At 42.2% G+C, this 71,506-nt stretch overlaps 1 long non-coding RNA gene across 2 annotated transcripts; it reads left to right on the forward strand.

Moving 5' to 3' along the window:
* The first annotated feature begins 426 nt into the window (after nucleotides 1–426).
* On the forward strand, nucleotides 427–39,350 carry LOC148147922 (uncharacterized). Of its 2 annotated transcripts, XR_015759361.1 has the most exons (4): nucleotides 427–568; nucleotides 16,230–16,307; nucleotides 16,714–17,019; nucleotides 38,002–39,350. It is a non-coding gene; the product is annotated as an uncharacterized LOC148147922 (long non-coding RNA). The 2 variants fall into 2 exon arrangements; XR_015759360.1 differs by lacking the exon at nucleotides 38,002–39,350 and having other exon boundaries at nucleotides 16,714–17,233.
* Nucleotides 39,351–71,506: the final 32,156 nt, after the last annotated feature.

Raw genomic sequence — 71,506 nt, forward strand, 5'->3', positions numbered from 1 at the left:
GCGCGTATACACACACACACACACACACACAAATGTACACAGACGCTTCACCAGAGGCCTCCCTCTTCTCTTCTCACTCCCACCTTTTCATGGGTCAATGAGTTGGGGGGTCACAGCAATTGTTAAGTGCCAGGACCAGATGGCAATGGGAACAAGACTGTGGCACAGCTGGAGGTTTATGACCGAAGTAGTGAAAAAATGCCCACCATGTGATATAGGAGACACATTTTTAGCTTGGAAAAAAGGCTGCTTGCTCACCCTGTGCAGTTCTGATAGAGACTCTAACTGGAAAATTGGCTCTGAACTAGTGGCTAACAATAAAGTAATTTATTAATCCCTTGGCGCTTTGAAAAGTTCCTGGAATTAAACTGCCGCTATCATGAAATGCGTTGTCTGAATCATGTATTTAAACAATCTCTTGTGTAACTGGAATGAAAGGAAGTATAGTGCAATTCTTTGTGCAATGTGATGGAATTTAACTAAAGCGAGCTATAACAGTAACTAAAGAAAACTATTCATCCAGTTGGCCCGTGACATTGGAATTAGAAGAATTATAAACTGTAAAGAGGTCAGTGTGGAATTCTAAAAGAAAATTGCCAAGTTGGTGGAATGGGTGAAGAGGGGGCAGATGAGTCCAATGTACAGAAGTGTAAGGTGATGCACTTTGGTCAGAAGAACATGGACAGGCAACATAAAATAGGGAGTACAATTCTAAAAGGGGTGCAGGAAGCAGAGACACCTGGGTGTATATGCGCCAGGACAGGTGGACAGAGCAGTAAATAAAGCATACAATGTTTACTAATGAGGGCATCGAGTACAGGAGCATGGAGGTAGTGCTGAACTTGTACAAAACACTTGTTATACCTCAGCTGAAATGTTGTGTACAGTTGTTGTAGGAAAGACATTAATTCATCAGAGAGAATGCAAAAGCAATTTACAATGGGGTATTTCCAAGAATGAGAAACGTCATTTATGATGACAGATTTGTGAAGCTGAGACTGTTTCTCTTGGACAGAAGTAGACTGAGATGAGATCTGATGGAGATTTTTGAAATCAGGAGCAAACTGGTCAGAGTAGATAGCGAGAAACCATTCCCATTCATTAAAAAAAAGAACAAGAGACTATAGTTTTCAAGTGATGTGCAAGTAATGATAGAATGGTGTGAGAAAAATCTTTTTCACACAGTAAATAGTTAGGGTGTGGAATGCAGTGCCTGTGGAATGTAGTGGGGCTAGGTTCAGTTGAGGCATTCAGGATGGCATTGGATGCTTATTTGAATAGAAATAATGTGCAGGGAAAAGGCAGAAGACTAGCTTTAGGTGAGAGAACTGGTGCAGGCATGATGGGCTGAATGGCCTCTTTCTGCACCGTAATAATTGTGTGATTCTGTGAGTGCAAGTTAAATGTTTTGGCAAAATGTGTCAGCAATACTTAACCTTTGTAGCACTAAATGGCTATCTCAATATCTACTCAATCAGTCTGATCTATCTCAATAGCTACTCAATCGCTCTAACCTGTCTCAGTATTTTCTCAGTCACTCTGATCTGTCCCTGTCACCAATACATTTCACATTGGCTAAATGATGATCACTATAAATCTGAGTGACAGGGAATTGTCTGTCCTGGGAATTCCATAACAGAGGAAGTGATATCTCCAAAAATAACGAAACAATCAAAAGATTTGTTCAAAGAAAGATTATTTTAGGGTTTTCTTAAAAGTCTCAAAGTAGGTTTGCTTTGTAATAATATTCATCAACCTCTACCAGGAACTGATTCCGTGTAATGGTGTTTGGACTTTTGAGAACGTTTTGTGTTAAAGGGTGTTTCAGTAAGAAAGACTTTTTTTTCCCATTTTCTCACGGAGAATAAGAGCTAACATCAACTTGATTTCCTTCAAAATTGTGCTTTCTACAAATGCTACATCAAGATGCACAGTCTCAGGTGGTGTCTTGTTTAAGAATCATGGTCAGGAGCTGAGCTCCCTACATCACAAGCTCCTGACAATGAGGCCATTTTGGGGCATAACTTCATAATCGCAAGGAATTCCCTACACAGGGACTGGCCCATTGGCCTTGATTGCAGTTCCTGTTGTCATTCTTTAACTAACCACAACAATTTCTTCAAAGAAAGTAGTAACGGTCAAGAGAGTCAGGAGTGAAAATTCTATTAAGATGGTCAGACTTGTAAGGTGAAGTTGGCTGATGCGTGAGGAGGGAAGGTTCCTACAAGATCACCACCTGCCGTTGGAGTAATTATCAACAGGTGTGAAACAACAAGCCTGTCATCTCCTTGCCATGAAGACACTCCTACTTCTTCCATGCTGCCATGAACAGTTTTTAAGAGATTTATAAAATCCCACATTTGGGTGAAAAGTAGCTGTGTTTAATTAGAACGTTCTAATCCTTATAACCTTGATAAGAATTGTGTTCATTGAATAGATCTCTCACATGTATGTTCTGTTATTATCTCTAGACTTAATTATTCCAATGTTTGGTCTGTTATATTCTACCTCTGTAAATTAGATACCATTTTATAACTCTGCAGTCTATGACTTAACTTCTCGTCCACATCCCGCACCTCAGCCTTCAAACCCCACCCCTCCAACTGTAACAAGGACAGAACGCCCCTGGTGCTCACCTTCCACCCTACCAACCTTCGCCTAAACCACATCATCCGACGACATTTCCGCCACCTCCAAACGGACCCCACCACCAGGAATATATTTCCCTCCCCACCCCTTTCCGCCTTCCGCAAAGACCATTCCCTCCGTGACTACCTAGTCAGGTCCACGCTCCCCAACAACCCACCCTCCCATCCTGGCACCTTCCCCTGCTACCGCACAAATTGCAAAACCTGCACCCACACCTCCTTCCTCACCTCCATCCAAGGCCCCAAAGGAGCCTTCCACATCCATCAAAGTTTTACCTGCACATCCACCAATATCATTTATTGTATCCATTGCTCCCGGTGCAATCTCCTCTACATTGGGGAGACTGGACATCTCCTAGCAGAGCACTTTAGAGAACGTTTCCAGCATCTGCAGTCCTTGCTTTTACCTCGCACCAAACCACATTGAGCCTTGATCCCTTTTCTCGCTGACTTTGGTTTCCAGTTAATAAAACACTCTATTTTAAAATTCTCATCCCAATTTCAAATTCTACCATGACTTCCCTTTTTGTGTAAGCTCCTCCAGCCGAAGAACCCTCCCAGATCTCCGTGTTTCTCTAATTCTGACCTCCTGAGCATCCCTGATTTTAAGTGCTCCATCATATTGACCAAAACGCAGACTGCCTGTGCTTAAATTTCTTGGATTCCCTCCGTCACATCTCACTATCTTACCCTTTCCTCTATCTTTGACTAAACGTTTGGCCATTGTGTATCCCAGTGTCACATTTTGTTTGGTACCGCTCTAGTGAAGCACCATAGGGCATTCTATTACCTGAATGGTGCTTGTTAATTGTGTTTCATGAGTAATTACTTGGGTAACTTTGAATAACTCTTCAATTTGCTGTCTTGTCTGGTGATTTAGAATACTGCATTCAATTTTGATCTCCTTGCTATTGGAAGGATGTTGTTTAACTTGAAAGGGTTCAGAAAAGATTTACAAGGATGTTGCCAGGGTTGGAGGATTTGAGCTACAGGGAGAGGCTGAACAGGCTGGGGCTGTTTTCCCTGGAGCGTCGGAGGCTGAGGGGTGAACTTATAGAGGTTTATAAAATCATGGGGGCATGGATAGGGTGAATAGTCAAGGTCTTTTCCCCAGGATAGAGGAGTCCAAAACCAGACAGCTTCGGTTAAAGGTCAGAGGGGAAAGATATTAAAGGGATCTAAAGGGCAACTTTTCATGCAGAGATTATGGAATGAGCTGCCAGATGAAGTGGTGGAGGCTGGTATAATTACAACATTTAAAAGACATCTGGATGAATACAAGAATAGGAAGGGTTTGGAGGGATATGGGCCAAGCACAGGCAAATGGGTGTAGATGAATTTAGGATATCTGGTCAGCATCAACCGAAGGGTCTGTTTCCGTGCTGAACATCTTTATGACTCTGCGACTCTAATTGTCAGGGTTTGCCGTATTGTGCACTGACAGTTGTAGCGCCAGGTATCATTAGTATGACTGCAACTTGCTCAATATCAAAGCCAGAGGGGCAGTTGCCACTCACTCCTTATTCCCAAAGTTAATCCTGGCTTGGTCACCATGGCAACTCAGACTGATTCCAATGGATTAATGTTTCCCCCAAATGGTTGATTCCGGAAGGATGCTACCCTAGCTACTGTAGGTTGCCAGCATTATGCCGTTAATTCAATCCTAATTGAATGGGCAAGGCTATTAACATATCTGGGACAGATCACTGGAGACAGTTCTGAGTTCTGAGGAAGGGTCACCGGACCTGAGACGTTAACTCAGATTTCTCTCTCAGATGCTGCCAGACGTGCTGAGCCTTTTCAGCAATCTGTGTGTTTGTCCCTAGAGACAGTTAAACACAAGTAGACAACCAGGTAATTGTCTACTGATGCAATTCAGGAGGCCTTTCATAAGAACGTAAGAAATAGGAGCAAGAACAGACCAGGCAGGCTGCTCCATCAATTAGTAAGATCAGAGTCAACCTTCTACCCCAATCCCACTTTCCCACACCCTCCTGCATCCCTTGATTCCCTAAAAGACCAACACTCTCTCTATTTTGGCCTTAAATATTCTCAACAATGGAGCATTTACAACCCTCTGGGGGAGACAATTCCAAGTCTTCACACAACCCTTTGAAGTGAAGAAACTTTTCTTTATCTTGGCGGCACAGTGGTTAGCACTGTTGTCTCACAGCGTTGGCCGTCTGTGTGGAGTTTGTACATTCCCCCCTATGTCTGTGCGAGTTTCCTCCCACAGTGGAGATGACCTGGGGGGGTGCAGTGAGAGATGAGATAAGGTGGGGGGAGGGGAAATGAGAAAGCTAGAGAAATCTGCATTCATCCCTTGTGGTTGGAGGGTTCCTAGGCGGAAGATGAAATGACGTCATTTCCGTCACCTCCAAACAGACTCCATCACCAAGGATATATTTCCCTCCGCTCCCCTATCAGCGTTCCCGAAAGACTACTCCCTCCGCGACTCCCTCGTCAGGTCCACACCCCCCACCAACCCAACGTCCACTCCCTGCACCATCCCCTGCAACCGCAAGAAATGCAAAACTTGTGCCCACACCTCCCTCCGAGGCCCCAAGGGATCCTTCCATATCCATCACAAATTCATCTGTACCTCCACACACATCATTTACTGCATCCGCTGCACCCGATGTGGCCTCCCCTACATTGGGGAGACAGGTCACCTACTTGTGGAACATTTCAGAGAACACCTCTGGGACACCAGCACCAACCAACCCAATCGCCCCGTGGCTGAACACTTTAACACCCCCTCCCACTCCGCCAAGGACATGCAGGTCCTTGGCCTCCTCCATCGCCAGACCATGGCAACACGACGGCTGGAGGAAGAGCGCCTCATCTTCCGCCTAGGAACCCTCCAACCACAAAGGATGAATGCAGATTTCTCCAGCTTCCTCATTTCCCCTCCCCCCACCTTATCTCAGTGCCAAACCTCAGACTCAGCACCGCCTTGTTGACCTGCAATCTTCTTCCCGACCTCTCCGGCCCGACCCCCTCTCCGGCCTATCACTCTCACCTTAACCTCCTTCCACTTATCGCATTCCCAACGCCCCTCCCCCAAGTCCCTCCTCCCTACCTTTTATCTTAGCCTGCTTGGCACATCTTCCTCATTCCTGAAGAAGGGCTTATGCCCGATACGTCGATTCTCCTGCTCCTTGGATGCTGCCTGACCTGCTGCGCTTTTCCAGCAACACATTTTTCAGCTCTTTCCTCCCACAGTCCAAAGATGTGCAGGTGAGGGTGAATTGGCCATGCTAAATTGCCCATAGTGCCCAGGGATCTGTAGGTTAGGTGGATGAGCCATGGCAAATGCGGGGTTACAGAGATAGGGTAGGGTGGTGAGTCTGGGTGGAATGCTCTTCGGAGAGTCAGTGTGGACTTGTTGGGCCGAATGGCCTATTTGCACACTGTAGGGGTTCTACGATCTCAGTGCTCAATGATTAGTCCCTTATCTGTGGCGTGTTGTTCTAGACTCCCCAGGAGGGAAGCCAGGAAGAATCAATCAGTGTCTATTCTCTCAAGACTCTTCACAGTTCAATGAGGTAATCTGCTATTCTTTTAAACTCTAGAGAATATCATACAATTTTCTCAGCCCTTCGTCATAGACAACCCTCCCATCTCAAGGACCAATCTAGTGAACCTTCAGGTCAGTATTGGAACATACAGCTGGCTTCTCAATTCTATCCAGACAAACCAAGATGTGTTAATCCTGGGAAATCAGTCACAATCCTGCAATGGTGGAAATCTCGGAACCTTGTGGAATGATGGTAGAAGCTTCTAGACCAGCGCCAAGTTTGTTTCATATTTCAGGCTTTTCAGGGAAAACTAATGCTGCAAAGATCTGGAAAGGAATACAGGCTGAGGGGATACCTAAACTAGCAAGTGGATGGAGGAAAGACCTGGTGCATACATTTAAAGTAAAACATCTTGTGGACATTAGTGTCTTTATATAGCAGGATTCACAACCACCTCATAAGATTATTACCGAACATAATTTGTTGCCAAGCCACACATAGTGGCTATAAGGCAGGAGACTAAAAAGATGTGTCGTAAAGGAAGAAAGAGGAGGACAGAGGCAGAAATGTTGAGAGAGAGAGAACCCCAGCCCTTTGGGAATAAAAACTAAAGCAAAACTCTGAGTTCTAAAGAAGGACCCAAAGCACTGACTCTGCTTTGTCCCCACTGATATCATCAGAGCTGCTGAGTTTCTCCAGCAATGTCTGTGTTTGTTTAAGATTTCCAGCGTCCACAGTGATTTGTTTCATGTCCAGACTTTAGGGCTCAGATGGCAGACAGCATGACCAGCGCAGAAAAACCAGAATGATTAAAAAAAAGTTACAGGACAGGAAAGAGGCCATTCAGCCTCTGTGGTGGCTCAGTAATCCAGCTGTCTACTCTAACTCCATCTAGCAGCACCGGGTGCTCTAGCTTTGCAGGATGTATTGCTTTAAGTGTACATCCAGGTTCCTTTCAAATGTGAGTTCTATGTTAACTACCCACTGGGCAGCGAATTGAAGACCCTCCTTACTCTCTTGGCGGAAAGGGGTTTTCTTCTGTCCCCTCTCACCCTTCTACCTCCGATCCTTACCCCCTGGAAATTGATCTTTCCATGAGAGGAACCAGGTCTTTCCTGAACTTTCCTGTCCATCTAAACCCTCAGTATTTCCTGCATGCTGATTAAGTCATGTAGCTCAGTGGCAGACATTACTGCATCACAGTGCTAAGTTCGATTCCACCCTCAATCTGTGTGGAGTTTGCATATTTTCTGTGTGGGTTTCCTCCAGGTGTTCCAGTTTTCTCCCACACTCTTAAGGTGTGCAGTTTAGGTGGATTGGCTGTGCTAAACTGCCCATAGTGTTCCAGGATGTGCAGGTTTGGTGAGTTGCAGCAATGGGAAATGCAGAGTTACAAGGATAGGGTAGGGGATGGATTGGTGGGATACTCTTCAGAGAGTCCATGTGGACTTGATGGGTTGCATGGATTCTATGAGGTCACCACTCAGTGTACATTGTTCTAATGAACACAAACCCAGCCTATCTAATCTTTGCTTATCGCTGCAATCTTTAAGCCTGATGCATTTTTGTAAGTTTCCTCTGTATTCTCTCCACAAGGATTATGTCCTTCCTATAGATGTGCTAAATAGAAGTGTAGACATTAGTTGAGCTGTGGCCTAATCCATAACGTATATAGGAGAAATTGAGTACTGCGAATGCTGGAGATCAGAGTTAAAAAGAGCACAGCAGGTCAGGCAGTATCCAAGGAGCAGGATAGTCGACATTTCAAGCATAAGCTCTTCATCAGGAAGGTCTTCATCTCTTCATCATCTTCATCATCTTCAGTCCCGATGAAGAGCTTATGCTTGAAACGTCAATTCTCCTGCTCCTCAGATGCTGCCTGGCTGGCTGTGCTTTTCCAACGCCACGTTTTTTAACCCGCATGTCTTATATAATCTTTTTTATATGATGTTGTATTCAATACCTCACTCAATAATGGTCAGCATCCATAAGCCTTCTTTACCACTTCATCTACCTCTGCTGCACCTTTCAGTCCCCTGCAATCATGCAAGTCTCTCACACTCGTCTCAATATGCCTTCCTGTTTATTACGTACAACAGCACAGAACAGAAACAGGCCATTTGGCTCACCATGTCCATGCCAACCAGAATGCCAATCTAAACTAATCCCATCTGTCTGCACATGGTCCATGTTCCTCGCCTGTTCATGTGTCAGTCTAAATGTCTCTTAAACATTGCTATTGTGTCTGCTTCTACTATCTTCCCTGGCACCACGTTCAAGGCATCACTTACCCTTTGTATAAAAAACTTGCCTCATACATATCTTTTAAACATTTCCCCTCTCACATGAAACCTATGACCTTAGCATTTGAATTTCTACCCTGTGGAAAAGACTCCAATTATCCAACCTATCCATGCCTCTCATAACTTGATGTACTTCTATCAGGTTGCTCTCAGCATCCAGTGCTCTCGCGAAAACAATTCAAGTTTGTACAACCCCTCCTTATAGCTAATTCACTCCAGTCCAGGCAACTTTCTGGTAAACCTCTTTTGTACTCTGTCCAATGCCTTCATGTCCTTCCTACAGAGTGGCAATCAAAACTGCAGACAATAGTCCAAATGTGGTCTAACTAAAGTTTTACACAGTTGCAACTTGACTTACCAACTTTTATACTCAGTGCTCTGACTGTTAAAAGCAGGCATACCATCTGCCTTCTTTATCCACTTGCATTGCCACTTTCAGGAAGCTATGGACTTGCACCCCAATATGTGAAGAGTTCTGCCATTTACTGTATACTTCCTTCTTGAGTTTGATCTCACAAAATGCATCAGCTCAGACTATCCGGATTAAACTCCATCTGCTACTTCTCCATCCAACTTTCCAACTGGTCTATATCCTGCTGTAGCCTTTGACAACCTTCATCTACAACTCCATCAATTTTCATGTCATCTGTGAGCTTCCTAATCAGACCACCTACATTTTCATCCAACTCATTTATATAAATTACAAACAGAGTTCCCGGCATTGATCCTTGTGGAACACCACTGGTCACAGATCTCCAGTAAGAAAAGCAACCCTCCACAACTATCCTCTGTCTTCTATGGCCTAACCAATTTTGTATCTAATTTACAAATTGTTTCCAATTTTATAGCTTTAAATTAAGGGGTGATAGATATAGGACAGATGTCAGAGGTAGTTTCGTTACTCAGAGAGTAATAGGAGTGTGGAATGCACTGCCAGCAACAGTAGTAGACTCATCAACTTGCAGGGGATTTAAATGGTCATTGGATAAACATTTGGATGAAATGGAATAGTGTAGGATAGATGGGCTTCAGCTTAGTTCCACAGGTAGGCGCAACATTGAGGGCCGAAGGGCCTGTACTGCACTGTAATATTCTTTGTTCTATGTTCTATATACCAACTCGCTGTGGATCCCATGCACATTAATCTTCTGAGCCATCTACTATGAGGGACCTTGTCAAATGCTTTAATAAAGTCCATGCAGACATCATCCACTATTTTACCCTTGTCAATCATCCCACCACTCCTTCAAAAACTCAATCAAATATGTGCAAAATGTCCTCCCTCGCATAAAGCCATGCTGACTATCCCTAAGGAGTTCTCCCTTCACCTAATGTGGATACATTCTGCCCCTAAGAGTTTTCTCCAATAATGTCACTGCCACTGATGTAAGGCTCACTGGGCTATACTTTCCTGGATTACCCCTGTTGTCCTTCTTAAACATAGGAACAACATTGGCTATTCTCCAGTCTTCTGGGACCTCAGCTATGGCTAAAGAGGATAGAAAGATCTTTGTCGAACTCCCAGAAATTTCCTCCCTTTCATCCTTCAGTATCCTGGGATAAATCCTTCCTGGGGGTCTTATCTACCTTAACGTTTTTCAAGATACTGAACAGCTCCTCTTTCTTAATATCAATATGCCCAAGAATATCAATATACCCTTCCCTAATCCTACATCCTCTATGTTTAATATTGATGCTAAATACTCATTACGGGCCTCCCCCGTGTCCTCTGGTTCCATGCATTAATGTCCTCCTTTGTGCTTACATGGACCTACCCTTCTCCTAGTTAGCCCCTGGCTCCTAATGTATGTATTATATGACTTGGGATGCTCCTTTCTTCTACTTGCCAAGGTCATTTGATGGACCCTTTTAACTCTTGTAATTCCTTGTTTCCTGCTTCCTTTATATTGCTTGTCTGATTTCAGTTTTCTAAACCTTTCATATGCTTCCTTTTTATTTTAGAGTTCTGATCAACTGGTCTTTAAAAGACTCCTCCATGTCAGTTGTGGATTTACCCTCAAACAGCCACTCCCAATCCAATTCCCCAATACAAGGTTTGGTGCAATTCCTTCCCTTGTTGGACTATCTACATTTTGTTTCAATAAATCCTCCTGGATACACTTAACACATTCTGCTGTCACCCTCACCTCACCTCTTTTTGTCCAAGTTTGAACCAAGGCTGTAATGGTGAGGTCAGGAGCTGAGTGGCCCTGGCGGAACCCAAGCTGGGCGTCACTGAGCAGGTGGTAGCTGAGCAGATGCTGCTTGATAGCCCAGATCTTCCATCACTTTACTGATGATCAAGGGTAGATTAATGGGGTGGTAATTGGCCGGGTTGGATCTGTCCTGCTTTTTATGTACAGGACATTTCGAGGCAATTTTCCAGAGTGTTGCAAAAATCATGCATCATCTTTCCATGATCTGCCTACATATCTGTTCCCCAGTCTCCCACTACCTGTTGGGAGGGGCCTACAATATAACCATATCATAGTGATTGCACTTTTTTAAATCCTAAGTTCTACCCATAAGGTCTTGTTGGATGAGTTCTCCAAGATGTCCTCTCTTTGTGCAGCTGTGACATTCTGCTTCATCAATAATAGAGACTAGTCCTTTTACATTCCTCTCCATCTATTATTTTGTATTCCTTGTTTACTTTTGCCCTCCCCAAATGCATTGTCTCTTACTTCTCTGAATTTAATTTTATTTTGCACTTCTCTGCTCAATCAACCAAACCAGTGCAATCTTCCTGCCTCTTCACTAGTGACATGGCCAATTACTGCGTTGTTTGCAAATTTCCTAATCAGACCTCCCACATTGAAGCCGGAGTCATTAATAAATACTACAGACTTCAAAAGTCCAGTGTAATACCACTGGAAACTGCTGTCTATTCATAAAAACAGCCATTAATCATTACTCTTTCTTTCCTGTCACTGAACCAAGTTTAGATCCAATGCAATGTTCTTCCTTGTGTCTCATGGGCTTCAGTTTTTCTGATCATCCTGTCATGTGGAACCCTATCAAAGGCCTCACTCAAATCCATGTAGTCAACACCCATTGCACTACTCTCAGACTTTTCCACTCCCGCAAAACTTTGAATTAGCTTGGCAAGATAAGATCTTCACTTAATAAAACCACATTAATTATCCAGGGGAAATCTGTGCCGTTCCAAGTAGCTGTCAGCCTTATCTCTCAAAACTCTTTTTAGTAATTTATCCATCACTGAGGTCAGATTGACCGGCTTATAATTATTTGGCCTGTCCCTTGCACCCATTTTAAATATTTACAGTATTTACAGATATGTCAATCCTCTGGTAGCTTGACCATATCTGGATCCTTAGAGCATTCACTATTTCCTCTCTGGTTTCATTTAACAGCCTCGAATTCAATTCATCTAACGTTGGTGATTCATTCATTTTCAGATAAGTCAGTCCAGTATTTCACAGAATCCCTACAGTGTGGAAGCAGGCCATCTTTGTAGGATAAGTCTATATTGTGCTTGTAGGATCTTAGTAATGTATGCTCCCCTCTGACCTGTCACTGACTGTCCTTCAAGTCCCAATACTTTTGCCAGATCATCGCTCAATGTTTTAGAGTTTGCATTTCCCCAATTTAGAACTGCTCTTTGTCCCTTTCCATATGATGTTAAATCAAATTGTATTGTAATCACTATCTCCAAAATGGTCATCTGCTTCTTGTTCATTCACTTATCAGCACACCTTCTGAAAGTCCTTCTGTCAGTGGACTCGTGGCTTAAAGGTTCTCTTGAATGCATTTCAAGAACTTTGTGACATCTATGTCTTTCACACTGTTTGTATCCAGATGGTATTGGGGTATGTGAAATCTCAACTGTTATTGCCCTATGTTCTTGCACTCATGGTGGTTCAGTGGTTAGCACTGCTGCCTCACAGCACCAGGGACCCCAGTTCGATCCCCAGTCTCAGGTAGCCGTCTGTGTGGAGTTTGCACACTCTCCTTCTGTGTCTGCATGTGTTTGCTCCAGGTGTTCCAGTTTGCCACCCACGGTTCAAAGATGTGTAGGCTCTGGTGGATTGGCCATGGGAAATTGCCCATGATGTCCTGGGATGTGCAGGCTAGGTGGGTCAGCCATGGGAAATACAGGGTTATACGGTAGGAAGTTGGGTGTGGTGGGATTTTCTTCGGAGCATTAATGTGGAATGAATGGTTGGCTTCCACGATGTAGAGATTCTATGATTCATAAATCTGCCCAGGTATTTGCCCCTGTCATTCCCCCCACCCATCCCATTCAGGGGTCTCTAATACAAACCTAACAGTGTGGCTGCCTCTCTTTTTGTTTCTGAGTTCAACTAAGTTTTGCTTAATTTGCCTAATTGCCTATATCATCCCTCCTTCCAGCTGGGGTCTCTTGAGGTACAGTGGTAGTGACCCTACCTCTGATACAGGAGGCATGGATTCAAGTCTAGAGGTGTGTAATAACATCCCGAAACAGGTTGATTGAAAAATGCTTCCCTCCTCACAACTATTGATGATTCCTTAACCAATGATACTATCACCCCATCTTTTATAAACCCCTCTTCCATCTTGCCTGGAAACCTGATATCCAGGGATACTGAGTTGCCATCCTTGCTCCTCTAAGTCAAGTTTCGATTTTAACAATGATACCCTGCAGTCATGTATTTGTGCAGTCAGCTCATTGGCTTTATTTCTTGCTTTTTCTTCGATAGCTTTTAATTCTGCTAATTTTCTTTGATGCGTATTTTGTAACATCTGAAGTTTCTGACTTCCATTCGCTGCTCTGAATTTACCCATCCCCTACCAATCTAGTTTAAACCATCCCCAGCAACTCTAGCAAACCTCTCTGCAAGAATATTTATCCCAGTCTTGTTCAGGTATAGGCCACCTGGTTTGTGTTCATTCCCATCTTCCCTTGACTTAGTTCCAATGCCCCAGAAATCTAATGCCCACCATCCTAATCCAGCTTTCTAGCCAAATGTTGAATTGCTCAGTTCTTTACCATAGCATGTGGGACTGGGGATAACCCAGGAACTATTGCTTTAGAGATCGTGTCTTTCAATTTCCTACCTGGTTCCTTTAAACCTGCTAGAAAGATCTCATCTCCATTGATCCCAGCATGGACAATGACCTTTGGCTGATCACCCTCCCCCCCCCCCCCCAGGTGAATGTCCTGCAGCTGCCTCATAACATCCATTACCCTGGCACCGGGGAAGCACCATACTGTCTTGGAGTCACGTGCGCGGCCATCGAAATGCCAGTCTAATCGTCCAACAGTGGAATCCTGTCTGACCAATATTCTTTTAAGAACATAAGAACTAGGAGCAGGAGTAGGCCATCCAGCCCATCGAGCCTGCTCCACCATTCAAAAGGATCACGGCTGATCTTTTCGTGGAGTCAGCTCCACCTGCTCACCCTCTCACCAGATCCCTTAATTCCTTTATTGTTCAAAAAATATCGATCTTAGCTTTAAAAACATTTCCTGAAGTAGCGTCAACTACTTCACTGGGCAAGGAATTCCATACATTAACAATTATTTGGATGAATAAGTTCCTTTTCAATTCAGTCCTAAATCTGCTCCCCCTAATCTTGAGACTATGCCATCTTGTCTTAGTTTCAAATGCCATTGGAAACATTTGTTCTACTTCTTTCTTATCTATTCCCTTCATAATTTTATATGTTCCTTGTGAGATACATGGGTGGTATGGTGGCACAGTGGTTAGCACTGCTGCCTCACAGCGCCAGAGACCTGGGTTCAATTCCGGCCTCAGGTGATAGACTGTGTGGAATTTGCATGTTCTCCCTGTGTCTGTGTGAGTTTCCTCCCACAGTCCAAAAATGTGCAGGTTAGGTGAATTGGCCATGCTAAATTGCCCGTAGCATTAGGTGATGGGGTAAATGTAGGGGAATTCGTCTGGATGGCGGGTCAGTGTGGACCTTTTGGGCCGAAGGGCCTGTTTTCACACTGTAAGAAATCTAAACAAACCTCTCATTTTTCTAAATTCCAATGAATATAATCCCAGTCTGCTCAATTAATCCCAGTCTACTCAGTTAATCCTAGTCTGCTCAGTTAATCCCAGTTTACTCGGTGTGCAGGTCACCAAGATATGTGCTTGGCAAACCAGAAAGCAATGCATTGGGAGGCTAACAGTGTACATGGAACTTCAGAGCAGCAATGTGGCCGCACAGCTTACAGGGTACATTGCCTTCTCGTATTGTAATTCCATTCTCCTACCCTTACTCTTACCCCGTACAGCTGAGCATCTGCTGGACTCAATAATTCAAATCAATAGATGTGGAATTGAAAGCTACACTCTGTGGTGATGTGATAGAACTACAGTCAGTGGTCATTAAAAAGCCCACCTCATACTGGTCTTTGGGGAAGGAAAACTGCCATTTCTGATCTACCCAGGACTCCAGGCCTACAGCAACATGTTGCTCTCTCTGGAATGCAAGTGCAAACCATTCAGGTCAGTTAGGGAAGTGCTGGCCTTTCCAGCAACATTCACCTCCCATTATCAGGTGAAAGCAAAATCTCTGGGGAAGATAATTCTGAAGATTTGAAGACCCTTCAAAAGACAAAATATTACCTATTGTCGTCTTGCACGGGAAACACTTTACCCTGTGCTTCCTAGTTTTTGATTTCCCAGTGAGTGAAAACATCGTCTCAATGTTTACCCTATCAAGCCCCCTCAGGATCCTACTGGCTTCAATAAGATCACCTCTGATCCCTTCAAAACTCCAAAGAATACAAGATGAACCTTTATGTATAAGACAATGACTCATTCCAGCGACAAAACAAACTTTCTCAGAACTGTTTCCGTTTGCAAATATGTAACTCCTTAAGGGAGGTCACCAAAATTCTGCACATCATTTTAAATGGAGTCCCATCAATGCCCCGTACAATTGTAGCAAAGCTTGCTTGCTTTTGAACTCCATTCCCTCGAGCAAGTTATCTTTTTTTCTGCCCACTACGTGTGTCAGCACTCACTATTTTGTGGAACAGGCAGTTCTACGTGTTTCTGTTTTTCTTTCCTCCTTCCCCATATTGGCATTCGTTTGTAGTGCTGCTCCTGTTAGACCTCCTCACTCCAAGGAAGGAGTTAATGGCCGGAGTGCTGAACATTTTCACCTACTTCCCGTTTGCATGTGCTGAGTCTATGTCTTCTGTGAAAAGATAGACATAGAGTCATATAACATCACAATATGGAAAGATGCCCTTTGGCCCATCAGTCTGAACCGAATTATTTTTATCTCGGTTCATAGCACTTGGCTCATGGCCTTGTATGCTATATCCTTTCCACCGTTCATCTGAATATTTCTTAAATGTTGTAATGGAAGATACTGAACTAAAACTACTCACTGTGTCCTGTACTCCAGATTGATACTATCCAATCATGTTATCACTTTTTCTTAATCCTTGTCTTTATGTGTGTCTCTTTATAATTATGTGCACGTGTAGTTAAGAAAGTTTAGTCATAGAGCTTTAAGTCAGTAAATTGCATTTCTTTGTTACCATCAGTTAAAGACAAGTTATCCATAATTAAGTAGTTTCCCTCTGGTTAAGTAAACAAACCTGTTGGCATATACTCTTTGGATGTAACTTGGTAGTTGAACTAAACATTTTCACATTGGCGTTAACTCTGGGAATAGAGGGGCTTGGTGTGTGACACATTCCCACATAGCCCAAGCCCCAGACAGAATAAGGTCAGACAGAATAATTTCCCAATCCTTATTTATTTATTTCTTTTATTTTCACTTGTGAGATGGATCCAAGAACCAGTCAGTTCCAGGGTTGAAGTGAAGCTCTGTCAATGTTTAGGATTGGACTGGATGGGTCAAAGGTGAGTGACATGCATTTTTATTGCATTGTTCAATGCCTCACAGCACTTTAAGCCAATTAAATACTTCTGAAATCTAGTCACTATGTACAAAGGAGGGAATGTGGCAACCAATTGTAGGCAGTAACCTCCCTCAAACAGAAATTAGATAAATGGCCACATCATGTTATGCTGTTGGACCACAAATATTGGGAATAAGTTTATTTGCCTCTGTGCTACCAAGGTTTGATATCTCATTTGAAAGGTAACACTTCTAACAATGCAGCCCCTCCTCTGTGGTGACATAATTGAGAGTAGTTTGGAGTGTCAGCTTAGATTCTTGGAATATAGAACCTTAAAGAACATAGAACAGAATGTAGATGTCATTAATTAAACAAGCAATTATCACTTATCCCTAATTGCCCTTCAGGTGGTGGTCAATTTGGAGTGGAGTGTATTTCAAATACCTGAGACACCTGAGACAAGCAGAGAAAATACTGGAAAAATGCAACATCTGCTGCTGGACCTGCTTAGTTTCTCCAGCATTACCACAATCAATCTCAAGATTTATTCAATCACAACTAAAGACTATAAATCGTAGGAGCAGAAGCTTTCTCATGAAGGGCTTTTGCCTGAAACATCGATTTTCCTGCTGCTCATGCTGTGCTTTTCCAGCACCACACTCTCAACTCTAATCTCGAGCATCTGCAGTCCTCAGTTTCACGTAGGAGCAGAAGTAGGTATTCAACACATTGAGACCATGGCTGACCTGATAATCCTCAACTCCACATTTCTACCCTTTCCCTATAACCCTTGATTCCTTTAGTGATGAGAAAAATCTCCCTATCTCAGTATGTTTAATGACCCAGCCTTGATATCCTTCTGCAGTAACGAACTCTACAGATTCACAACCCTCTGAGAAAAGAAATTCCTCCTCATCTCTGTTTTAAATGGGCAATCCTTATTCTGAGGTTGTACCCTCTGGCCTAGACTCTTTCACAATGGGAAGCAACCTTTCTGTATCTACCTTGTCAAGATCCAAAAGGCTTGCATGTTTCAATAAGATCGCCTCTTATGCTTCTTTATTACAACAGTATAGACCAAATCAAATCAATTCCTCTTCCTAATCAAATCAATTCCTCCTCCTGATCAAATCAATTCCTCCTCCTAATCAAATCAATTCCTCTTCCTTATCAAATCAATTCCTCCTCCTAATCAAATCAATTCCTCCTCCTAATCAAATCAATTCCTCCTCCTGATCAAATAAATTCCTCCTCCTAATCAAATCAATTCCTCCTCCTGATCAAATCAATTCCTCCTCCTGATCAAATCAATTCCTTCTCCTAATCAAATCAATTCCTCTCCCTTATCAAATCAATTCCTCCTCCTGATCAAATCAATTCCTCTCCCTTATCAAATCAATTCCTCCTACTAGTCAAATCAATTCCTCCTCCTGATCAAATCAATTCCTCTCCATTATCAAATCAATTCCTCCTCCTGATCAAATCAATTCCTCTCCCTTATCAAATCAATTCCTCCTACTAATCAAATCAATTCCTCCTCCTGATCAAATCAATTCCTCCTCCTGATCAAATCAATTCCTTCTCCTAATCAAATCAATTCCTCTCCCTTATCAAATTAATTCCTCCTCCTGATCAAATCAATTCCTCTTCCTAATCAAATCAATTCCTCCTCCTAATCAAATCAATTCCTTCTCCTAATCAAATCAATTCCTCCTCCTAATCAAATCAATTCCTCTTCCTTATCAAATAAATTCCTCCTCCTAATCAAATCAATTCCTCTTCCTTAGCAAATCAATTCCTCCTCCTAATCAAATCAATTCCTCTTCCTAATCAAATCAATTCCTCCTCCTAATCAAATCAATTCCTCTTCCTAATCAAATCAATTCCTTCTCCTAATCAAATCAATTCCTTATCCTAATCAAATCAATTCCTCCTCCTAATCAAATCAATTCCTCCTCCTGATCAAATCAATTCCTCTTCCGAATCAAATCAATTCCTCCTCCTAATCAAATCAATTCCTCTTCCTAATCAAATCAATTCCTCCTCCTGATCAAATCAATTCCTCTTCCTAATCAAATCAATTCCTTCTCCTAATCAAATCAATTCCTTATCCTAATCAAATCAATTCCTCCTCCTAATCAAATCAATTCCTCCTCCTGATCAAATCAATTCCTCTTCCGAATCAAATCAATTCCTCCTCCTAATCAAATCAATTCCTCTTCCTTATCAAATCAATTCCTCCTCCTAATCAAATCAAATCCTCCTCCTAATCAAATCAATTCCTCCTCCTGATCAAATCAATTCCTCTTCCTAATCAAATCAATTCCTCCTCCTAATCAAATCAATTCCTCCTCCTAATCAAATCAATTCCTCTTCCTAATCAAATCAATTCCTCCTCCTAATCAAATCAATTCCTCTTCCTTATCAAATCAATTCCTCCTCCTAATCAAATCAAATCCTCCTCCTAATCAAATCAATTCCTCCTCCTGATCAAATCAATTCCACTTCCTAATCAAATCAATTCCTCCGCCTAACAAATCAATTCCTCTTCCTTATCAAATCAATTCCTCCTCCTGATCAAATCAATTCCTTCTCCTAATCAAATCAATTCCTCCTCCTAATCAAATCAATTCCTCCTCCAGATCAAATCAATTCCTCTTCCTAATCAAATCAATTCCTTCTCCTAATCAAATCAATTCCTCCTCCTGATCAAATCAATTCCTCCTCCTAATCAAATCAAATCCTCCTCCTGATCAAATCAATTCCTCTTCCTTATCAAATCAATTCCTCCTCCTGATCAAATCAATTCCTTCTCCTAATCAAATCAATTCCTCCTCCTAATCAAATCAATTCCTCTTCCTAATCAAATCAATTCATCTTCCTTATCAAATCAATTCCTCCTCCAAATCAAATCAAATCCGCCTCCTGATCAAATCAATTCCTTCTCCTAATCAAATCAATTCCTTCTCCTAATCAAATCAAATCCTCTTCCTTATCAAATCAATTCCTTCTCCTCATCAAATCAGTTCCTCCTCCTAATCAAATCAATTCCTCCTCCTGATCAAATCAATTCCTCTCCCTTATCAAATCAATTCCTCCTCCTGATCAAATCAAATCCTCTCCCTTATCAAATCAATTCCTCCTCCTGATCAAATCAATTCCTCCTCCTAATCAAATCAATTCCTCCTCCTAATCAAATCAATTCCTCTCCCTTATCAAATCAATTCCTCCTCCTTATCAAATCAATTCCTCCTTCTAATCAAATCAATTCCTCTTCCTTGGCAAATCAATTCCTCCTCCGAATCAAATCAATTCCTCTTCCTAATCAAATCAATTCCTTCTCCTAATCAAATCAATTCCTCCTCTTGATCAAATCAATTCCTTCTCCTAATCAAATCAATTCCTCCTCCTAATCAAATCAATTCCTCCTCCTGATCAAATCAATTCCTCTTCCTAATCAAATCAATTCCTCCTCCTAATCAAATCAATTCCTCTTCCTTATCAAATCAATTCCTCCTCCTAATCAAATCAAATCCTCCTCCGAATCAAATCAATTCCTCTTCCTAATCAAATCAATTCCACTTCCTAATCAAATCAATTCCTCCGCCTAACAAATCAATTCCTCTTCCTTATCAAATCAATTCCTCCTCCTGATCAAATCAATTCCTTCTCCTAATCAAATCAATTCCTCCTCCTAATCAAATCAATTCCTCCTCCAGATCAAATCAATTCCTCTTCCTAATCAAATCAATTCCTTCTCCTAATCAAATCAATTCCTCCTTCTGATCAAATCAATTCCTCCTCCTAATCAAATCAAATCCTCCTCCTGATCAAATCAATTCCTCTTCCTTATCAAATCAATTCCTCCTCCTGATCAAATCAATTCCTTCTCCTAATCAAATCAATTCCTCCTCCTAATCAAATCAATTCCTCCTCCAGGTCAAATCAATTCCTCTTCCTAATCAAATCAATTCCTTCTCCTAATCAAATCAATTCCTCCTCCTGATCAAATCAATTCCTCCTCCTAATCAAATCAAATCCTCCTCCTGATCAAATCAATTCCTCTTCCTTATCAAATCAATTCCTCCTCCTGATCAAATCAATTCCTTCTCCTAATCAAATCAATTCCTCCTCCTAATCAAATCAATTCCTCTTCCTAATCAAATCAATTCATCTTCCTTATCAAATCAATTCCTCCTCCAAATCAAATCAAATCCGCCTCCTGATCAAATCAATTCCTTCTCCTAATCAAATCAATTCCTTCTCCTAATCAAATCAAATCCTCTTCCTTATCAAATCAATTCCTTCTCCTCATCAAATCAGTTCCTCCTCCTAATCAAATCAATTCCTCCTCCTGATCAAATCAATTCCTCTCCCTTATCAAATCAATTCCTCCTCCTGATCAAATCAAATCCTCTCCCTTATCAAATCAATTCCTCCTCCTGATCAAATCAATTCCTCCTCCTAATCAAATCAATTCCTCCTCCTAATCAAATCAATTCCTCTCCCTTATCAAATCAATTCATCTTCCTTATCAAATCAATTCCTCCTCCTAATCAAATCAAATCCGCCTCCTGATCAAATCAATTCCTTCTCCTAATCAAATCAATTCCTTCTCCTAATCAAATCAATTCCTCTTCCTTATCAAATCAATTCCTTCTCCTCATCAAATCAGTTCCTCCTCCTAATCAAATCAATTCCTCCTCCTGATCAAATCAATTCCTGTCCCTTATCAAATCAATTCCTCCTCCTGATCAAATCAAATCCTCTCCCTTATTAAAGCAATTCCTCCTCCTGATCAAATCAATTCCTCCTCCTAATCAAATCAATTCCTCCTCCTAATCAAATCAATTCCTCCTCCTTATCAAATCAATTCCTCCTCCTGATCAAATCAAATCCTCTCCCTTATCAAATCAATTCCTCCTCCTGATCAAATCAATTCCTCCTCCTAATCAAATCAATTCCTCCTCCTAATCAAATCAATTCCTCTCCCTTATCAAATCAATTCCTCCTCCTTATCAAATCAATTCCTCCTTCTAATCAAATCAATTCCTCTTCCTTAGCAAATCAATTCCTCCTCCTAATCAAATCAATTCCTCTTCCTAATCAAATCAATTCCTTCTCCTAATCAAATCAATTCCTCCTCCTGATCAAATCAATTCCTTCTCCTAATCAAATCAATTCCTCCTCCGAATCAAATCAATTCATCTTCCTTATCAAATCAATTCCTCCTCCTAATCAAATCAAATCCGCCTCCTGATCAAATCAATTCCTTCTCCTAATCAAATCAATTCCTTCTCCTAATCAAATCAATTCCTCTTCCTTATCAAATCAATTCCTTCTCCTCATCAAATCAGTTCCTCCTCCTAATCAAATCAATTCCTCCTCCTGATCAAATCAATTCCTCTCCCTTATCAAATCAATTCCTCCTCCTGATCAAATCAAATCCTCTCCCTTATTAAATCAATTCCTCCTCCTGATCAAATCAATTCCTCCTCCTAATCAAATCAATTCCTCCTCCTAATCAAATCAATTCCTCCTCCTTATCAAATCAATTCCTCCTCCTGATCAAATCAAATCCTCTCCCTTATCAAATCAATTCCTCCTCCTGATCAAATCAATTTCTCCTCCTAATCAAATCAATTCCTCCTCCTAATCAAATCAATTCCTCTCCCTTATCAATTCAATTCCTCCTCCTTATCAAATCAATTCCTCCTTCTAATCAAATCAATTCCTCTTCCTTAGCAAATCAATTCCTCCTCCTAATCAAATCAATTCCTCTTCCTAATCAAATCAATTCCTTCTCCTAATCAAATCAATTCCTCCTCCTGATCAAATCAATTCCTTCTCCTAATCAAATCAATTCCTCCTCCTAATCAAATCAATTCCTCCTCCTGATCAAATCAATTCCTCTTCCTAATCAAATCAATTCCTCCTCCTAATCAAATCAATTCCTCTTCCTTATCAAATCAATTCCTCCTCCTAATCAAATCAAATCCTCCTCCGAATCAAATCAATTCCTCCTCCTGATCAAATCAATTCCTCTTCCTAATCAAATCAATTCCTCCTCCTAATCAAATCAATTCCTCCTCCTAATCAAATCAATTCCTCTTCCTAATCAAATCAATTCCTCCTCCTAATCAAATCAATTCCTCTTCCTTATCAAATCAATTCCTCCTCCTAATCAAATCAAATCCTCCTCCTAATCAAATCAATTCCTCCTCCTGATCAAATCAATTCCACTTCCTAATCAAATCAATTCCTCCTCCTAACAAATCAATTCCTCTTCCTTATCAAATCAATTCCTCCTCCTGATCAAATCAATTCCTTCTCCTCATCAAATCAATTCCTCCTCCTAATCAAATCAATTCCTCCTCCTGATCAAATCAATTCCTCTTCCTAATCAAATCAATTCCTCCTCCTAATCAAATCAATTCCTCCTCCTGATCAAATCAATTCCTCTTCCTTATCAAATCAATTCCTCCTCCTGATCAAATCAATTCCTTCTCCTAATCAAATCAATTCCTCCACCTAATCAAATCAATTCCTCTTCCTAATCAAATCAATTCATCTTCCTTATCAAATCAATTCCTCCTCCTAATCAAATCAAATCCGCCTCCTGATCAAATCAATTCCTTCTCCTAATCAAATCAATTCCTTCTCCTAATCAAATCAATTCCTCTTCCTTATCAAATCAATTCCTTCTCCTCATCAAATCAGTTCCTCCTCCTAATCAAATCAATTCCTCCTCCTGATCAAATCAATTCCTCTCCCTTATCAAATCAATTCCTCCTCCTGATCAAATCAAATCCTCTCCCTTATTAAATCAATTCCTCCTCCTGATCAAATCAATTCCTCCTCCTAATCAAATCAATTCCTCCTCCTAATCAAATCAATTCCTCTCCCTTATCAAATCAATTCCTCCTCCTGATCAAATCAATTCCTCCTCCTTATCAAATCAATTCCTCCTCCTGATCAAAACAATTCCTCCTCCTGATCAAATCAATTACTTCTCCTATAAAAATCAATTCCTCCTCCTAATCAAATCAATTCCTCCTCCTGATCAAATCAATTCCTCTTCCTAATCAAATTAATTCCTCTCCCTTATCAAATCAATTCCTCCTCCTAATCAAATCAATTCCTCTCCCTTATCAAATCAATTCATCTTCCTTATCAAATCAATTCCTCCTCCTAATCAAATCAAATCCGCCTCCTGATCAAATCAATTCCTTCTCCTAATCAAATCAATTCCTTCTCCTAATCAAATCAATTCCTCTTCCTTATCAAATCAATTCCTTCTCCTCATCAAATCAGTTCCTCCTCCTAATCAAATCAATTCCTCCTCCTGATCAAATCAATTCCTGTCCCTTATCAAATCAATTCCTCCTCCTGATCAAATCAAATCCTCTCCCTTATTAAAGCAATTCCTCCTCCTGATCAAATCAATTCCTCCTCCTAATCAAATCAATTCCTCCTCCTAATCAAATCAATTCCTCCTCCTTATCAAATCAATTCCTCCTCCTGATCAAATCAAATCCTCTCCCTTATCAAATCAATTCCTCCTCCTGATCAAATCAATTCCTCCTCCTAATCAAATCAATTCCTCCTCCTAATCAAATCAATTCCTCTCCCTTATCAAATCAATTCCTCCTCCTTATCAAATCAATTCCTCCTTCTAATCAAATCAATTCCTCTTCCTTAGCAAATCAATTCCTCCTCCTAATCAAATCAATTCCTCTTCCTAATCAAATCAATTCCTTCTCCTAATCAAATCAATTCCTCCTCCTGATCAAATCAATTCCTTCTCCTAATCAAATCAATTCCTCCTCCGAATCAAATCAATTCATCTTCCTTATCAAATCAATTCCTCCTCCTAATCAAATCAAATCCGCCTCCTGATCAAATCAATTCCTTCTCCTAATCAAATCAATTCCTTCTCCTAATCAAATCAATTCCTCTTCCTTATCAAATCAATTCCTTCTCCTCATCAAATCAGTTCCTCCTCCTAATCAAATCAATTCCTCCTCCTGATCAAATCAATTCCTCTCCCTTATCAAATCAATTCCTCCTCCTGATCAAATCAAATCCTCTCCCTTATTAAATCAATTCCTCCTCCTGATCAAATCAATTCCTCCTCCTAATCAAATCAATTCCTCCTCCTAATCAAATCAATTCCTCCTCCTTATCAAATCAATTCCTCCTCCTGATCAAATCAAATCCTCTCCCTTATCAAATCAATTCCTCCTCCTGATCAAATCAATTTCTCCTCCTAATCAAATCAATTCCTCCTCCTAATCAAATCAATTCCTCTCCCTTATCAAATCAATTCCTCCTCCTTATCAAATCAATTCCTCCTTCTAATCAAATCAATTCCTCTTCCTTAGCAAATCAATTCCTCCTCCTAATCAAATCAATTCCTCTTCCTAATCAAATCAATTCCTTCTCCTAATCAAATCAATTCCTCCTCCTGATCAAATCAATTCCTTCTCCTAATCAAATCAATTCCTCCTCCTAATCAAATCAATTCCTCCTCCTGATCAAATCAATTCCTCTTCCTAATCAAATCAATTCCTCCTCCTAATCAAATCAATTCCTCTTCCTTATCAAATCAATTCCTCCTCCTAATCAAATCAAATCCTCCTCCGAATCAAATCAATTCCTCCTCCTGATCAAATCAATTCCTCTTCCTAATCAAATCAATTCCTCCTCCTAATCAAATCAATTCCTCCTCCTAATCAAATCAATTCCTCTTCCTAATCAAATCAATTCCTCCTCCTAATCAAATCAATTCCTCTTCCTTATCAAATCAATTCCTCCTCCTAATCAAATCAAATCCTCCTCCTAATCAAATCAATTCCTCCTCCTGATCAAATCAATTCCACTTCCTAATCAAATCAATTCCTCCTCCTAACAAATCAATTCCTCTTCCTTATCAAATCAATTCCTCCTCCTGATCAAATCAATTCCTTCTCCTCATCAAATCAATTCCTCCTCCTAATCAAATCAATTCCTCCTCCTGATCAAATCAATTCCTCTTCCTAATCAAATCAATTCCTCCTCCTAATCAAATCAATTCCTCCTCCTGATCAAATCAATTCCTCTTCCTTATCAAATCAATTCCTCCTCCTGATCAAATCAATTCCTTCTCCTAATCAAATCAATTCCTCCACCTAATCAAATCAATTCCTCTTCCTAATCAAATCAATTCATCTTCCTTATCAAATCAATTCCTCCTCCTAATCAAATCAAATCCGCCTCCTGATCAAATCAATTCCTTCTCCTAATCAAATCAATTCCTTCTCCTAATCAAATCAATTCCTCTTCCTTATCAAATCAATTCCTTCTCCTCATCAAATCAGTTCCTCCTCCTAATCAAATCAATTCCTCCTCCTGATCAAATCAATTCCTCTCCCTTATCAAATCAATTCCTCCTCCTGATCAAATCAAATCCTCTCCCTTATTAAATCAATTCCTCCTCCTGATCAAATCAATTCCTCCTCCTAATCAAATCAATTCCTCCTCCTAATCAAATCAATTCCTCTCCCTTATCAAATCAATTCCTCCTCCTGATCAAATCAATTCCTCCTCCTTATCAAATCAATTCCTCCTCCTGATCAAAACAATTCCTCCTCCTGATCAAATCAATTACTTCTCCTATAAAAATCAATTCCTCCTCCTAATCAAATCAATTCCTCCTCCTGATCAAATCAATTCCTCTTCCTAATCAAATTAATTCCTCTCCCTTATCAAATCAATTCCTCCTCCTAATCAAATCAATTCCTCTTCCTTATCAAATCAATTCCACCTCCTAATCAAATCAATTCCTCTTCCTTATCAAATCAATTCCTTCTCCTAATCAAATCAATTACTCTTCCTAATCAAATCAATTCCTCCTCCTAATCAAATCAATTCCTCTTCCTAATCAAATCAATTCCTTCTCCTTATCAAATCAATTCCTCCTCCTGATCAAATCAGTTCCTTCTCCTAATCAAATCAATTCCTCCTCCTAATCAAATCAATTCCTCCTCCTGATCAAATCAATTCCTCTTCCTAATCAAATCAATTCCTCCTCCTAATCAAATCAATTCCTCCTCCTAATCAAATCAATTCCTCTTCCTTATCAAATCAATTCCTCCTCCTAATCAAATCAAATCCTCCACCTAATGAAATCAATTCCTCCTCCTGATCAAATCAATTCCTTCTCCTAATCAAATCAATTCCTCTTCCTAATCAAATCAATTCCTCCTCCTAATCAAATCAATTCCTCTTCCTGATCAAATCAATTCCTCCTCCTAATCAAATCAATTCCTCTTCCTAATCAAATCAATTCCTTCTCCTTATCAAATCAATTCCTCTTCCTTATCAAATCAATTCCTCCTCCTAATCAAATCAAATCCTCCTCCTAATCAAATCAATTCCTCCTCCTGATCAAATCAATTCCTCTTCCTAATCAAATCAATTCCTCCTCCTAATCAAATCAATTCCTCCTCCTAATCAAATCAATTCCTCTTCCTTATCAAAACAATTCCTCCTCGTAATCAAATCAATCCTCCTCCTAATCAAATCAATTCCTCCTCCAGATCAAATCAATTCCTCCTCCTAATCAAATCAATTCCTCTTCCTTATCAAATCAATTCCTCCTCTGAATCAAATCAATTCCTCCTCCTAATCAAATCAATTCCTCCACGTAATCAAATCAATTCCACTTCCTTATCAAATTAATTCCTCCTCCTAATCAAATCAATTCCTCTTCCTAATCAAATCAATTCCTCCTACTAATCAAATCAATTCCTCCTCCTAATCAAATCAATTCCTCCTCCTAATCAAATCAATTCCTCTCCCTTATCAAATCAATTCCTCCTCCTGATCAAATCAATTCCTCCTCCTTATCAAATCAATTCCTCCTTCTAATCAAATCAATTCCTCTTCCTTAGCAAATCAATTCCTCCTCCTAATCAAATCAATTCCTCTTCCTAATCAAATCAATTCCTTCTCCTAATCAAATCAATTCCTCCTCCTGATCAAATCAATTCCTTCTCCTAATCAAATCAATTCCTCCTCCTAATCAAATCAATTCCTCCTCCTGATCAAATCAATTCCTCTTCCTAATCAAATCAATTCCTCCTCCTAATCAAATCAATTCCTCTTCCTTATCAAATCAATTCCTCCTCCTAATCAAATCAATTCCTCCTCCTAATCAAATCAATTCCTCTCCCTTATCAAATCAATTCCTCCTCCTGATCAAATCAAATCCTCTCCCTTATTAAATCAATTCCTCCTCCTGATCAAATCAATTCCTCCTCCTAATCAAAACAATTCCTCCTCCTAATCAAATCAATTCCTCTCCCTTATCAAATCAATTCCTCCTCCTGATCAAATCAATTACTCCTCCTTATCAAATCAATTCCTCCTCCTGATCAAAACAATTCCTCCTCCTGATCAAATCAATTACTTCTCCTATAAAAATCAATTCCTCCTCCTAATCAAATCAATTCCTCCTCCTGATCAAATCAATTCCTCTTCCTAATCAAATTAATTCCTCTCCCTTATCAAATCAATTCCTCCTCCTAATCAAATCAATTCCTCTTCCTTATCAAATCAATTCCACCTCCTAATCAAATCAATTCCTCTTCCTTATCAAATCAATTCCTTCTCCTAATCAAATCAATTACTCTTCCTAATCAAATCAATTCCTCCTCCTAATCAAATCAATTCCTCTTCCTAATCAAATCAATTCCTTCTCCTTATCAAATCAATTCCTCCTCCTGATCAAATCAGTTCCTTCTCCTAATCAAATCAATTCCTCCTCCTAATCAAATCAATTCCTCCTCCTGATCAAATCAATTCCTCTTCCTAATCAAATCAATTCCTCCTCCTAATCAAATCAATTCCTCCTCCTAATCAAATCAATTCCTCTTCCTTATCAAATCAATTCCTCCTCCTAATCAAATCAAATCCTCCACCTAATGAAATCAATTCCTCCTCCTGATCAAATCAATTCCTTCTCCTAATCAAATCAATTCCTCTTCCTAATCAAATCAATTCCTCCTCCTAATCAAATCAATTCCTCTTCCTGATCAAATCAATTCCTCCTCCTAATCAAATCAATTCCTCTTCCTAATCAAATCAATTCCTTCTCCTTGTCAAATCAATTCCTCTTCCTTATCAAATCAATTCCTCCTCCTAATCAAATCAAATCCTCCTCCTAATCAAATCAATTCCTCCTCCTGATCAAATCAATTCCTCTTCCTAATCAAATCAATTCCTCCTCCTAATCAAATCAATTCCTCCTCCTAATCAAATCAATTTCTCTTCCTTATCAAAACAATTCCTCCTCGTAATCAAATCAATCCTCCTCCTAATCAAATCAATTCCTCCTCCAGATCAAATCAATTCCTCCTCCTAATCAAATCAATTCCTCTTCCTTATCAAATCAATTCCTCCTCTGAATCAAATCAATTCCTCCTCCTAATCAAATCAATTCCTCCACGTAATCAAATCAATTCCACTTCCTTATCAAATTAATTCCTCCTCCTAATCAAATCAATTCCTCTTCCTAATCAAATCAATTCCTCCTACTAATCAAATCAATTCCTCCTCCTAATCAAATCAATTCCTCCTCCTAATCAAATCAATTCCTCTCCCTTATCAAATCAATTCCTCCTCCTGATCAAATCAATTCCTCCTCCTTATCAAATCAATTCCTCCTTCTAATCAAATCAATTCCTCTTCCTTAGCAAATCAATTCCTCCTCCTAATCAAATCAATTCCTCTTCCTAATCAAATCAATTCCTTCTCCTAATCAAATCAATTCCTCCTCCTGATCAAATCAATTCCTTCTCCTAATCAAATCAATTCCTCCTCCTAATCAAATCAATTCCTCCTCCTGATCAAATCAATTCCTCTTCCTAATCAAATCAATTCCTCCTCCTAATCAAATCAATTCCTCTTCCTTATCAAATCAATTCCTCCTCCTAATCAAATCAAATCCTCCTCCGAATCAAATCAATTCCTCCTCCTGATCAAATCAATTCCTCTTCCTAATCAAATCAATTCCTCCTCCTAATCAAATCAATTCCTCCTCCTAATCAAATCAATTCCTCTTCCTAATCAAATCAATTCCTCCTCCTAATCAAATCAATTCCTCTTCCTTATCAAATCAATTCCTCCTCCTAATCAAATCAAATCCTCCTCCTAATCAAATCAATTCCTCCTCCTGATCAAATCAATTCCACTTCCTAATCAAATCAATTCCTCCTCCTAACAAATCAATTCCTCTTCCTTATCAAATCAATTCCTCCTCCTGATCAAATCAATTCCTTCTCCTAATCAAATCAATTCCTCCTCCTAATCAAATCAATTCCTCCTACTGATCAAATCAATTCCTCTTCCTAATCAAATCAATTCCTCCTCCTAATCAAATCAATTCCTCCTCCTGATCAAATCAATTCCTCTTCCTTATCAAATCAATTCCTCCTCCTGATCAAATCAATTCCTTCTCCTAATCAAATCAATTCCTCCTCCTAATCAAATCAATTCCTCTTCCTAATCAAATCAATTCATCTTCCTTATCAAATCAATTCCTCCTCCTAATCAAATCAAATCCGCCTCCTGATCAAATCAATTCCTTCTCCTAATCAAATCAATTCCTTCTCCTAATCAAATCAATTCCTCTTCCTTATCAAATCAATTCCTTCTCCTCATCAAATCAGTTCCTCCTCCTAATCAAATCAATTCCTCCTCCTGATCAAATCAATTCCTCTCCCTTATCAAATCAATTCCTCCTCCTGATCAAGTCAAATCCTCTCCCTTATTAAATCAATTCCTCCTCCTGATCAAATCAATTCCTCCTCCTAATCAAATCAATTCCTCCTCCTAATCAAATCAATTCCTCTCCCTTATCAAATCAATTCCTCCTCCTGATCAAATCAATTCCTCCTCCTTATCAAATCAATTCCTCCTCCTGATCAAAACAATTCCTCCTCCTGATCAAATCAATTACTTCTCCTATAAAAATCAATTCCTCCTCCTAATCAAATCAATTCCTCCTCCTGATCAAATCAATTCCTCTTCCTAATCAAATTAATTCCTCTCCCTTATCAAATCAATTCCACCTCCTCATCAAATCAATTCCTCTTCCTTATCAAATCAATTCCACCTCCTAATCAAATCAATTCCTCTTCCTTATCAAATCAATTCCTTCTCCTAATCAAATCAATTACTCTTCCTAATCAAATCAATTCCTTCTCCTAATCAAATCAATTCCTCTTCCTTATCAAATCAATTCCTCCTCCTAATCAAATCAAATCCTCCTCCGAATCAAATCAATTCCTCCTCCTGATCAAATCAATTCCTCTTCCTAATCAAATCAATTCCTCCTCCTAATCAAATCAATTCCTCCTCCTAATCAAATCAATTCCTCTTCCTAATCAAATCAATTCCTCCTCCTAATCAAATCCATTCCTCTTCCTTATCAAATCAATTCCTCCTCCTAATCAAATCAAATCCTCCTCCTAATCAAATCAATTCCTCCTCCTGATCAAATCAATTCCACTTCCTAATCAAATCAATTCCTCCTCCTAACAAATCAATTCCTCTTCCTTATCAAATCAATTCCTCCTCCTGATCAAATCAATTCCTTCTCCTAATCAAATCAATTCCTTCTCCTAATCAAATCAATTCTTCCTCCTGATCAAATCAATTCCTCTTCCTAATCAAATCAATTCCTCCTCCTAATCAAATCAATTCCTCCTCCTGATCAAATCAATTCCTCTTCCTTATCAAATCAATTCCTCCTCCTGATCAAATCAATTCCTTCTCCTAATCAAATCAATTCCTCCTCCTAATCAAATCAATTCCTCTTCCTAATCAAATCAATTCATCTTCCTTATCAAATCAATTCCTCCTCCTAATCAAATCAAATCCGCCTCCTGATCAAATCAATTCCTTCTCCTAATCAAATCAATTCCTTCTCCTAATCAAATCAATTCCTCTTCCTTATCAAATCAATTCCTTCTCCTCATCAAATCAGTTCCTCCTCCTAATCAAATCAATTCCTCCTCCTGATCAAATCAATTCCTCTCCCTTATCAAATCAATTCCTCCTCCTGATCAAATCAAATCCTCTCCCTTATTAAATCAATTCCTCCTCCTGATCAAATCAATTCCTCCTCCTAATCAAATCAATTCCTCCTCCTAATCAAATCAATTCCTCTCCCTTATCAAATCAATTCCTCCTCCTGATCAAATCAATTCCTCCTCCTTATCAAATCAATTCCTCCTCCTGATCAAAACAATTCCTCCTCCTGATCAAATCAATTACTTCTCCTATAAAAATCAATTCCTCCTCCTAATCAAATCAATTCCTCCTCCTGATCAAATCAATTCCTCTTCCTAATCAAATTAATTCCTCTCCCTTATCAAATCAATTCCACCTCCTAATCAAATCAATTCCTCTTCCTTATCAAATCAATTCCTTCTCCTAATCAAATCAATTACTCTTCCTAATCAAATCAATTCCTCCTCCTAATCAAATCAATTCCTCTTCCTAATCAAATCAATTCCTTCTCCTTATCAAATCAATTCCTCCTCCTGATCAAATCAGTTCCTTCTCCTAATCAAATCAATTCCTCCTCCTAATCAAATCAATTCCTCCTCCTGATCAAATCAATTCCTCTTCCTAATCAAATCAATTCCTCCTCCTAATCAAATCAATTCCTCCTCCTAATCAAATCAATTCCTCTTCCTTATCAAATCAATTCCTCCTCCTAATCAAATCAAATCCTCCACCTAATCAAATCAATTCCTCCTCCTGATCAAATCAATTCCTTCTCCTCATCAAATCAATTCCTCCTCCTAATCAAATCAATTCCTCCTCCTAATCAAATCAATTCCTCTTCCTGATCAAATCAATTCCTCCTCCTAATCAAATCAATTCCTCTTCCTAATCAAATCAATTCCTTCTCCTTATCAAATCAATTCCTCTTCCTTATCAAATCAATTCCTCCTCCTAATCAAATCAAATCCTCCTCCTAATCAAATCAATTCCTCCTCCTGATCAAATCAATCCTCCTCCTAATCAAATCAATTCCTCCTCCAGATCAAATCAATTCCTCCTCCTAATCAAATCAATTCCTCTTCCTTATCAAATCAATTCCTCCTCTGAATCAAATCAATTCCTCCTCCTAATCAAATCAATTCCTCCTCGTAATCAAATCAATTCCACTTCCTTATCAAATTAATTCCTCCTCCTAATCAAATCAATTCCTCTTCCTAATCAAATCAATTCCTCCTCCTAATCAAAACAATTCCTCTTCCTAATCAAATCAATTCCTCCTCCTGATCAAATCAAATCCTCTCCCTTATCAAATCAATTCCTCCTCCTGATCAAATCCATTCCTTCTCCTAATCAAATCAATTCCTCCTCCTAATCAAATCAATTCCTCTTCCTAATCAAATCAATTCCTTCTCCTAATCAAATCAATTCCTTCTCCTAATCAAATCAATTCCTCCTCCTGATCAAATCAATTCCTCTTCCTAATCAAATCAATTCCTCCTCCTAATCAAATCAATTCCACCTCCTGATCAAATCAATTCCTCTTCCTAATCAAATCAATTCCTCTTCCTTATCAAATCAATTCCTCCTCTGAATCAAATCAATTCCTCCTCCTAATCAAATCAATTCCTTCTCCTAATCAAATCAATTCCTCTTCCTAATCAAATCAATTCCACCTCCTAATCAAATCAATTCCTCTTCCTAATCAATTCAATTCCTCCTCCTAATCAAATCAATTCCTCCTCCTAATCATATCAATTCCTTCTTCTAATCAAATCAATTCCTCCTCCTAATCAAATCAATTCCTCTTCCTTATCAAATCAATTCCTTCTCCTAATCAAATCAATTCCTCTTCCTTATCAAATCAATTCCTCTTCCTTATCAAATCAATTCCTCCTCCTAATCAAATCAATTCCACCTCCTAATCAAATCAATTCCTCTTCCTTATCAAATCAATTCCTCCTCCTAATCAAATCAATTCCTCTTCCTAATCAAATCAATTCCTCCTCCTGATCAAATCAATTCCTCCTCCTAATCAAATCAATTCCTCCTCCTAATCAAATCAATTCCTCCTCCTAATCAAATCAATTACTCTTCCTTATCAAATCAATTCCTCTTCCTTATCAAATCAATTCCTCCTCTGAATCAAATCAATCCCTTCTCCTAAGACAATTCTTTCATGTCTAGAATCAGTCTAGTGATCTTTCTCTGGACTTGAAATGATTTCACTAATTCACCATTTACATACCTGCGCATTGTACCTGACACTGATCCAGACAGTGAACAGGATGTCTGACTCATGTTTATACTTTTTTTTCTAATTTATCTATTTTTCTAATCAACCTGTTCAGAGATGTTATCACACACCTCTGAAGCAGGTGGGACTTGAACCCAGGTCTCCTGGTTCAGGAATAGAGAATCTACCTCTGTGCTACATGAGGGCCCTTGACACTCCTGTTTATTTCTGTTAGCCAAGGCTCCCTGATTGAACTAGATTAACAGACCCAATCAGGGAACTCATATTCTACAAGGACCATCTGGCTGACCTCAGTACAATCCTGACTCCAATTCCAATATACCTTGCCTCAGAAAAGAAGCCCAAAACTATTCATCCGTGGTCTGATCAGTGCCTTTTATTGTTTTAACAAAACCTCCCTATTTTATACTCCATGCTCTTTGAAATGAAGTCAGACGTCACAAGGCACTACGTTAGAGTCCAACAGGTTTATTTGAAATCACAATCATTTGGAGCGCTGCTCCTTCGTCAGGTGATTTCACCTGATAAAGGAGCTATGCTCCGAAAGCTTGTGGTTTCAAATAAACCTGTTGCACTATCACCTGGTGTGGTGTGACTTCTGACTTTGTCCACCCCAGTCACGCACCTCCACCTCCACATCATGGATTTGAAATAAAGGTTACCATTCCATTTGCCTTTACTATTACCTGCTGAACTTAGAAGCTAGCCTTTTCTAACTTGTGATTAAGGACTCCCCAACTAGGGAAGTAAACACGTGGCTATGGGATTGGTGTGGGAAAGAGGGATTCCACTTCATGGGGCATTGGCATCAGTTTTGGAACCGTTGGGATGGTCTCCACCTGAACCGATCAGGTACCAATGTTCTAGCGAAGAGGATAAATAGGGTGGTCAGTAGGACTTTAAACTTCTGAGTTGGGGGGAAGGGAAAGTGAAAGCGATAGGGAGTATGGAGTTAAATGGAAAGATAAGCGGCAGGATAGCATATGTACAGGCAGATTTAAACTTGAGACAGACTGGGAATGCAGCAAAAAGGAAGGATAACTTAGCTCATCTTGTGACTTCCAATATCTCTAATGATAAGAAAGTTAGCATTAAGGCACTTTACCTGAATGCTCGTAGCATTCATAACAAAGCAGACGAACTAATGGCACAGATCATCGTGAATGATTATGATGTGGTAGGCATCACAGAGACGTGGTTACAGGGAGGGGTCAGGACTGGCAATTAAACATCCAAAGGTTTTCAATTTATTGAAAAGACAGGGAGGTGGGCAGAGGGGGCGGGGTCGCCTTGTTAGTTAAGAACAAAATTAAATCTATGGTGCTGAATGACATAGCGTCGGATGATGTGGAGTCTGTGTGGGTGGAATTGAGGAATGACAAAGGCAAAAAAACCATAATGGGAGTTATGTACAGACCTCCTAACAGTGGTCAGGACCAGGGGCGCAACATGTACCGGGAAATAGAGAAGGCATGTCAGAAAGGCAAGGTCATGGTGATCATGGGAGACTTCAATATGCAGGTGGACTGGGTAAATAATGTTGCCAGTGGATCCAAAGAAAGGGAATTCATGGAATGCTTACAGGATGGCTTTTTGGAACAGCTTGTCATGGAGCCCACAAGGGAGCAGGCTATTCTGGACCTAGTGCTATGTAATGAACCAGACTTTATAAAAAATCTTAAAGTAAGGGAACACTTAGGAAGCAGCGATCATAATATGGTAGAGTTCAGTCTGCAGTTTGAAAGAGAGAAGGCAAAATCGGATGTAATGGTGTTACAGTTAAATAAAGGTAATTATGAGGGCATGAGAGAGGAACTGACGAAAATAGACTGGAAGCAGAGCCTAGCAGGGAAGACAGTAGAGCAAAAATGGCAGGAGTTTGTGGGTAAAATTGAGGACACTGTACAGAGGTTCATCTCCAAGAAGAGAAAGATTATCCGGGGAGGGATTAGACAGCCATGGCTGACAAAGGAAGTCAGGAAATCTATCAAAGAAAAAGAGAGAGCCCATAAAGTGGCCAAGAGCACTGGGAAATCAGAAGATTGAGAAGGCTACAAAAACAAACTGAGGATAACAAAGAGAGAAATAAGGAAGGAGAGGATCAAATATGAAGGTAGGCTAGCCAGTAATATTAGAAATGATAGTAAAAGTTTCTTTCAATACATAAGAAACAAACGACAGACAAAAGTAGACATTGGGCCACTTCAAACTGATGCTGGAAGGCTAGTGATGGGAGATAAAGAAATAGCAGGAGAACTTAATAAGTACTTTGCGTCAGTCTTCACAGTGGAAGACATGAGTAATATCCCAACAATTAAAGGGAGTCAGGGGGCTGAGTTGAGTATGGTTGCCATTACAAAAGAGAAAGTGCTAGAAAGCTAAAAGGTCTTAAAATTGATAAATCTCCTGGCCCTGATGGGTTACATCCTAGAGTTCTGAGGGAGGTGGCTGAGGAAATAGCGGAGGCGTTGGTGGAGATCTTTCAAAAGTCACTGGAGTCAGGGAAAGTCCCGGATGATTGGAAGATCGCTGTTGTAACCCCCTTGTTCAAGAAAGGATCAAGGCAAAAGATGGAAAATTATAGGCCATTAACCTAACCTCGGTTGTTGGTAAAATTCGAGAATCTATCATTTAGGATGAGGTTTCTAAATTCTTGGAAGAGCAGGGTCGGATTAGAACAAGTCAACATGGATTTAGTAAGGGGAGGTCGTGCCTGACAAGAGGTGACAAGTAGGTTAGACCGGGGAAACCCAGTGGATGTGGTCTACCTAGACTTCCAAAGGCCTTTGATAAGGTGCCACACGGGAGGCTGCTGAGCAAGATGAGGGCCCATGGTGTTCGAGGTGAGCTATTGGTATGGATTGAGGATTGGCTGTCTGACAGAAGGCAGAGAATTGGGATAAAAGGTTCTTTTTCGTAATGGCAGCCGGTGACAAGCGGTGTCCCGCAGGGTTCAGTGTTGGGGCCGCAGCTGTTCACATTATATATTAATGATCTGGATGAAGGGACTGGGGGCATTCTAGCGAAGTTTGCCGATGATACAAAGTTAGGTGGACAGGCAGGTAGTACTGAGGAAGTGAGGAGGCTGCAGAAGGATCTAGACAGTTTGAAGGAGTGAAAAAGGTAAAAACAATGACTGCAGATGCTGGAAACCAGATTCTGGATCAGTGGTGCTGGAAGAGCACAGCAATTCAGGCAGCATCCGAGGACAGGCAAAATCGACGTTTCGGGCAAAAGCCCTTTTATTCCTGATGAAGGGCTTTTGCCCGAAACGTCGATTTTGCCTGTCCTCGGATGCTGCCTGAATTGCTGTGCTCTTCCAGCACCACTGATCCAGAGTTTGAAGGAGTGGTCCAGGAAATGGTTGATGGAATTCAATGTGAGCAAATGTGAGGTCTTGCACTTTGGGAAAAAGAATAGAAGCATGGATTACTTTCTAAACGGTGAGAAAATTAGTAAAGCCAAAGTACAGAGGGATCTGGGAGTGCTAGTTGAGGATTCTCTAAAGGTAAACATGCAGGTTGAGTCCGTGATTAAGAAAGTGAATGCAATGTTGTCAATTATCTCAAGAGGGTTGGAATATAAAAGCACTGTTGTGCTACTGAGGCTTTATAAAGCTCTGACTAGGCCCCATTTGGAGTACTGTGTCCAGTTTTGGTCCCCACACCTCAGGAAGGACATACTGGCACTGGAGCGTGTCCAGCGGAGATTCACACGGATGATCCCTGGAATGGTAGGTCTAACATATGAGGAACAGCTGAGGATCCTGGGATTGTATTCATTGGAGTTTAGAAGATTAAGGGGAGATCTAATAGAAACTTATAAGATAATACATGGCTTGGAGAGGGTGGACGCTAGGAAATTGTTTCCGTTGGGCGAGGAGACTAGGACCCGTGGACACAGCCTTAGAATTAGAGGAGGTAAATTCAGAACTGAAATGCGGAGACATTTCTTCAGCCAGAGAGTGGTGGGCCTGTGGAATTCATTGCCACAGAGTGCAGTGGAGGCTGGGACGCTAAATGTCTTCAAGGCAGAAATTGATAAATTCTTGATGTCACAAGGAATTAAGGGCTATGGGGAGAATGCGGGTAAATGGAGTTGAAATGCCCATCAGCCATGATTGAATGGCGGAGTGGACTCGATGGGCCGAATGACCTTATTTCCGCTCCTATGTCTTATGGTCTTAACTCCTCTGTTTTGGAGCATTCTGTAATCTGCCTCCATTTAAATAATAGTCAGCTGCTCTATTCTTCCTGCCAAAATGCACAGCTTCATATTTTCCGACATCGTATTCCACCCACCGGCCAATTTCTCCCCCTCACTCAACTTATCTAACTTCCTCTTTTTGTGTCATTCTCACACATTACATCTGGGCAAACTACAGACATCGGGATAGTCTGGACTGAAGCCGGCTGACTGAGGAATTCCTGATGGGTTACAAAGAACAGCAGCAACTATTCAACAACAAGCAGATAAATTTGTAGAAGAACATTGTGGCCTGGAAGGCCCATCCCTGCGCTGTGCAGTTCGATGTTCTAAGAATATCACATTGCTATGTTTGAAGAATATAACGTTCCTGTTATCACTGAACTCTCTGAAAGTTACATGTTGTTTGGCCATAACTACAACAGCTCTTCTAGGCCAATATATTCTTCCTGAAGTGAGATGACTAAAACTGAGAAGAGTGCCCCAGATGGAGGTCTGGGCATCAATTTCTCCCATCCTGGGATGGTGTGGTGGCTCAGTGGTTAGCACTGCTGCCTCACAGCACTAGGGACCCAGGTTCAATTCTCTCCTTGGGTGACTGGCTGTGTGGAGGTTCTGCCCATGTCTGCTTCTTCCAGGTGCTCTGGTTTCCACCCACAGTCTAAAGGTGTGCAGGTTAGGTGAATTGGGCGTGGAAAATTGTTTATAGTGTGCAAGTTAGCTGGGTTAGCCATGGGAAAGGCAGGGTTACAGAGATGGGGTAGGCTGCTCTACGGAGGGTCAGTGTGAACTCATTGGCCAAAGTGACCTGCTTCCACATTGTATGAAATTTCCTTTGCTCGTCAAGTACTGTGCCACAGGAATCAAAGTGCACCTCTGGCAGTGCAGCACTCCATCAGTTCAATGCTGATGTTTACCCTTCACTCAGCTTTGCCTTTCGGTGCCAAGTTGTCAACTGTCATTTCAGCAGATTTGTTAAAAAATTCTTAGGAGAGGAACAAAAAATAAACAAAGGATCAAGTCCCAGATTACACAGCTCCTCACACTCTGACAGAAAGCACTAAGCTGATCTGTGTTGCTATGGTGACAGCGCAATCTGACTTCACTCTATTTCACTGATCAGGCAGCCTCTTGCCCTCTCCGAGTGAACAACCATTATCCAGTCTGGAAACATTTAATGCCTGCCTCAAAAAGAAAAGGTCATTTTGTGTGGTCGCAGTCAAGGCCTGCGATTAAAGACTTTCTTGGAATCAGCTCAATAATTAATTCATGTGGAACAAATTCCCAGAATTTAGATGTTCTCAGTGACTCCATCAACACACTTTGTAATGTCAATCAACAATGACAGAAAAAAAAAATTATAATTATGTGGCGGTTTTTTTTCTTGCAGTAAATTTCCCAAGGCACTGCACAAACAGAGTTATTAAACAAGCTTTGAATTGAGCCAAAAAATGTGTTGCTGGAAAAGCGCAGCAGGTCAGGCAGCATCAAAGGAGCAGGGGGTCCGCCTCCACCCCCTCTCCGGCCTATCACCCTCACCTTAACCTCCTTCCACATATCGTATTCCCAACGCCCCTCCCTCAAGTCCCTCCTCCCTACCTTTTATCTTAGCCTGCTTGGCACACCCTCCTCATTCCTGAAGAAGGGCTTATGCCCGAAACGTTGATTCTCCTGCTCCTTTGATGTTGCCTGACCTGCTGCGCTTTTCCAGCAAAACATTTTTAAGTTCTGATCTCCAGCATCTGCAGTCCTCACTTTCTCCTATTTGAATTGAGCCACTCAAGGACATCTCCAATAAGAAGGGCATCTTTTAGAGCTAAGATAAACTGAAAACCCAACGACACAGCCTTGCAGTGATTAAACTCGGGAATTAGCAGATATCTCAGAGACTATCCCGATGTCTGTAGTTTGTCCAGATGTAATGTGTGAGAGTGACACAAAAAGTCTGCACAGGAAGTTAGATAAGTTGTGAGGGGGAGAAATTGGCAGATGGAATATGATGTGGGAATGATAGGGAAAGATGTGACCATAAAGATCCTTTCATGCTTCCAAACCAATGATGATTTTGATGTGAAGCCACTTGTTGTTGTGTAGGAAATGCCAATTAGTATGCAGCAAGCTCTGGAACACAATAACGATCAGATCTATCTTTCTGATGTTGGCTGGTAGGATAAATATTATCCGGGGGGAGAGAATACCCTTGCTCTTTCTTCAAAACTGTAATGTGGGAACCTTCACACTCTTGTAGGACAGAAGGAGTCTTGTTTTAATATCCCACCTGAAGGACCACACCTCTGACAATGCAGCACTCCCTCAGGAGAGTGTCAGCTGACAATTTTTAAAAATTCATTTGCTGGCCAGCATGTATTGCTCGTCCTGAATTGCCCTTGAGAAAGTGGTGGTGAGCTGTCTTCATTACACTGACATGACTGGTGAGGAAATTAGATTAGATTACATTACAGTGTGGAAACAGGCCCTTCGGCCCAACAAGTCCACACCGACCCGCCGAAGCGCAACCCACCCATACCCCTACATTTACCCCTTACTTACTTAAATTGGCAATTTAGCATGGCCAATTCACCTGACCTGCACATCTTTGGATTGTGGGAGGAAACCAGAGCACCCGGAGGAAACCCACGCAGACACGGGGAGAACGTGCAAACTCCACACACAGTCAGTCGCCTGAGGCGGGAAATGAACCCGGGTCTCCGGCGCTGTGAGGCAGCAGTGCTAACCACTGTGCCACCATGCCGCCCACAAATGGTGATGTGCAGCTCAGACAGCGTCCTTGGAAGCTGTGCGTATAATAGATCCCCTTCAAACAGCATCGACCTTTAGCATGGTCACTGCTGCTAACTCCAACATTACTGAGATGCCCAATCTTAGAATCATAGAGATTGACACCACCAAAGAAAGGCCTTTTGGCCCATCATGCCCTTTTTCTTCATTTATTTGTAGGACGTGGGTGTCGCTGGCTGGGCCAGCATTTATTTCCCATCCCTAGTTGCCCCTGGAGAAGGTGGAGGTGAGCTGCCTTCTTGAACCGCTGCAGTTTGCCTGTGGTGGGTTGAACCACAATGCCCTTAGGGAGGAAATTCCAGGATTTTGACCCAGCGATAGTGAAGGAACAGCAGTATACCATGTATGCTCATGTAAAAGTTGAATTTTTTGGACAATTTTTAAAGGTTAAATTTATCAGGCCGACAGTGACATAGATACTACATTTGAGGGGCTGAAATTCATGTTACCGTCCAAAATATTGTTACATTACCTGAAGTTCAATTGATTGCTAAATTAATAAAGAAAAAAACCACAATGAATTACACTAATATGACTGTATTCCATGAAGGCTTCAGGGGAACTGAGCTCAGCTGAGCTGCACACAAAGGGAGGTTGTCACCTGACTCTGACCTGATGCGTCTTAAAAGTTCCTGCCAAATTGGTGTGAATTGTACATCAAAACACATAAAACCACAAAAACATTAATTTCTTCATTGTAACATTTATATCCAGGATAATACATTGGTTCACAAATATTGGTCTGTTATCTGTGAAGAACTAGGGTCGACATTTACACGAGGTATATGGAAAATTCCAGACATTTTGGCCAAAATTAGCGGGTCTACTTTTACATGAGATCGATTTTTACTCAGGTATGTATGGTATTTGCCGAGCTACTAGAATGTAATGCTTATTTGTAGATTGTAGATTGTAGATATCCGACTGTAATGTCTAGCCTTTTAACTATGTCATATTTCTAATGTATGCTATGGCTCACTGTAAAGTAATGCAACTACTTCTCTTTTTTAAAAAATTCCTCTTTCTGTATCTAAGATTTGTACTTAGGGATTTGTACCTAAGAAGGAGCAATAAGAGGTGACTTTGTAAACGTTTCATGATAGTCCTGCTCTTCTGTAACGGAGTACTTGTGACAATAAAGGATATTTTATGTCAGGACAGTGAGTGGCTTGGAGGGGAACTTGTAGAGAGTGGTGTTCCCATGTATTTGCTGCCCTTGTCTTTCTAGATGGAAGTAGTCGTGGGTTTGGAAGGTGCTGTCTGAGAATCTTCAGTGATTTTCTGCTGTGCATCTTGTAAATAGCACACACTGCTGCTACTGAGCGTTGGTGGTGCAGGGAGTGGTTGCTTGTTGATGTAGTGTCAGTCAAGGGGGTTGCTTTGTCCTGGATGGTGTCAAGATTCTTGAGTGTTATTGGACGAGGCAAGTGAGGAGTATTCCAGCCTGACTTGTGCTTTTTAGATGATGGACAGGTTTTGCCAAATCAGGAAGTGAGTTACTTGCCACAGTACACTTAGCTCTGACCTGCTCTTGTAGCCACTGTGTTTATGTGCTGAATCCAGCTGAGTTTCTGGTCAATGATAAACCACAGGACATTGATATTGGGGGAACATTGACTACTTCAGTATCTGAGGAGTTGCAAATGGTGCTGAACATTGTGCAATCATTGGCGAACATCCCCACTTCTGACCTTATGATGGAGGGAAGGTCATTGATGAAGCAGCTGAAGATGGTTGGACGTAGGACACTACCCTGAGGAACTCATGCAGAGATGTCCTGAAGCTGAGAGGACTGACCTCCAATAACCACAACCATTTTCCTATTGCCAGATATGACTCTAACCACTGAAGACTTTGTCCCCGATACCTATTGATTCCAGTTTTGCTAGGGCTCCTTGATGACACACTCAATCAAATGTATCCTTGATGTCAAGGGCTGTCACTCTCACCTCCTCTCTGGAAGTCAGCTCTTTTGTCTGTGTTTGAACCAAGGCTGTAATGAGATCAGGAGCTGAGTGACCCAAGCTGGGCATCACTGAGCAGGTTAGTTCTGTGCGGGTTCCATCACTTTACTGATGATCAAGAGTAGACTGATGGGGCAGTAAATGGCTGGGTTGGATTTGTCCTGCTTTTTATGTACAGGACATGCCTGGACAATGTTCCACATTATTGTGTAATTATTGTGTAGTGTTGTAATTATTGTGGAACAGCTTGGCTCGAGGAGCAACAGGTTCTGGAACACATGCTTTCAGTACTATTGCTGGAATGTTGTCAGGGCCCATTGCCTTTGCAGTATCCAGTGTCTCCAATCATGCTCAAGTCTCTTAAAATGAACGTTTCATGTGGATGGACTTTTGTTAGGTGAGAATAGAAAAGGTTAAAGGAAATAACTCACAACTAGAAAGTGTTAAGATGATGGTTTGAGGGGTCAAATATAACTAGCTGCTGTTTCTATGGTTGTGACTACAAACACATGACCTCTGTCTTAGAAGAGAGCATGTTCCTGCCAAGATCAACATTGGGAATAGAAAATGTTGGATTCCACAGTTCTGGACAATTCCAAAGAAGAATAAATTTCATTTCTGCTTGATCATACACTGGTGAAAAGGAGTTGATTCATTGGATTGATTTTTTTTGGCTTGTGTTGAATTTTTTTGAGGGTTTTTGGTCACGGATGAGATTTCTCACCATATCTTACCACACTGACCTCATTAACTATCTACTCTGCTCCTATCGTCTCTCTCTCTCTCTCATCTGATTCCAGCCTTAGCTTACTTCACAGTGCTCCCAGAATAACTCGGCGGATATCAGCCAAAAGACCAAGATTCCCATGCAGCAGTGCCACCTTTCAAAGACTGTAGTGTACCCGGACAAGAGTTGGTGATCCGGCATTGCCCCTCACCAGCAACATCATGGCACAGCAACTTCAAAGGCATCCTGCCCAGGGCACCTCACCAGCATGGTTGAGACTCCCCATTCTCTCACTCTCATCGCTGTTCAACCAGCACCACACACATGATACCTGCCCGTAATTACATTCCTTCTGAACACCCTCAAAGTCAGCGTGATCCTGTACCTGTTGGTCACTGGAGATACGCACCTGGTCTTTGTCCAGAAAGGGAACATCTTGCACAGGAAAGTAATTGGACAAATCCAAACATGAGCCTTTATTTATTGGAAAGCTAGTGTGACACAAACAAAACCAGGAGAGGCTGAAGTTCATCCTGACAATGTAAACTAGATTTCAGCATCATGACCGACGACAATTTTGCATTCCATGACTGCCTGCTGCACACAGCTCCTGCCTCATAGAAATGGCTATCAATCATGCCCTGGTTGGTTTGTAGCTCCTGACACAACTCAGTTCTGTCATGGAGAATGACAGCTCCCTCCTTCCCTGGACCAGTTCCTCCTGTTCGAGTTGAACCAGTTCCTCTGCACCCATCTTATCGTCTCATTGTCTGCTCCAAATATAGAGAGCATAGCACACCAGGGTGATGCAGCATGATCTTGGAACCTGCCCCAGACTGTCTAAGGTGCAGAGCCATGTCTTCAGAAATTCTATAGTTCCAGCACAGCTTGGGGGCTCTTGCACCTGCACTGCACACCAGTCAGGGATTTGTCCAATGATGTGGTGTCAGGGAGGAATATCAGAAGGGAGGCTTGAGTTCTATGTTCAGCAGTACAAGTAACCTTTATTCAGAACTCTTTTACCACATACATGGGAGAGGCCAGAGACCACTCCGAATCTAGCTTTCACATGGGGCCCAGGTGCCCTCTTAATAACAGCTCAGATCAGAGGAGAAGCCAATGAAACTCTTCATTTCCCCAACTGGATACAGCATTTTATACCTTTTGAAGGATAAAAATTACAAGTAACATTGATGTCATTGTTAGTCACATCCCCCTAATCTATACATTTAATCTAGTGAATGCACAATCAATGATGAACAACTCTGTGAACAGCCCTAGATCCCCCTATAACCTCACGATATCCACTAGATACCTTCATCATCTCCTTTTGGGGTCTTACAATGCATCTGACAGTTATATTCCTTCCCAGACATTTGCACCACATTATTTACCAAGAACCTAAATACTTGCTTACCACTGAGGACTCTTAAAAATTCTCGACTAACTCTAGTATGCAAGATTAGGAAGGATATTAATTTCTATCAATTATTATTAAGTCTTTAAAATTGACTATAATACAAAGTTACTACAATTCCGTGACACACTGACAGATCGGGATAACCCCACTATTACTTCAGCCTGACAGATTAAACATACAGGCCTTCCACAGGCAACTGTAGTTTATTGCTGTAAGTGAATTTTAAACAAAAGTTTCATTTTTAAATAAGTATTTACTGTTTCTACTCTAAATACTTTCCTTTCTCAACAGAAGTTTCCTTTCTCAATAGAAAGCATCTGTTTGGATTCCACTCATAAGAGTGAAATTTCAACTTTACTAAGTAATTAAACAAAATTTGTTTAGATTCCACAAATAACTGAAGGGACATAACTGCATCTTCACTCTGTATTTTGTAAACTGTCTTTGTCATGCTTCCCTTGATTTGTGGATGTAAGAATCTGCACAAAAGCTGCATTTGTTTATGTCTTCATCTTTTACAAGTTTTTAATGAGTTAAAAAAAATCACACAACACCAGGTTGTAGTCCAACAGGTTTAATTGGAGAGCTTTTTGCTCTCTTAGAGGTTGTCTTCTTACACAATTTGTTGCTTTATTTTTCCTAATAATGTTAAAAATCACACAACACTGGGTTATAGTCCAACAGGTTTATTTGGAAGTATTAGCTTTCGGAGCACTGATCCTTTGTTAGGTAGCTGCCTGATGAAGCAGCTGTACTCTGAAAGCTCATATTTTCTAATAGACCTATTAGACTATAACCTGGTGTTGTCTGATTTTGAACTTAGTCCATCCCAATCCAACACTGGTATCTCCACATCATGGCTTCCCAAATAATGTAATGGGCTTCCTTATTGCCTACAAACATTTGCTCAAGGAATGTAACTATCCTTTTTGCACTAAGTTGTGGTTGCATTTCTAATTACTTAAAAAGATCAGAATTTTCTTCTACTTTTGACTAATTAACAAACTTGGTACTGTGACTAAACTCGGCCTTTCAAAAATGTCCCTTATTAAAACACGTATATGTTTATAACTGCCTGTTTACAGAAAGCGCATTAACTTCCTTGATGTGTCTTCCTAAGGAGAATCTTGTCTTATTCAGTATCTCTGTATGGGGACCACGAGTCTGGTTGTGAACATCTGCTATATGTAGCTGCCAATTCCTTTCAGCTATCTTGTCTCATTTAAAAAAGCCCCAACCAGCCATTTTGTCAACTTTAGTCATGGGCCACTACAAGAGTGTCATGTGCCAATGTTGCAGTGGGTAGCCCTTGCCCTGTTAGTAACCAGGTTTGCAAGGTCCCTGGGCTGAAAAACGCACCGGGTACACATGGTGCTCCAAGATGTAGGATTCGTGGCAGCTGCCAGGACAAGGGGCACACAACTCCAGGAGATGATGATGGTGACAGCAGAGCACCTGCATTTCAATTCAGTAGAAATCTCTACCTGGCGATGACTTGTGATACGGCCTTCTCAATACCATGTGTGTCCAGTTAATGGCACCCTCCACCTGGGATTGCCAAATGACCTCGTCAAAATGAACCATAGCAGAGCTGGCATTGATCACAGCCCTGATAGAAGAACAGACAAAGGAAGCACGTGGTGAGGTTAGTGCAGGAGAGAGAGAGAGAAAGAAACTGGCACTGCCTTTGCTGTTTGAATTCATGGATCGCTGGACATCGGAGTGCTTCTGGGAAAATTAACAAACAGTGAAATTCACAACTGATCTTGGAGGAACTGTTGGGTGAAGTTCACAGCACAGAAGCAGATAAGTGCATTGTTGTTTATAGTGTGACCTACAGAAAGGCTGCAGTAGTGAGTAGAGTGGGTTCTTTCTTGATTATATGTTTTGGAGATATGTCTCTTGATTAATCTTAAAATATAAGCCATAACTATTAATTTAATCTGGGGCAGTGTTTGTAGAGGAATAATTCGGTATTATTTTCTAGGTCTGTAGATTGTGAAGAAGCAAAAATGGCCTTTAGTAGAGTGAAATGTGCTTCTTGTCAGATGTGGGAGTTTAAAGAGAGTTTAAGGGTTACTGTGGATTATATCTGCCAGAAATGCTGGTGGTTGCAAATCTTATCAGATCAATTGGATCGGTTGGAGAGACAATTAGAAGCAATGAGGAATTTGCAATAGCAACAGTATGTGATGGATGGCAGTTATAGGAAGGGGGGAAAGTCTCAGATACAGTCACATAGATGGGTTAACTTCAGGAAAGGTAAGAGAGGTAGGCAGCTAGTGCAGGAGATAGTGAGGAAAGAGGTCAATCTGAGACTGATACAATTGAGAACAGAAGTGAGTCAAACAGTCAGGGCAGGCAGAGACAAGGTAAGACAAATAAATTAAACTGCAGTTATTTAAATGCAAGGGGCCTAACAGGGAAGGCAGATGAACTCAGAGCATGGTTAGGAATAAGGGACTGGGATATCATAGCAATTACAGAAACATGACTCAAGGATGGGCAGGACTGGCAGCTTAATGTTCCAGGATACAAATGCTACAGGAAGGATAGAAAGGGAGGCAAGAGAGGAGGGGAAGTGGCATTTTTGATTAGGGATAGCATTACAGCTGGGCTGAGGGTGGATATTCCCAGAAATACATCCAGGGAAGTTATTTGGGTGGAACTGAGAAATAAGAAAGGGATGATAACCTTATTGGGGTTGTATTATAGACCTCCTAATAGTCAGAGGGAAATTGAGAAACAAATTTGTAAGGAGATCTCAGCTATCTGTAAGAATAATAGGGTAATTATGGTAGGGGATTTTAACTTTCCAAACATAGATTGGGACTGCCATAGTGTTAAGGGTTTAGATGGAGAGGAATTTGTTAAGTGTGTACAAGAACATTTTCTGATTCAGTTTGTGAATGTACCTACCAGAGAAGGTGCAAAGCTTGACTTACTCTTGGGAAATAAGGCAGGGCAGGAGACTGAGGTGTCAGTGGGAGAGCACTTTGGGGCCAGTGACCATAATTCTATTAGATTTAAAATAGTGATGGAAAAGGATAGATCAGATCTAAAAGTTGAAGTTCTAAATTGGAGAGAGTCTAATTTTGACGGTATCAGGCAAGAACATTCAAAAGCTGATTGAGGGCAGATGTTCACAGGTAAAGGAATGGCTGGAAAATGGGAAGCCTTCAGAAATGAGATAACGAGAATCCAGAGAAAGTATATTACTGTTAGGGTGAAAGGAAAGGCTGATAGGTATAGGGAATGCTGGATGACTAAAGAAATTGAGGGTTTGGTTAAGAAAAAAGCATATGTATAGGAAAGACAGGATAGATCGAGTGAATCCTTAGAAGAGTATAAAGAAAGTAGGAGTATATTAAGAGGGAAATCAGGAGGGCAAAAAGGGGACATGAGATAGCTTTGGCAAATAGAATTAAGGAGAATCCAAAGGGTTTTTACAAACATGTTAAGGACAAAAGGGTAACTAGGGAAAAAATAGGGCCCCTCAAAGATTAGCAAAGCAGCCTTTGTGTGGAGCCACAGAAAATGGGGGAGATACTAAAGGAGTATTTTGCATCAGTATTTACTGTGGAAAAGGATATAGAAGATATAGAAAGTAGCGAAATAGATGGTAACACCTTGCAAAATGTCCAAATTTCAGAGGAGGAAGTGCTGGCTGTCTTGAAACGCATGAAGGTGGATAAATCCCCAGGACCTGATCAGGTGTACCCAAGAACTCTGTGGGAAGCTAGAGAAGTGATTGCTGGGCTCTTGCTAAGATATTTGTATCATCGATAGTCACAGGTGAGGTGCCGGAAGTCTGGAGGTTGGCTAATGTGGTGCCACTGTTTAAGAAGGGTGGTAAGGACAAGCCAGGGAATTATAGACCAGTGAGCCTGACATTGGTGGTGGACAAGTTGTTAGATGGAATCCTGAGGGACAGGATGTACATGTATTTGGAAAGGCAAGGACTGATTAGGGATAGTCAACATGGCTTTGTGCACGGGAAATCATGTCTCACAAACTTGATTGAGTTTTTGAGGAGGTAACAAAGAGGATTGATGAGGGCAGAGCAGTAGGTGTGATCTATATGGATTTCAGTAAGGCCTTCGACAAGGTTCCCCAAGGGAGACTGATTAGCAAGGTTAGATCTCATGGAATACAGGGAGAACTAGCCATTTGGATACAGTCCTGGCTCAAAGGTAGAAGACAGAGGTGGTGGTGGAGGGTAGTTTTTCAGACTGGAGGCCTGTGACCAGTGTAGTGCCACAAGGATCGGTGCTGGGTCCTCTACTTTTTGTCATTTACATAACTGATTTCGATGCGAGCATAAGAGGTACAGTTAGTAAGTTTACAGATGACACCAAAATTGGAGGTGCAGTGGACAGCGAAGAGGGTTACCTCAGATTACAACAGGATCTTGATCAGATGGGCCAATGGGCCGAGAAGTGGCAGATGGAGTTTAATTCAGATAAATGCGAGGTGCTGCATTTTGGGAAAGCAAACCTCAGTAATATGTATACACTTATTGGTAAGGTTCTAGGGAGTGTTACTGAACAAAGAGACCTTGGAGTGCAGGTTCATAGCTCCTTGAAAGTGGAGTCGCAGGTAGATAGGATAGTGAAGAAGGCGTTTGGTATACTTTCCTTTATTGGTCAGAGTACTGAGTACAGGAGTTGGGAGGTCATGTTGCGGCTGTACAGGACATTGGTTAGGCCACTGATGGAATATTGCGTGCAATTCTGGTCTCCTTCCTTTCGGAAAGATGTTGTGAAATTTGAAAGGGTTCAGTAAAGATTTACAAGGATGTTGCCAGGGTTGGAGGATTTGAGCTATAGGGAGAGGCTGAACAGGCTGGGGCTGTTTTCCCTGCAGTGTTGGAGGCTGAAGGGTGACCTTATAGAGGTTTACAAAATTATGAGGGGCATGGATAGGATAAATAGACAAAGTCTTTTCCCTGGAATCGGGGAGTCCAGAACTAGAGGGCATAGGTTTAGGGTGAGAGGGGAAAGATATAAAAGAGACCTAAGGGGCAACCTTTTCACACAGAGGGTGGTACGTGTATGGAATAAGCTGCCAGAGGAAGTGGTGGAGGCTGGTATAATTGCAACATTTAAGAAGCATTTGGATGGGTATATGAATAGGAAGGGTTTGGAGGGATATGGGTCGGGTGCTGGCAGGTGGGACTAGATGGAGTTGGGATATCTGGTCGGCATGGACAGGTTGGACCGAAAGATCTGTTTCCGTGCTGTACATCTCTATAACTCTATGACTCTATGATGTATGTCATGGAAATTAAATCGACTCGACTCAAATGCTAGCAAGAGCAAAGAAAAATTTTATTACAGGCCTTTGCAAAGGGACCCTCTGCACTTGACAAAATGCCTTATGCAAGGGGACCCGAGTGTCATTCATATGTTTCCTTTATACCATACTTCGCTCAGCCTTTTCTCACCTCAAGGACAATCAGCTTGGGAACAGTTTGAGCCCTTTTCCACATAAGGAGTTGTTTTCCCATTCCTTTACTGTTGTATATTGTTACTGCCCTTGTGTTTTCCCCTGACTCTGCCGAATTAGATTGTTTGCAAAACTTGCAAGGACAGGCTGTCTGTTCACAGAATTCAGTGAAGTCAGACTGTCTGTCAGATTGTCTGCATTAAATCGACTGAGGAAGGTATTCTTTTACAGATTTCACAATAAATGTTAATTTTGTTAATTTTCCATTACAATGTATCTATGAGGGCATGATTGAGAGATCCCACACAGGTCACCCGCTCTCCCTGGAAGGAGCCAGTAATGTTGATGTTCAAAGCAGCTGTCACCTTCACAGTCACTAGGAGACCATAGTCTCCTATTGCAGTAGCCCTCAGGTCCTACAGTAGAATCCAGAACCGTGTCCCAGGACGTATGGACAAAGTTGAAAACCACACAACACCCAGGTTACAGTCTAACAGGTTTATTTGAAATCACAAGCTTTCGAAGCACTGCCCCTCATCAGGTAACTAGTATGATTTTTTTAACTTTGTCCACCCCAGTCCAACACTGGCATCTCCACATCAAGGATTTATAAAGGCTGCGTAAACACTGTCGAAAGTGCAGTGCTGGAAAAGCACAGCAGGTCAGATAGCATCCGAGGAGCAGGACAGTAGATGTTTCCGACAGAAGCCCTTCATCAATGGTGCTTGTGGGTTGGGGCTGAGAGGTAAATGGGAGGGGGCTGGATTCAGGGGGAAGGTAGCTGGGAAAGTGATAGGTGGATGAAGGTGAGGGAGAAGGTAATAGGTCAGAGGGGGGAGTGATGGACGGGTCCGGAGGGTGGTGCCGAATTGGTGGCTTGGGACTGGGATAATGTAGGGGGAGGGGAAATGAGGAAGCTGTTGAAATCCACATTTATCCTGTGTGGTTGCAGGATCCCAAGGCAGAATATGAAGCGTTCCTCCTCCATGTGTCGGGACGTAATGGTTTGGTGGTGGAGGAGCCCAGGACCTGCATGTCCTAGACAGAGTGGGAGGGGGAGTTGAAGTGTCCAATCATGGGGCGGTGGGGTTGGTTGGTGCAGGTGTCCCAGAGATATTCTCTGAAACGATCCACAAGATGGTGTCCTGTCTGTTTCGACTCTGAGCTCCAGCATCTGCAGTCCTCACTTTTTCCTGCATAAACACTGTGCCTCATTCATCCCCAGGTATTGGAGTCGGGGCTGAAAAACTCTGGACCCCTAACACATCCTGAGGAGCCCTATGACAGCTACCTCTCCTTGAGCCCAGGTGCGCTTTGTCGTCTGCAGGGGCCTGCTCCTGGGACTTGCTGTCAGCCCACGATCTACCTTCGTCTCTTATGTAGCCACAGTGACCAATGTTCCACAGGTGACTGTTGGAAGTTGGAGCAAAAGGAGCTTGAAGTGTTTCTTAGATCTCAGAGCAGTCTTCGGCAGCACTCTCTGCAGATGAGCGGCTGTGAATACACAGTGGTATGTGCTGGACATACATAACCAGGGTCATGCCCACATTGGCCATCTACCCTCAGGCTTGGTACGTGCAGTCTGGTGAAGGGGCCATGCCGGGCTGAGTGACTCCTGCTAATGTCATTGAGGAGGGTGTGCCTGCAGCACTCCAACCCCTGTCCGACCTCAGACTTGCCTCAAGCTCTCAGCTTCCCACTGCATTCAGTACAGATCGTCGTTACACTGACTGATCAACGAGGAAACTGGAACTATGGAAGCTGTGCACATAACGGCTCCCCTTCAAACAGCATTGGCTTTTTGTGTAGTTGCTGCTGCTAACTCTAACATTAATGAGATGCCCAAGTTCAACTTCCAACCTTCCAGTCATTGAGATTACAGCAGAAAAAAAAAGGGGCCCTTTGACCCATTGTATCCTTTCTTTAAATTCATTTGCCGGAAGTGGGTATTTCTGGCTGGGCCCAGCAGTTATTGCCCGTCCCTAGTTGCCCCTTGAGAAGGTGGTGGTGAGCTGCAGTCTTGAACTGCTGCAGTCCACCTGCCATGGGTTGACCCTCAATGCCATTAGGGAGGGAATTCCAGGATTTGACCCAGCCACAGTGAAGGAACAGGGATATATTTCCAAGTCGGGATGGTGGGTGGCTTAGGTGGGAACTTACAGGTGGTGGGGCTCCCATATATCTGCTGCCCTTGTCCTTCTAAAGTTGATCAAAGACCGCCATCTAACTATTCAAATCATATTTTTCAGCATTGGAGCGTAGGAGGTTGAGGAGTGACCTTATAGAGGTTTATAAAATTATGAGGGGCATAGATAAGGTGATAAGCAAGGATCTTTTCCCTAGGGTGGGGGAGTTCAAAACTATGTGGCATGTTATTAAGGTGAGAGGACTCAGATTAGACCTGATGCCCTCTCTGTCTCGTACACTGTGTACCAGCTTCAAGTAATGGGACAGTTCATTTGGAGCATCAGCTGGTTCTTGGACCCCTGTTGGCTGAAAATATCTTAGTGTCTGTCCTTAACTCACCCCCAGCAGCACCCCTGGCCTCAGAACCCTCACGTTCCATTGTCAACAGCCAGCAGAAGCAAGCTGATTCTATCCCAACTCATGCAGTCCCTAAGAAAAACAGAAACCAATTTCCCCTTTAGGGAATTACATAAATATTTCAAGAAAGATGACTTACATGGAAAGCTGTGGTTACTGGCCATGGTTCCTGGAAGGCAAACACATAACTTTTGGATGTCTTGCTTGTTTAATGAGATTAGTTAATAAAAGGAACAACTCATCTGTATAAAGGAAGTTTTGGAGAGTCATTGTGAGATGCCAGCACCTGTTGAGACCCAGTTGGTTACCAACTTGTGCATATTTGCCCAAACAACAGCAATGACCTCCCTTCCAAAGCAAATTTCCTTCTAGCCACCTGGACAAGTCATTGTCAAATGCTAAGAGATGTTTCTGAATGAGTAGCTCATTTTGGATCAAAACATGCACAAAACAAACCCTTTTATTCTTCAGGAGTTCAGCATCAATCTCCAGACTGGCATTCATTTTCCATTCTTGAGTAACCAACCCGAACCAGTTCCTGGGGGATGGGTGGTGGGAGGGACACCCAAAGGGAGGATGTTGCTGAACTCCGCCCCAGCGATGGTGATGGAATGTTGAACAGAGTAAAATAATATGGCGCCTCGAGTTCACAGGGTTCCTATTCAGTTTCGTATTTTTTTCCAAATTTCTAACAGAAAACACTTGTTCAACATTTTTCTTACAATTGTTTATGTGAAGGAAGTGTTGTGTGTATGTTTTTCAATAGTTCAATGATCAGTGGTCACGGCGACTCCTTGAAGAGGTGCTATCTCATTTACTATTTGTGTTTGAGAGCTTAATATTGGACAAGGATGTGAGACCCTTCACCACAGATCAGAAGATAATCATAATCAGCTTAAGTGGTTCGAGTCAGAGGCCTGTGCACTGGTTAGTAGCTGTCTGCCTTTTCTTTGGGTTTAAGAAGCGTTCTGTTTGTGTTTCCATAAGACCATAAGCTAAAGGAGCAGAATTAGGCCATTCGTCCCATCAACTCTGCTCCACCATTCAATCCTGTTTCTCAACCCCATTCTCCTGCCTTCTCCCGGTAACCTTTGATCCACTTCATCCACTTAGTGCATTGTGCAAAGCAGAATCTAACAAAGAGGCAGGTTTAAGATGATGGGGCTTTCATGAATTCCTACAGACTCCGCCTGCATGATGCAGCCTTGTTCTGGCGTTTCAGGCCTTCCTCACTCACAACAGGAATTTTTTAAAAATACAGTCTCACTGCAGCTAAGGTCACTTCCAAACATCTCCCAAGAGGATAGATGGTTTAAAAAAAAAGCTCAGACTTATTCTGTTCAAACAATGCAGATGTTTGAGGCATATGTGTGGCTCAGTGGTTAGCACTCCTGCCTCACAGTGCCAGGGACCCAGGCTCAATTCAACACTGTGCAGTGTTTGTATGTTCTCCCTGTGTCTGTGTGGATTGCCTCCAGGTGCTCCAGTTTCACCCCCCCACAGTCCAAAGAGGTGCATTGGCCAGGTTAAATTGCCCATGGTGTGCAGGCTAGGTGGGTTAGTTGTGCGGAACGCAGGTTTATGGGGATTGAGTCGGACGGGGTGAGATGCTCTTTGGAGAGTTGGTGCGCACTCAATGGGCCAAATGGCCTTCTTCCACACTGTAGGGCTTCAATGACCTGTGATCCATTCTTATTATCTGGAGAGGGGCATTAAGGTTGTGAATTCTAATCTCACTCCAGGGATGCAAGCACAGAGATGATTCACTCAACATATTCTTGAGTTTTAGGGACTCTCTTATAGCGACAGGATCAGGCCTATATCGATTGGAGTTTAGAAGAAGCAGAGATGATCTAATGGAAATACATAACATCGTAAGGGGACTGAATGGGTGGATGTTATGGAGAACGCAAACATAGAAAAGTACAGCACAGAACAGGCCCTTTGGCCCACGATGTTGTGCCGAGATTTAATCCTAATGTAAAATATAGTAACTTAACCTACGCACCCCTCAACTCACTGTTATCCCTGTGCATGTCCAGCACTCACTTAAATGTTCCTGGTTATTGACTCTACCTATTCCTCTCAATATTTTGTACACCACGATCAGGTCACCTCTCTTCCTCCTTCTCTCCGGAGAGAAAAGTCCAAGCTTATTCAACCTTTCTTCATAAGGCAAGCCCTCCAGTCCAGGCAGCATCCTGGTAAGTCTTCTTTGCACCCTCTCCAAAGCCTCTGTATCTCTCCTATAGTAGGGCGACCAGAACTGGAGACAATATTCCAAATGTGGTCTCACCAGGGACATGTAGAGCTGCAGCAAAACCTCGCATCTCTTAAACTGTTAAATGAAAGCCAAAACACCATATGTTTTCTTAACAACCCTATCCACTTGGGTGGCAACTTTGAGGGATCTGTGTACCTGCACACCCAGATCCCTCTGTTCCTCCACACTGCCAAGAATCCTGTCTTTAATCCTATATTCAGCATTCGAGTTCGACTTTCCAAAATGCATCACTTCGCATTCATCCAGATTGAATTCCATCTGCCATTTCTCAGCCCAGCTCTGCATCCTGTCTATGTCGCGCTGCAGCCTGCAGTAGCCCTCTATACTATCGACGACACCTCCAACCTTTGTGTCATCTGCAAATTTACTAACCCATCCCTCAACCTCCTCATCCAAGTCATTTATAAAAACTACAAAGAGCAGAGGCCCAAGAACAGAGCCCTGCGGGACCCCACTCAACACTGACCTCCAGGCAGAATACTTTCCATCTACAACCACTCTCTGCCTTCTGTCAGCCAGCCAATTCTGAATCCAGATAGCCAAATCTCCCTGTATCCCATACTTCCGGACTTTATGAATGAGCCTACAATGGGGAACCCTATCAAATGTCTTGCTGAAGTCCGGATACACCACATCCACTGCTCTACCATCATCGACCTGTCTTGACACCTCCTCAAAGAACTCGATAAGACTTGTGAGGCATGACCTGCCCCTCACAAAGCCATGCTGACTGCCTTTAATCACGCTATGCTTTGCCAAATAGTCATAATTCCTATCCCTCAGAATTATTTCCAAAACTTTGCTGACGACAGACGTAAGACTGACTGGTCTGTAATTGCCAGGGATTTCCCTATTCCCCTTCTTGAAAAGAGGAACAACATTCGCCTCCTTCCAATCCTCCGGTATGACTCTCGTGGAGAGTCAGGAGGCAAATATCCTCGTCAGCGGCTTAGCAACCTCCTTTCTCGCTTCCCGGAGCAGCCTAGGATAAACCTGGTCTGGCCCTGGGGACTTATCCATTTTAATGTTTTCCAAAATTTCCAGCACATTAATTTCATCAATCTTGATCTGGTCAAGACTGTATCCCAACTCCTCTAAGTTTTCATTTACAACAAGATCCCTTTGCTTAGTGAAAATCGGAGCAAAAAACTCACTTAGGGCTTCCTCTATCTGCTCAGACTCCACACACAAGTTCCCTCCACTATCCCTGATCGGCCCTACCTTCTCCCTGATCATTCTATGACGGGGTTTCACTCTGTGAGGGAGACTAGGAGTGGGAGGCACAGTTTAAGAATAAGCCATTTCATTTTTAAGACAAAGGACTTCTTTCTCCCAGAAGGTTGTTAGTATGTGGAATTCTCTTCCCAGAAATTAGTGGAAGCGGAGGTAGATAGATGTTTGCTGGATGAGGGAGTCAAAGGTTATGGGGTCAAGGTGCAAACGTGAAAGGGGTTTTGAGACCCAAATCAGATCAGTCATGGTGTTATTGAACAGCAAGGAAGGGTCAAAAGGCTAAATGGCCTATGGTTGTTGTTACAACAACACCCAGCCAGGACCCAAGCTTGAGCTGATAACTGGCAAGTAACACTCACACCATACAAGTGCCTGGCAATGACCAACAAAAAGGAATCCAATCATCACCATTTGACTTTCAATAGCCATGATGTTGAGGTGCCAGCGTTGGACGGGGTGGATGAGGTCAGAAGGTTATAGTCCAACAGGTCTATTGGAAATCACAATGAAGGTGAAGTGTCATTTTATCTGATGAAGGAGCTGCACTCTTAATGCTTCTGATTTTAAATAAACCTGTTGGACTATAATCTGGTGTTGTGTGACTTCTAACTTGCAATAGCATCACCATCACTGTCTCCCCCTCTATCAACATCCTGGGAATTACCATTGACTAGAAACATACCAAGTCCAGCCATATACGTACCATGGCTAAAACAGTGAGCCAGATGTTGGGAATTCTGTGGCCAGTAACTCATCTCCAGATTCCTGAAAGCCTGTCCATCATCTACAAAGGCACCAGTCACTGTGATGGAATATAAACACAGAAAAGAGAGGAGTAAATGTTACACGTCAGATTTAACCTGATTTAAAGACAAATCATACCACGTTTGAAACATTAACTCTGGTTTTTGTTGCACAGATGTGCCTAGCTTGCTGGGTTTCTCCAGCAATTTCTCTGTTTATTTCAGATTTCTAACATCGATAGTATGTTCATTTTTATTTGGGTGATGGAATACTCACCACTCCTATTCAAATATCTTCTCAAAGGCAATTAGATTGAGCAATAAATACTGGACTATTCGGCAACACCTCCATACTGTGAATGAATTAAAGAATGGTCCGAGGTTCCTATAATTTAAACTGGCACTTCATGAACAACTGAGGGAATGCGCACTGTTAGAAGGGCTATCTATCAGATGAGACATTAAAAGAACACCTTGGTAGCACCAGGGCACTATTTCTAAGAAAGTTATCTCCAATATTTGTTGCCCAACAACACCAACACATGTGTCATAGAATCATACAGCATAGGCCTACTATGTCTACACTGACTAACTAACAGAAAACTACACTAATCCCATTTACCTGCACTTGGTCCACATTGGGAGCTTGCTGTCCTCAATTGGCTGCCATGTTTCCTCCCTTGCGATTGTGACTTGACTTCAAAGGTGTTAATTGGCTTAAAATGCTTTGTAAAGTTGAAGGGCGCTATAAAAATGTACATCTCTTTCCTTGACCTATCCAGTCCAAACTTGGTGAATTGTTCTGTGCATTCATTCTCATTATCCTACAGCACAGACCAGCCATGCGCTGATTGAACGGTGGGGCAGAATTGAAGGGCTGACCCCCTTCTTGTTCCCATAGCACATAAACCAGGACCTAAATTGAAACTTTGGGTTAGTTGTTCAGAATGTCAGATTCCAACGTTATTAGTCATTACGGACATTTAAACAATTGCTGGACATGCACATGCATAGCAGTGAATTGAGGGGTGCGTAGGTTAAGTTATTTTATTTTAGATTAGGAATAATCCTCGGCAGAATATTGTGGGCCAAAGGGCCTGTTCTGTGCTGTACTTCTCTATGTTCTATTATTTCTTGATATGCAAGGAGTTGGGACATCGTGTTGAGGTTGTACAGAACATTGGTGAGCCCTCTTCTGGATTACTGTGTATAGTTCTGGTTGCCCTGTTATCGAAAGGATATTATTAAACTACAGCGGATTCAGAAGAGATTTAGCAGGATATTGCTGGGAATGGAGGGTTTGAGTTATAGGGAGAGGCTGGATAGCCTGGGACCTTTTCACTGGAACATACAAGGTTGAGGGGTGACTTTAGATTAAATTAGATTAGGTTAGATTCCCTACAGTATGGAAACAGGCCCTTCAGCCCAATAAGTCCACACTGACCTTCTGAAGACTAACCCACCCAGACTCATTCCCCTACACTATATTTACCCTGACTAATGCACCTAACACTATGGGCAATTTAGCATAACCAATTCACCTGACCTGCACATCTTTGGGTTGTGGGAGGAAACTGGAACACCCGGAGGAAACAACTCACGCAGGCACGGGGAGAATGTGCAAACTCCACATGGACAGGCACCCAAGGCGGGAATTCTCCCCCTGTCTGTTTTCTAGAAGTTTATAAAATCATGAGGGGTGAATGGCAGGTGTCCTTTCCCCTGGGTGGGGGTTTCTAGACTGGGGCTTATTTTTAAAGTGAGAGGAGAAAGACTTAAGAAAGACATGAGGGGCAACTCTTTTGTAAAGATTGGTTCATATGTGGAATGAACTTCCAGAGGAAGTGTTGGATGTGGATTCAGTTACAATATTTAAAATGCATTCAGATAAGTACAGGAATGGCGGTGGGGGGGGGGGGGGGGGGGGGGGGGAGCATGGCAGAAATAAAAATAGAAATTGCTGGAAAAGCTCAGTAGGTCTGGCAACATCTGTAAAGGGAAATCAGAGTTAACGTTTTGGGTCTGAAGGCCCTTCCTCAGAAGTCTCTCTTGTAGCCTGTAAACTTTATTTATTTCACTTACAAGAAAAATTTTGCAAGTCCGAAAAAGTTGCCTCACTTGGGAGGTGATGGGTTAAGCAATGGCCTTATCATTTACTCAGTTATCTTTTATCAGTTATCTTTGTTACCTTATCTTTTATAGGATTCTATAGAATATGTGAGACACAAACAGATTATTCAGCTTAATTGGATATACTTCTCGTCGGCACAAACCTCCTCTCACTATGTTCAAGTTTTATCTCCACCTCTTGCTTTTTCTTTCCCTGTCATGTGGTTATTTAAACTTCCCAATAAAAACCTTTCTGGTAAAGAGGTTTCTGTTGAACTCTCCTAAGTTCTCTTGAATTCTCTCAACTTCCCAGTGAATTTGCTGGCATTTCATTCTGAGATAGGTTTTTGACCTCACATCCTCTTAATCATTATGACTGCCTCATTCCGCCTCCGTTACCTCGTTCAACATTGCCCATCTCAGCTCATCAACTACTGAAACCTTCATCACGCCTGTGCAATCTCTAGACTTCACAATCCAAGCCCCTCTCCCCTCCCCCCAGCTGGTCACCCTCACACTACCCAATGTAAATCTGAGGTCATCCAAAACTCTACAGGCTGCCTCTTAACTTGTAGCAAGTCTCCTATCACTCACTGATCTACCGTCACTCCCTCACAAGTAAGTTTTTAAAATTCTCATTCTCGTTTTCAAATCCCTCCATGGGCTCACCTCTCTGTGATCTCTCGTAAACCACATCCGTTCAAGGCATCCGCACTTCCACAATTCTGGCCTCATTCCTAACTGGAATCATAGAGATGTACAGCACGGAAACAGACCCTTCAGTCCAACTCGTCCATACTGACCAGATATTCGATATCAATCAAGTCCTATTTGCCAGCATTTGGCCCCTATCTCTCTAATCCTTTCCTATCTGTACACCCATCAAGATGCCTCTGAAATTTTGCTATTGTACCAGCCTCCCCCAAGGTCTTTTCCCTGGGGTGGGGGAGACCAGAACTAGATGGCAGAGGTTTTGGGTAAGAGGGGAAAGATTTAAAAGGGACCTAAGGAGCAACGTTTTCATGCAAAGGATAGTATGTGTATGGAATGAGCTGAAGATGTTTGGCTGGTAGTGGTGGAGGCTGGTACAGTTACAACATTTAAAAGGCATCTGGATGGGTTTACAGGATATGGGCCAATGCTGGGAAATGGGACTACATGAATTTAGGATATCTGGTCGGCATAGGACAGTTGGACTGGATGGTCTGTTTCTATGCTGTAAAGCTGTATGACTCTATGACTCGATAACTCTTCTGACAACTGATTCCATATACACACCACCCTCTGCATGAAAAAGTTGCCCCTTAGATCCCTTCTAAATATTTTCCCCCTCACCTTAAACCCACACCCTCTAGTTTTGGGCTCCCCTGTGCTGGGGAAAATACCTTGGCTATTCACCCCATCCATACCCCTCTAGATTTTATCAGTCACCACCCCCATCCTCTGATGTTCCAGGGAAGACAGCCCCAGCCTATTCAACCTCTCCCTATAGCCCAAGTCTGGCAACATCCTTGTAAATTGTTTCTGAACCGTTTCAAGTTTCACAATGTCTCTCCAACAGCAGTATAATTACTTTAACACTGGTCACTATGTCTTTAGTTACCTTGACCCCATGCTCTGGAAGTCTCTCCCTTCATCTTAACTCCTCTCTACTTTGCTTTCTTCATTTAAGACACATCTTAAAGCCTACCTCTTGGACATCTGAACTAATATGTCTTTACGTGACTTGTGTCATAATGTTTTCATGAAGCACCTTAGGATATTTCATTATGCTAATTTAAATTTTAAGTATAGTTGCAGCTATGGTAATGGTATTTACAGCTTCTAGTCATGATTTTCTGTATAAGTGTCTATTATTAGCTGCATCTTTGTTGGCAGCACTGTCCACTCTGAATCAGATGGTTGTAGGTTCAAGTCTCACTCTACAATTTGAGGCCAAACATCTTCAGTTCTCAGCACTCCAGTGCATTACCAGGGAAGTGCTACACTGTCAGAGGTGCTGCCTTTTGCAGGAGATGTTAAATTAGGGTCATGTCCCGGTCCTTTCAGACAGGTATAAAAGATTATACGGCCAGTGTTCTGCCATTCTCACATTCCAATCACTAATCTGCACTATCAACACTCTTTCTCCCCCAGCACTCTAGCCCAATACTATAGCATAAATGCTGCCCCCTTTGTTGGCAGCCTTTGTGGCAGTGAGCTGCGTAGATAGAGTACATGGATGGAAGGTTGGCTTCATTTTGTGCATTTGTGTTAAAGCTCAACTCAGAGTCTTGACTATTCATTCTGCACTGAGGCCTTAGCGCAGTGCTGGGGGAGTGCTAAATGGCTATCTTTATGTGTGGCTGCATCAAGCTGAGCATAGACCTTCAGAATGCAAACACCAAGTGTCACTACGTGTTGAGGTTCTACTGTCCTCAGTATTGTGAAGGATGGGTCTGGCCTCACTGCTGTGGACCACTCCAAGTAGTTGGACTGTTCCATTTCACCTGTCCCTCGTGGAGAAATTTGCAAAGAGAAACACCTTTGACCACAAGTCCATCAGGAAACGGTCAGCACATAGCGTCCTTGAGACCCTGTTGGAAAAAGAGAGGGAGGATCCTCTCAGGAAGGTCCCTGAGCATCTGTCAAAGTCATTTGGCAGAATGCCTCATCATCAAAACTTTCCAACAAGCACTGAGACATCATTTGGCTGATGGTGAGGACATTACCAGTGGGATCCTTCATGTACACCCAGTCTCTGTGCCACCACACGCTACTCTCGACGCGGCTGCAGTGGGGGGGTTGAGACTGTCACACTGGGGCGATGTGCCTTTGGATAGATGGTCTGGAGAGAGGTTCACCCTGAGCAGCTCCGTAATGCGGAACTCTGTGCTCTAGGGGCTGTTCCCCGGGACAAACATCGACTGCGGCTGCAGGACCATCACTTCGGTGAAAGATGCTCTTTGGTCTGCCTGAAACTTGTTGGTCTTCCAAAGCAAGGCGTTGACCCTGACCAAGTATGCAGACTGGCACATTGCAAGGTCTAGGACTACATGCTGAGGGATGCACTATAGCCAAGGCCCAGAGGGGAAAGGGTACTGTCTGAGGTCTTCCTGCTGAAGGTAAATGGGGGTCTGTTCAGTTATCAGATCCTCCCGGTGTCTCAAATATATGGAAATATTAGTATTGTATGTGTAAGAGAGATCTTTGGTTTGTTTGGATGGAGTCAAATCCAATGTTTCCTTGATACACTACTGTACAGAACTGAACTGCATTTGTGACTATGTATGTGTGTTCACACGCAAAGATATTTATAATGAATAAAGTATACTTTTGAAATAAAAATAAATTGCTGCGTTATTGGAATGGGGGTCCTATCAGTTATCGGATCCTCCCGTTGCCTGAAATATATGTAATATATGTAAATATAATGATTGCCTTGACGGTACCAGGCCTGGAAAAGCTCAGCTGGTCTGACAGCATCTGTGCAGAGAAATCAGAGTTAATGTTTCAGGTCCAGTGCCTTCCTCAGAAGCTTTTCCAGCAACTGTGAGGCATCAGTGCTAGCCACTGAGCCACTGTGCCACCCTGCATGGAGGTATCATACCACGTGGCACACTTCAAAGAGTTGCCCAGTCCTGTCCCCCTGGCAAATATTTAACCCAAGTCATCAAAGCTGGTACAATTGATGTTTATTTCTTCGCTGTATACAATGCACAAATAGGCAATTTCCTGCCTTCTGACAGTGGCCGTACATCACTGCAGGTGAGTGCTCCTGAAGGAAGCTACATCAATGCAAATTTGTTTTTGCTAAAGCGAAGGCTGGCAAGCTGCTTGAGAGGCCAGATCTGTAAACAGGGGCATTTCTCTAAAATCTTTGGGTTTTTTTTGCTAATTTCAGATATGCTGCTGGACCTGCTGTAAATTTCCAGCTTACATTTCAGCAATTCAGAAATTTCGGAGGGTTTTATTCGCACTGATGTCAGTAACACTGTGTGTTTACCCTATGTTCAGAACCAAAGTCGTCCATATTATTCGGCTTCACAGAGCCTCAGTTTTGTTCCCTAGCTTTACGTTCTGGCATTGCATATCACTGTCTACCTCTCAGTTTGAACCCGGTTTATTTGCAGCTGAAACAGCAAACAAGTCCAGAAGAGGAGAAAACCCCAGTGTTCTTAGCCTCAATGCTCTTAAAATAGGAACGAGCTTACACCATGCTTGAAGAGGTCTGCCAAGTCATTGGGATGTTTATATGTTGACCTGAAACGCCCTGAAACAAATCAGACTGTGTTTACCATGACATGATCACACTGCCAAGTCTCTGAAAATGCTGTTGCCAATTGTCAGAGTCCAACCACTGATATGAGCACAAGGACCAACACAGCATTTACTTTGCTGCAGAGACGCAGGGGTTTTGTGAGGACAGAGATTGAACTTCCATTTTGTATGAATGTCAGCGTTAGAGATGCAAGTTCCTCTCAGGGTCATTTGGAACAGCTTCAGCACTGATTTAGAACACAGTGATGCTAATCAGACTTGGTCTTTAAGAACATGGTCTACGTTTTGGGTTACACCTCAGCCCCAAGCTCCTGATCCTTGGCCACCCGGGGTGCGGAAGGGTGTGGACATGTTAGAGTAATCCTTGTGGATCTGCTCCTGGGCCTGGCCAAGTTGGCCATGATCAGGGAGGTAAAAACAATGACTGCAGATGCTGGAAACCAGATTCTGGATCAGTGGTGCTGGAAGAGCACAGCAATTCAGGCAGCATCCGAGGACAGGCAAAATCGACGTTTCGGGCAAAAGCCCTTCATCAGGAATAAAGGCAGAGAGCCTGAAGCGTGGAGAGATAAGCTAGAGGAGGGTGGGGGTGGGGAGAGAGTGGCATTGATCAGATCCAGGCAGCAGGCGGTGGAGGGAGTCACATCTGCCAACTGTCTGCTCCTCTTGCGTGGATTTGTTTCTGCCCAGGTGGTGTTGGAGTGGGAGCAGTCAGGTTCCACCAATTCTCTTGACGCTTTTAGAGAGAGTGGGCATTGCAGTGGGTGCAATGTCTTGTCTCTCCCTCCAACTCTGTTTTGATTCAGAGTCATAGTCATAGAGATGTACAGCACAGGAACAGACCCTTTGGTCCAACTTATCCATGCCAACCAGATATCTTAAATTAATCTAGTCCCATTTGTCAGCATTTGGCCCATATCCCTCTGAACCCTTCTTATTCATACACCCATCCAGATGACTTCTAAATATTGCAATCGTACCAATCTCCACCACTTTCTCTCAGAGAAAGTGAGGACTGCAGATGCTGGAGATCAGAGTCGAGAGTGTGGTGCTGGAAAAGCACAGCAGGTCAGGCAGCATCCGAGGAGCAAGAGAGTTGATGTTTCGAGCATGCGCACCATTTCCTCTGGCAGTTTATTTCATACACGCACCACTCTCTGCCTGAAATGGTTGCCCCTTAGATCCCTTTTAAATGTTTCCCTTCTCACCTTATCCTATGCTGTCTAGCTTTGGAATCCTCTACCCTGAGGAAAAAGCCTTGTCTATGTAACCTATCCATGCCCCTCACGGTTATATAAATCTCTATCAGGACACCCCTCAGCCTCTGATACTTCAGGGAAAATAGCCCCAGCCAATTCAGCTTCTCCCTATAGCTCAAACCCTCCAACCCTGGCAGCATCCTTATAAACCTTTTCTGAATCCTTTCAGGTTTCACAACATCTTTGCAAAAGCAGGGAGACCAAAACTGAACATAGTATTCTGAAAGTGGCCTAACCAATGTCCTGTATAGCCACAACATGACCTTCCAACGCCAACATTCAATGCACTGACCAATAAAGACAAGTGTACCAAACACCTTCTTTACTACCTTGTGTACCCATGACTCCACTTTCAAGGAACTATGAACTTGCACCTCAAGGTCTCTTTGTTCAACAACATTCCCCAGGACCCTACCATTAAGTGTATAAGTCCTGCCCTGATTTGCCTTTCCAAAATGTACCACCTCACATTTATCTAAATTAAACTCCATCAGCCATTTAGTAGCTTGTTTACGGCAGGGGGGGGGGGGGGGGGGGTGTTGGTGTGTGGGTCAGGGTCAGCTTGAACAATGTGTCCCAGTCACTGGTATTTCAGTCAAACGTTTCTGGTTTATAAACAAAAGTTGTTCACACTGAACCAAGACTGACACCTATCATGAGTCATTGCTTGTAGTGAGGTTAGAGTCTGTCTGTATCCCAGTCTTGAGTCAGACTGGTTCTATTTCCAAAGTAGGAATTTATAAAATGTTATATGGATTGAGAGGGTTAGTACTGAGAGGGTCAGTACTGCGGAGTGCCTGAAGCTCCTCAGACCTGGTATGAGAGCAGCTTGTGATCTTGAAGCCCATCTGGTTCACTGATATCCTTTAGAGAAGGAAATCTTCCATCCTTACCTGGTCTGGCCAGACCCTAGCAATGTGATTGACTTTTTAACGGCCCTCTGGGCAATTAGGGATAGGCAATAAATGCTGGCCACCCAGTGACAATCACACCTCGTGAATGAATAAAATAAAATATAACTTGATGTCAATTTGGGATGATTGACTAAATTGAAGGAGCTACAGAGTCAAAGTTACTGCTGTAATACACTGATGCTATATGGTTTTGCTTGAAGTGATCAAGCCAACAGAAGCTGCTTAAAAGACAGCCAGCTGTACAAATATTTAGTGTCCCAGACACATTTATACGCTGTGACAGGGATACAACTTAACACGTTAAGTTAACAGCAGCCACAGCTGCTATCTCACTAAAGGGTCAAACATTGGGGATGTGCATCAAGGCCAGATTTAGAGGAGCTCAGTGATCTTGGAGGGTGGTGGGGGCTGGTGGAGGTAGGAAGACAATGAAGTTTAAACTCAAAAGCTTTTTTGATAGGGACTGGGCCTAGATCAGTGAGCTCAGAGGCGATAGCTGATCAGGAATTGATGCAAATTTGGGGACTGGGGCAACTGAAATTGTCCTGACCATTAATTTCACAATTTCCTTCTTTTTTTTGTATGGACACTATAAAACAGAAAGACCAAGGTGCTCGGAATGTATTTTCCAAGTTTTAGGTGGCAGTGGTTGAGCCAGGTGGGCTTATTGTTTTAAAGGTGCAAGCCTCATTGACAATCTTGGCTTCCAGTCAGGCGGAGAGCATCATAGGAGTAGGTTACAACTTCAGGTCAGGGCACCTCGGATGCTGGCAGGATCCACAGGGTTGGAGGGTATGGACAGCAGTTTCTTAGTTGTGTGCGAGTCCGATCTCAGGGAGGGAGAGAGTGGAGGGCTGCTCGCCTGTTACACTTGGCCCACAAGCAAAGAGAGGGACTTAGCATTCTTTTGAAGCCCTCACCTGCCTTGGATTTGGCTAAATTTCCACAGCCCTTGAGTCCCCAGCCAGGATTAAATCAATGCCTTTTATACTCACTCATGGGATGTGGGCAGCATCATTAGCTGGGCAAGCATTATTTGCAGTCCCTAAGTTCCCTAGAGAACATGGTGATGAGCTGACTCCTTGAATAGCTGCAGCCCATGTGCTTACCCACAATGCTATTAGGGATTAAGGTCCCGGAAATTGACTCAGCTGTAGTGGAGAAATATATTTCCAAGGATGGTGTGTTACTTGCAGCTGCTGGTGTTCCCATCTATCTGCTGCCCTATTGCCCCAAGCATCTTTGGTAAAATTCCGCACAGCATCCTGTAGGTAACGCATGCTGCTGCTATTGAGCATTGGTGGTGGAGGGAGTGGGCTTTTGTGGGTGTGGTGCAAGTCAGGCAGGCTGCTTTGTCCTGACTGATGTTAAGGTTTTGGAGCTGCACACTTCAAGGGAAATGTTTTATCACATTCTGAATTGTGCCTTGAAGGTGGTGGACAGGCTTTGGGGTGTCAGAAGGTTAGTTACTTGCTGCAGATTTCCTACCTCTGACCTGCTCTTATAACCAGTGTGTATATATATATATTGTTGTGGTTCTGTTCGCTGAGCTGGAAGTTTTTGTTGCAAACGTTTCATCCCCTGGCTAGGCGACATCATCAGTGCTTGGGAGCCTCCTGCGAAGCGCTTCTTTGACGTTTCCTCCGGTGTTTATAGTGGTCTGTCCCTGCCGCTTCCGGTTGTCAGTTTCAGCTGTCCGCTGTAGTGGTTGGTATATTGGGTCCAGGTCGATGTGTTTGTTGATGGAGTTTGTGGATGAATGCCATGCCTCTAGGAATTCCCTGGCTGTTCTCTGTCTGGCTTGCCCTATGATAATAATGTTGTCCCAGTCGAATTCATGTTGCTTGTTGTCTGTGTGTGTGGCTACTAGAGATAGCTGGTCATGTCGTTTTGTGGCTAGTTGATGTTCATGTATGCGGATTGTTAGCTGTCTTCCTGTTTGTCTTATATAGTGTTTAGTGCAGTCCTTGCATGGGATTTTGTACACTACATTCGTCTTGCTCATGTTGGGTATCGGGTCCTTCGTTCTGGTGAGTTGTTGTCTGAGCGTGGCTGTTGGTTTGTGTGCTGTTATGAGTCCTAGGGGTTGCAGTAGTCTGGCTGTCAGTTCCGAGATGCTCCTGATGTATGGTAGTGTGGCTAGAGCAAAACGAATGTAGTGTACAAAATACCATGCAAGGACTGCACTAAACACTATATAAGACAAACAGGAAGACAGCTAACAATCCGCATACATGAACATCAACTAGCCACGAAACGACACGACCAGCTATCTCTAGTAGCCACACACACAGACAACAAGCAACATGAATTCAACTGGGACAACACTACTATCATAGGGCAAGCCAGACAGAGAACAGCCAGGGAATTCCTAGAGGCATGGCATTCATCCACAAACTCCATCAACAAACACATCGACCTGGACCCAATATACCAACCACTACAGCGGACAGCTGAAACTGACAACCGGAAGCGGCAGGGACAGACCACTATAAACACCGGAGGAAACATCAAAGAAGCGCTTCGCAGGAGGCTCCCAAGCACTGATGATGTCGCCTAGCCAGGGGACGAAACGTTTGCAACAAAAACTTCCAGCTCGGCGAACAGAACCACTACAACGAGCACCCGAGCTACAAATCTTCGCACAAACTTTGAATATATGGCTCAGTTTCAGGCCAACATAACCCTCAGGACATTGATATTGGAGGATTCAGTGATGGTGATACCATTGAAAGTCATGGGATGATGCTTAGATGGCCTCTGATTGGCGATAGCGATTGTCTGGAATATGTACTGCCACTTGTCAGCCCAAGCCTGGATATTGCCCACATCTTGTTGCATTTGGACATCGACTGCTTCAGTATCTGAGGGAGTCATGAATGGCGCTGAACCTTGTGCAATCATTGGCAAACATCCTACTTTTGAGCTTGTGATGTAGGGATGGTCATTGATGAAGCAGCCAAAGATGGTTGGGCCTAGGACACTGCCCTAATCTCTACGTTTCTGTGGCATCATGCACCTTTTCAGCAATGTCATAGTCCAGAGTTATGGGTAGTGTGATCATCTGACCATAAAATATAGGAGGAAAGGGAGGCCATTCAGCCCATTGATTCCACTCTGCCATTCATTGAGATCATGGCTGATGTGATCAATCTCAACTCCACTTTCCTACCTTTTCTCATAATCCTCGATCCTCTTAATGATTTAAGAATCTGCTCAGCCTTAATGACCCTGATATGACAGCACTCTGTGATAAAGAATTCCACAGGTTCACCATCTTTTGAGAGAAAAATAATTTCTCCATGTCTGTATTTTAAGTGGATGATCCCTTCTTCAAAGATTGTGCCCTCTAGTCCTAGACTCTCTCACAAGGGAAAACAACCTATCTGCATTTACCCTGTCAAGTCCCTTAAGAATTCTATATATTTCCTTAAGGTCACCTTCTATATCCCAAATCTAGGCCCAATCTACTCAATGTTTCCTCATAAGACAATCCCTTTAAAACCAGGATCAAACAAGTGAACCTTCTCTGGATTGCCTCCAATAACAAATATCTTTATTTCAATAGAGGGCCCAAAACGCTTCACAGTATTCCAGTTGTGGTCTGACCAGTGCCTTTCACAGCTTTAGCAAAACCTCCCTACTTTTATACACCATTCTCTTTGAAACAAATGATCACTATTCCTCATAATTTGTGGCATTTGCACATCTACCAGTGAATTGGACCTGACTAAGGTCTGTTTAAGGTAGTATTCTAACACTCATCCTGGACTCTGCCCACTCAGTAGAATGGGTGGAGCCAAAGTTACACAAACATCAACCCCTTCAGAACGGATCCTGTTGATAGATACTCTGACATTTTTCTTTCCATCACATAGCTGTTCAGGGAACTCTCATGGTTTTAGCATTTGCCAATGGCATTGGGTTTGGAGCATTCACATATTGGCCTGTTTGGCTGTTTTATGAATGTGTCTTCAATTGTAAGGTAAGACTTGAACCCAAAGCTACTGGCTCAACCTTTGTAACTCACTCCAAAAAGAGACAGACAGAGGGAAACCGGCAAGCAGTGTCTTCCAAATGTCAGGCGTTTCCCCAGTTGCACAGTGCTATTAAAAAATACCATGACACAACAGTGACCCAGCTTAAAGTGTCATGAACCGACAGGAATTCAACACACTGAGCCCCAAGGCACCATTTTGATCTTCCACAACACAATGTAGAATCAGTGAGATTAGATAGGCCACTCTCTTACATTTTGAGTCAAAATCAATCTCGATTCTGCAGAAAAATCAGACCAGATTTGAAACGTTGACTCTGTTTCTCTCTCCACAGATGCTGCCAGACCTGCTGAGTCTCTCCTGCCGCTTCACTGCTGTGTGGACCGAAAACTTACCAGCTCTGAGGAAGTCTGCGAAAACTAAATGTAAAACTGTAGCCCTCCAGGTTAACTTTGAGGGAGCTCTCCAGCCTTTGCAATATTTTGTTAATTTCTCTCTGGGTACAGTTCATAAAAGAGAGAGTAATTACGTTGGGTGAATGGAGTCAAGATGCTGATTTACTGAATAGTGGAGTTAGCTCAAGGGACTGAGTGGCCTCTTCCACCTATCTCCCCTAATGGGAGGAGGTGATAGCCTAATGGTATCATCACTGTAGTATTAATCTAGAGACCCAGGTAATATTCTGGGGACCTGTGTTTAAATCCCACCAGGGCAGACAGTGGAATCTGAATCCAATAAGGAAAAAAGTCTGAAATTAAGAGTGTACTGATGACCATTTGTCCATTGTTGGCAAAACCCATCTGGTTTGCTAATGTCCTTTAAGGAAGGAAACTGCCATCCCAAGAAGCATTACACCTGAAACATTGACTTCTCCCCCTCCTGATGCTGCCTGGCTTGCTGTGTTCTCCCAGCCTCCTGCTTGTCTACCTTGGATTCCAGCATCTGCAGTTTTCTTTGTCTCTAATCCTAACCTGTTGTGGCCTATATGCGACTCTAGACCACACAGTAATGTGGTTAATGCTTAACTGCTCTCTGAGCAATTAGGGATGGGCAACAAATGCTGGCTTAACCAGTGACCCACTCATCCCATAAATGAATTAAGGCAAAACAAAAATAATTGTACTGGTGGATCATACCATACGGTTGCTCTCTCATTGGGAGACACAGGAGGTGTCTTGACCTGAGCGTGATGGGTAAAGTTGTGAAGGAGAGACCTTCATGCTAACTTCAGCCAGAGCATGAACTGAACCACTTTGTTAGTGCCACTTTGAATTTGCAAACCTGCTGTCCAGCCAACTGAACTAACAATACTCCACATTGATGGAGTTAATTATGCTCACCTGTGACTTTGTAAAAATGAAACAATGGAAACAGAGATCACCAGCGGGTTGGTGACAGACGCAATTTATACCGACAAACCAAAGTCTCAATTCTCTTTGCTCTGATGGAGAATAGGAGCAATAATACAGAAATGGGGTCACAAAATTCAAAGTGGTCAAATGCTCTTTAAATTAAATACTCTTTCTTTCTTATGATCCTATGCATTACATTTCTAACTATCTAGCCAGCTGACAGGTACTTTGCAGAAACAAATCATACGTCATCTCTCACCACAGTCTTCAAAAAAAGTGTTTGAAATATCTGCATGCAACTTGAAAGGCAATGTGTTGGCTTATGAAATCTGAGCTCTCCTTTTGCTGATATAGAATTCCGAGGAAACTGAACTGCCGATGAACCACAACTTTTCTAAGAATTTCAGATAAAATACGTCACAGCAATTTCCACGTAAACTAGACTGTCACTTCAATGGCTGCAGCCAATGAGATGGGCTACTTTGGCGTCTGCGCAGGTTTCACTATTGACTGGCTGGATGAGCGCAGATGTACTAGGCATTTGTTTTTGATGGTGTACTTTTCTGCTTATCTTGTGCTTTTGAAAGTGCTTGCACTTGGTCTTGGGACATCCAGTGTACAAATGAAGA

The sequence above is a fragment of the Chiloscyllium plagiosum genome, unplaced genomic scaffold (genome assembly GCF_037043375.1).
Source record: "Chiloscyllium plagiosum isolate Xiang-an unplaced genomic scaffold, Cpla_swu_hap1 HiC_scaffold_14, whole genome shotgun sequence".
NCBI lineage: Eukaryota > Metazoa > Chordata > Chondrichthyes > Orectolobiformes > Hemiscylliidae > Chiloscyllium > Chiloscyllium plagiosum.